Genomic DNA, 60,111 nt, shown 5'->3' with positions numbered 1-60,111 from the left:
CGGCCTCTGTGACTTGTGGTGTGATGCCAGCTGCTGGCACTCAGACATCCACGCACACAGACACACAGGCGCAGAAAAGAGTCCCGCACCCAGGAAAACAGTTAGAGATGGAGTTTAAGATGAAGACAAGAGACACTGACTAGCTGCAGGGTGCAGCCAGAGACATGTCCTGAGGAGCGGCCAGTTTGCCCCTCACCAGCCCCTTTCACCCTCTTGCCCCGTGTTCCTGCCCAAACCCCCTTGATCGCATTTCCCCACCTTTGGACCTTTGCCTAAACTTTCCACGATAAGTCTTAGAATCGTAGACTCATAGAATCATTCAGGTTGGAAAAGACCTCAAGGATCATCAAGTCCAACCGTCAACCCAACACCACCTAACTCACTAAACCATGTCCCTAAGCACCACATCTACATGTTTCTTGAACACCTCCAGGGATGGTGACTCCACCGCTTCCCTGGGCAGCCTATTCCAATGCCTGATCACTCTTTCAGTGAAGAAATTTTTCCCAATATCTAGCCTAAACCTCTCAAGTCTTGTGCAACCCCAAAATGCTCTTCCCTGGTGTGCCATAAAGAGCCTTGTATGATGGTAGCCAGCAACCCCTTCACACGAGAGCTGCTTCCCCTGGCCAGAGCGCTTCTCACACCGGTCTGGCTGGGTTGATCACTCCCCTGTGAGAGCCCTAAGGGAACAGCACCCCACAGACAATCATACTTTTCTGGTAAACAGAGCCACTCCGTCTCTATTTCTATAGTTATAAAGATGGAGAGTGTAATACAAAGTGTTAGGTAGGTGGATTGTGTACAGTTTAACTGCACACGGTAGCTGATCTCTCTGGCAAACTGGAGAATTTTCAAGCACAGCTTGTTTCCCGTAGCACCTCTGGCATTGCAGTTTGCTGTGAAGAAAACAGATCTCTTCCTCATTACAGAGTAACACCATGCAGTGGAATCCCCCAAACTTTCTTTCTTATGTTGCCTGAGCTGCACCATTAGCAATTGGTTTGGACTCTCTGCATACAGGAGTGGTGTAAACCCCATGCAGAGCAGAAGGAGTTGCCATTCATATCCGAGGTTCACTAAAGTCAGTTGTGCAGGAGGACACATGTAGTTTAACGCTGTATTCTCACCAGCATGAAATTGACCAAAATACTTCTAGCATGTCTGGCGTAGAAATTATTATTAAGATGCAGACCAAAATAGGTAGAGATGCTATAATCTTTTCCTCATGTGAAATGCCAAGACAACTCTTCATAAATTAAAGACAAGTCAAGAAGTTCAGCTGCTCTATTAATAATGCTGGAAAACTGATGCAGTTCTTACCATCACCATTCTATTAGCCAGTGGCATTATCTTGAAGGCTGCGAGCTGTAAAATGATTAATGATTATGTTTATTCCTGCACAGAATTGCTGGGAGAAAGGTAATTGACTTACACTGATAGCAGCAAAAGGGAAGTCATACACCTGTGACTAAATACCAAGATAAGCACCAGAGGGTGTAGTGAGCGTTTAAACAAAAAATCAGAGTGGAAAGTGAGGTCTACAAAAAGGAGAGGGAGGAGGAGAAGGAAAGAAAAAATGGAGAGAAAGGAAAAGCAAGAAGTGGAAAAAAAATCATCATATAACCAAAGCAAGAGATTAGGAAGTGACCTTTGCATCAGCAACAATCGCAGGCATCAATTTCCATAACGTCTTGGTAGGATCATGTTTTTTCAGTAATGATGCTTCACCGTGTTCTGCCTCTTGTCTCTTTGAAAATGCATCTGACAACATCTCAAATGATATGCAAAAGTGAGAGCAAAGAAATGCTCCCCTGCTAAAGCTACAAAGGCAGTCCCCTGAGATGAGTAAATGGGAAATGATTCCTTTAAAAGCAAGGAACTTGAGGAATATTTGCTTCTTTTTTATGGAGTCAGCAACATCTGAGCCTTAATCTGCCCTGGATAGACCATCCATGATGACAGGAGGTGAAATATGTAAGCTGACAGCAAAGACCAGCCTGTAGAGGTGACAGATCATGCGCGCTTTTAATGCTCTTGTCAGATCTCTATTGCCCAGCTCAAGAAAGCAAACAACAGTCACGTCAATTAAAGACCTCCAAATGGTGAAAGCAGAATTCCTAATTTTTGTCTTTATTTTAGTAGGGGAACCTCTTTCTTTAATTTTCACTGGTGTTTATGTCTGTGATTGTATGGGTTTGTAGGAACTGCACCTTCAGAATTTGCCTGATACTTCCAGCACTCAACCTGTCACCAAGATTCAGCCAAATTAATAAAAAAAGCTGTCCTTGTATTTTATTTCAGCATCACATTTAGGTAAGTTTTTGGAACTCTATGTCTGTAGAACCAAGGGAGGGGAGGTAAGACAATCTGCTGATCCAGCACGAGTGTCAGAACAGAACCGGAGGAAAGGGACGTGAGACCCCATATTAAGACAGAAAGGTCCATGGGTCTGCAGGGAATTACCCCCTGAACCATGGTCTGTACAACCCCATGGACAGGAACGCAACTCAGGGAACTCCAAGCCAGCTTTTCACACAAAGCATGAGAAACAGAAACTGAGTATCTGTGGAGTCTCTTTAACCTGGGGGTGGTGGTGGGGTGGTGGATAGAATACTGTTAAGGGATGATGAGGCAGAGGGGCTTCTGGGGCCCCAGAGTGTTTCTGAGAGACAAGCCAGGAAGTGATCGGTTGATAATGTCCTGGGTGGCTTTTTGGGATGGGGGTGTGAATCCCAAAGGAAGCGGAGAACCTGTTATTATCAAGGTGAAGGGGTTTTGGGAATGAGCATGAGAAGTACAAAGGGCTGGTTGCATGCCGGCACTGGATGAGGGGGACCGTCACGTGGTAGATGGCCATGTCGGTGGACCCCTGCCACCTTGAACCTCCCATTAGAGGGCTACCAGTCGCTTTAAAAATACATGTGCAGTCTCTTAGTGAAAGGACTCAGAGGGCCGTAGAATGCAATTGGCAAATCCCTTCAGAATCTGCCCACACACACAACAGTGGAATTATTAGAAAGAAAAGCTGGAGGCCAGGGAGAAACGCAGGCAACAAACCCTCCAGGTGATAGCACAGTTAACCCTTTTGCACACCTGTGAGGGGAATTGAAAGGGTTATATAAGTTGTGGTTGGGGTTTCCCCTGCCTGCTCCCTGTGGTGAATTCCTGCCAATGGTCTGCTGCCAGGGAGCCTCACATACACATTCCCCTGTGTCCAGGGCAAATAAGTTTGCAATTCCTAATTGACACTAATTAGTGTTCTAAATAGACAGCAAGTTGATGCGTTAGGGGTGTAGCAAAAAGCTAATATGCGTATAAAATATAAACATAACAATGCTAGATGAAACAATTGTGAAACAGATAAACAGAGGCAGATGGTGCAGATTTAATTAATAAAAACACAAACAGGAAAATAAATCTGCTGCAATGATTTAATATCTAATTACGAAAAAAAAGTCTTGGAGTTTAGTTATTGCCAGAAACTATATAGAATGTTGTTTCAGGAGATAAATGGTTTGTATAAACTTTACAAAAGTTTTGTTTTATGAAGAATCTGACACATTCTGATTGAATTCCAAGAAATTTTGCTCCTTGCACAGAACAAAATTCAGGAGAAAGCAGGCAACAAGGCTCAGGTCACTAGGTTAGATGTACAGAGCTGGAGTTTGAGACTGAGCTCTTGAATATCAGGTTAATGCTTTAGCTGTCATGCCACTGACTGCCTAGCTGGTGGATCTTCTGGCCCATTTTGACGACAGGATTAGCATCATGCTAAGAAACCCTCCCCACTGAAAATGTTTCTTAAACTAGTGCACAAACGTATGGAGCACAAGGTTGTTTTGTCCAAAGGGCCCCATGCAGGATGGAACCCCAACTATAAAATGGAACCTACGAGTAGACCACCTAGCTCAGAGCAGGCGGTAACTAGTGAAAAGAAGGATTGGAATTGGCTGGTTGAATGGCTACATATTAAGCAAGGCCACTCAGGAAACTAGGACCTGGATGACAACGTGGTGGCGAAAATGGGTCACAAGATGTAATAATATTTTTCTACCCACCAATAACATCATGGGGTGGGATTGGAATGGCACTATACCATCCTCTGACATTCAGTGGGGAACTGTCAAATGTAGCACTCGGTGGAACACTGATGCTGTGTTTGATTTGGTGTTACTAAAGCAGAAGGGTGTATGTGGAGTCTTAAACCAGTTGATAGCAAGTGCTGTGTCCTCATCCCGAAAGTGTCAATGCTGCTTCAGGATCAGATCAACAAAATGAAGAAAGTGGCAAGAGACTCAGAGTCGATCATTGCTGCACTGCGGACTAACTGATTGGGGAAGGTTTTTGATATGTTTGGATTTTCCTTGTCAGGATGGCTGACCAGCCTCCTTCAATCTTTAATCTTAAGAATAACTGAGGAGTGATGAGCCACGAGCACTAAAGCTCACTGAGACTGTGCTCCCTTTTAACTTTGGAGGCAAGAGGTGACTGTACCACCAGTCCAAGGAAACCAGTCAAATCATGGTGGTGATCAGAGGGTGGATTGTGTGGCAGATGCACCCACCCAACAAAGACCAGGGTTTTTGCGCCCTTACTTTTTGCACCTTTATGGTGTCTGTTGTAACGTACACAGTCACCGGAAGATGGGGCCCTCGGCCAATAAGAACTGGCATGGCCATGTATGACCACAGATCAGGTTCAACTAGGGCATAAATGGAGTCCAGCTGGAGGGCAAACTGAGTCAGTCCTCCTTGGAGCAGTGGGTCTGCAGTTGGGGACTCTCCCTTTGGGTGAGGACACCACCTAAGGTAACTCCAGGAGGTTGAGAGCCCTCGCCTTATTAAGTGAGTGATTGCACCTTTTGGGTCATCGTTCTAAAGCTTAGGAAATCTTAAGTCAGATGTGTAGTATTAATTCCTGCCTGGCATCTGAACCTGTAGTTTACTAAAGTTTGTCAGAGTGCAAAACAATTTTGATTAGAATAAATTTCATTTTGAGTTTGTAAATTTTCAGAACGCTTAGCTGCCTCATCTATTTTGTGAGCCTCTGTGACATACACTTAGCTTCATCTTCTGGTATGTGGCAACATAGATAAACGGGAAGATGAGGCCACCACCCAAGCTGCTGGTAATATGATGCAATTCCAATTACAACTTTTCTTATCCTTGTTTGTAGATTTCCTCTTATTAGGTAGGTAACTTCAGTGGTTTGCAGTATAATTCTACTCTAACCTGTGGCAGCAACTATGAACTCCAAGAACAGACGTAAACTCTTGATAACCAGTGGGGATGGCGATATAATAAGGACTTCTACTTTATGAGGGTCTGTACTGGATCAGGATCATGCTGTACTAACAGGATCATGCAGTACACAACCCACATATTTGCATGATGTTTTACAGGCTTGTCGTATATCAGTAGATAGTTTAAGTTCCAAAGACATAAAGTCCCTCTTTGTGTTCTTGTGTAGTAAATGAGTAAAAAAAGATCAGTTCTGAAAAGCCATCATAGCTGCTATGCAGTTGTATAGGTGTATATGCTATATACATCTATACAACTGCTATATATGTATACTGTACAGCTATGTTTGTCATAATTTACATTACTGTCTTCTAAACCTAGATAGTAGACATATTGTAAAAATAAATTAAAAGACAGAGAAATTATTTCATGTCCTTGGTTTTCTTTGTAATAGTGAAAGTTGAAGAAGACATCTTTATACTATTGTTGTGGTTTAACCCCAGTTGGCATCAGCACCACCCAGCCACTCACTTGCTCCCCTCTGGTGGGATGGGGAGAGAGTCAGAAGGGTAAAAGTGAGAAAACACATGGGTTGAGATAAAGAGAGTTTAGTAAGTAAAGCAAAACCTGTGCCCACAAGCAAAGCAAAACAGGGAATTCATTTGCCACTTCCCATCAGCAGGCAGGTGTTCAGCCATCTCCAGGAAAGCAGGGCTCCATCACACGTAATGGTTACTTGGGAAGACAAAATGCTGTAACTATGAACGTCCCCCCCTTCATTCTTCTTCTCCAGCTTTATATGCTGAGCATGATGTCATATGGTGTAGAATATCCGTTTAGTCAGGTGGGGTCAGCTGTCCCAGCTGTGTCCTCTCTCAAATTCTTGTGCACCTCCAGCCTACTCACTGGTGGGGTGCTGTGAGAAGCAGAAAACACCTTGACTCTGTGCAAGTACTGCTCAGCAATAATGAAAACATCCCTGTATTACCAACACTGTTTCCAGCAAAAATCTGAAACATAGACAGTACTAACTACTATGAAGAAAATTAACTGTCCCAGACAAAACCAGCACAACTATACAGTCTAGACCTGTAAGTTACTGATATTAAATAAACACAGAAATTACAGTACTGTAATGTTTTCTGTCTGTAATCATATTTGTGATACCAGCCACTAACAAAACCAGAACAAAAGGAAACAGAAATAGTTCTATTTTATTTTTCTTCAACATGATTTTCTAAATCTTTTTAAAGATAGGGCAAAAGCTGTTAAAACCCCAGAAAAACAAAATAATTTGGAATCAGGCTTAGCAACAGTGGGCAGAACTTGAAAAAAAACAGTTTGAAGTTTTTATACATTTATCCTGTTGGCTAAATAGGATCAACTACTATGACATATAATGTCTCATGCAAATTTCATATTACAAGTTCTGTATTTTATGGAAACAATATTGACAACCTCATTTATTCAAAAACATAGACATGGCCACTGAAACCAGGGATTTTTTTTTTAAAGTGAGAATTAAATACATAAATGCATCTGCTGTTCTTTTTATTTGCACTTCTTTTCAGATTTTGTTTTTAATGTCGTTTCTTCACATTTCCTAATCCTGCAATGCTGGAGACTTGCAGCATCTCTTCTATTTTAATGGAACTTCAGATTCTTGTGTAATATTAAAGTTCCAAGCTCTGGAAAAAATAAAAAAATGACATATAATTGTGAAACTCATAAGCTGATCATAACAATCATAATTAAATGACACTGAGAAAATAAATAGTTGTAGCAAATATGTAGAAAAAGTTTCCATTTTAAAGGACACTGTCAAAATATTTTGTGCTGCAAAATAAGACAGTTGTATCACAATGCATGTTTCTTTCTCTACAAAACAGTTGCTTAAAAAATGCTACATTGGTTGTCTTTGGTACCAAAGATGTTGAAGATGAGCTGACAACATGTCTACATTGTCTTCAGACATACTAGGACTATTGGTGCCAAATTCCACAGTAGTAGTTTGACTGACTGGGGGCAGCTGATACTTTCATGTAGGTCTTTGGCTCTTCTGGGCTTTCGGGAATTTTCATTCCGTGTCTTCTCTCTATTTTTTCCTTTCTGAGTGGTCAAGTGGAAATAATGATTTGTAATTAACTAAAAAAGAAATTAGGCTACATGCTAGTGGAAAGATTCTAAAAATGAATGTGGTAAAGGGTGATACACAGTGCCCTATACTGAATACAGTTGCACTTTTACAATATGAGCTGGATAGGCAAAGGGACTCTGTGATGCTCTGGTTGGCCTGTCATTCCCATTCTTCAGGACTCTCCACGTCTGTACAAAAAAGAGGCCATTGAAATGATGAAAGCCTTTTCACATGGGCCATTAAAAAAGGACTAGAAGATGTTCTGTAGAGCATAATCTTACATAGGCTGAAAGACTTACAGGAACAACTCTTTGGGTTTTTTTGCTCTTCTGGTTTCTTTTTCTCTGTCTGAGTATCTTTGAGTATTCCAGAAGACTGAGACAACCTCTCAGAGCAGTTTTAGTTCAGGAAGTCAGAGCTGATTATCTGTTTCAAATAGACCCTATAATATCTGGTTGTTTATTATTCAATAAAACAGAGGGCAGATCAAACAAATAGTGCTGTAGAATCAGGCACTAAAAATCACTTTTCACTAAAACTAATGATACAGTTGTCCGGTGAGTTAATTTAAGTTGGTATTTCTAATCTAACATACACTATAAGAACACCCACAGAGACCTATTATGGTGTTTTGTAAGTATGCAATACATGCACAGGTATTTGTGTTGTTGGTGAGGGACTGAGTTTTGTCTTCAGACAAATAAATACAGGGCCTGCTTATCTGAATCTTAATCATCCCTGTGCTTCTGAAGGCAGAATAAGTGACAAACTACAGGGTTTGTATTCAATGATTCAAGGGGAGACCTCCATCAGCCATTAATAGTGCTAGGATTACAAAGATGATGTCCTCAAACTGATGTACACCTAAGAACTGACTTTTTGGATAGATACTTGCACAGGCTGGAGGTATTTAACACTGAGATCATTTTTACCATTCTGACAAGATGACAACAGTAGCTGATGCCTAGAAACCACTGCTAGAAAAATGCACTGGGGACATCAGATACAGTTTCTTAGCATCTTATTCCTTAACAGGTGATTAAACCTTGATTCTTTTAAGCAAAAATAAGTAGTTCTAGAACATGTACTTTAAATACATTTTTGGGATACATTTTGTGGCTTACCCTGGGGTTGTGAGGAGAGGTTACCTTAAGCAGGATATTCCAGGTGTTTGAGTCTCTAGCTCTGCTTCTCCAAGTCATCATGTTCTTTCAGGGGAAGGCAAAGTCATCTGCATTTCCTTTAGGATGCTCCCATTACTTGTAGTTCTTTTGTAAGACAGCATTTCTCATTAAAGCTGCAGTTACCTGCAGGAGTTAAAAAGCTTTTTTTTTTTATTTATTTTTTATTTCCTCTGACACATAATTTGACTTCTAGGTTTCTGAACTGTATCACTCCCTGACTAAGCTTTGAAGTGTGAGAACTGGCTCACGGTTGGAGAAAAGTTACTGAGATAGTGGGGCAGTACCCTGAAGAGATATGGAAGATTTTTTTGGAGTACTTGGCTGGTTTGTGTCACTGGTAACCTCTTGGTTTTATAGACTGCTAGGTCGGACATTACAAAGGAATTGATGAAGTTGGCTCTGATCTTTGGGAGCTTAGCTTTGTTGTGCAGCCAGGGCACTATGAATGGACTGGCATTGGTATATCACCTTCTATTCCCCAGGGGCTAAAGATCTCTTAGGCACAGGCAGCAACAAATAAAAACATACAGAAGTTTTTGCTTTTGCTTGTGGCAGGCCCATCAAATTGTACTTTACATATATAGTCGATTTTGCCTTTTGTTTTTAAAGAACATTTGTAAACTGCTATGAAAACCAAATAAATACATGAATAGATACAAAACCCCAGTGCCATTACATATTCCCTGTGTGACCAGCAATGTAAAGTACTCAGTTCTACTTGTATTATCCATGCTGGCTAACTGTTTCTCTCAGGCTAAGAAGAATATAAAAATGCAAATCTCGCTCTGCTGAAGTTAATGACAAATCTCTTATTGACTTACATGGGATAAGCTTCAAGGACTTTGTAAATGCCTATAAAACAGGGCAGTGATGAGCAGATGATCTCAGTGTGAAAAGCTATATTCCATTCTCAGTCTGTGGCTCTAGCCAGCCATGCTAGTCCAGATGTTTACATGACAGACTGTGAATTTAGAATTACCGTCTTATTAATTACAAATGCTGGATTAGATATACTGAGGTGTTCAAGGTCTGCTCTTAAATGCTGGCTCATGGTCTCCTCTGTTGCTGGGTATAAGAAAGATCCAACTAATAATCATTTGGTATTAAAATAGGATCACGTAAAAAGGCTGTGCCAATATATTTCAAATGTATTCAACATCTTTTAAATACAGGCTTTGAAAGAAACCATGGAATTCCTGTTCTGTTTTATACCAAAAGCACTGTTACACTGTAATAAAAGTAAACTGATTTATTATCTACCGTGTCAGTCCAGGTTTCAGTAGAAAAACAGACGCTGCTACAGGTGTGCACAAACACCAATCACTTTCAGTACTTTATTTACATTTGCCTGTTGATTCCTTTTATCTTGCAGTTCTCCTTTGTGCCCAGACTTGCCCATAAGGTTTGTGGTTTTTTTGTCTTCCCTTCATTCTACATGTCTTCCCTGAGACGATTCACAGGAAAAATACTCAGGAAAGCCCAAGAGCCCAAGAACCCAGAAACAATACTGCAGTGTCCTTTAGTGTGTACCTTTTAGCGATGCCGTTTATAATTTGTCTTTGGTCCCACAGGTCTGAGATGTAGTCTTCAGCTTTGCTAATCCTTACTCGATGCAAGAGGTTCCATCACATAAGGTATGAATATGTTTGGCCCCCATTTGATGAGCCATCTGACAAGGTGGGGACAGGCAATGAGACCTGTGCTGCCTGGGAACAATGTGTCTGGGGCAGACCTGCGGCACTTTGCTGCACAATGCTGGGTGAGTACGTGTGGACAAGCTTTGTGCTGAGTCTGCTCTGTAAGTAGAAACAAAGGCTTTGGTCTGGAGGACTGCAAGTCAGACATTTTTACCAAAATAAAAAGTGCTTTGTTTTTAAAAGCTAAAGGAATTAAATTGGTAACTTATCAGAGAAGAAAATATGCCCTTGATTTATGAGCCCAGCCAGCAGAGATGGTGTGGCAATGTAACTAGAGATGTAGGGCAATGCAAACATAAAGTAACCATCTGTTTTCCTCTAGGCTTTAGCAGACCTTGTATTTTATTTCCATTTTAAAGAGCTGTCTTTGCAGTCCATTTGTGCTCTCCTCTTCCCTCTCTCAGCTCATCCTTGTGTTGAAGAATTAGTGCCCTTATCAGGCAAGGTTTCAGGTCATGCATCAGTTTTATAGCCTTAGCCTTTCCATGAGCAAACATTCACAGCAACCTTTAGCCTCTCTCCTTTCCTGAGTTTTGTCATTGCTAGTTTTTCACAAACAGAAGTGCCACCTAGGACACCGGAGGGGCGGGGAGAGTTGAAGGCAGGGAGGAAGATAGGGAAGGGCCTGAGAGCAGGATTGTACAGCCTGTCTTTGAATCTATGGCGTGGAGATCTCTTTTGTCCTATCCAGAAATAAAACTAATGTAGAATATCTGAAAGAAGGAGGTGTGGAAGAAAAAAAGGAAAAGAGAGAGCACACACGATGAGTCTGAACTGAGCAATAATGAAGCAATGGATGTTGGGTCTGGCCCTTTGGCCTTTGTTTTTCTTGCTCCAGCTGCTGCAGCAAGTTTGTTCAAAGGAGTGTGGCAACAACAGTTATGTGATCAATGTGATGCTCATGAATTACTCGGACTTCCCAGCAACTCCTGACAATTTGGAATTAGCTGTGAAGCAAGCCTTGAAAAGGGTACAAAATGAATTCCAGATGACAGGTAAGGCAATGGGTGTTGGTTATCCCTCTCCTGCTGTCGTTTCTTGTCAGACTTCGTGCCACAGCTTTCTACTTGTCTGATCTTCAGCAAACTGCTTCTCAGAAAGGTTTCTTGCCTTATATAGATCTTCCAGAAATAATGACCTCCCTCTGTAAAAACAGAAGTGCTCTACACATGGGCAGAACCATATTTGCTTTCATGATGTTTGGGCAGACTCTTCTTGCATGCTTTTCTGTAAATGTTCAGTTGGGATTGGGGGAACATGGGAATTGCTGAACTGGATCATACAAAACCAGTGATTCATCTAGCACAGTAACTGGGATGCCCTGGCTTCCTCTCCTGGCTGAATCAGCCACTACTTTCTGAAAATAATTTTCCTCTTGACCCCATCTGTTGATCACATTGTGACTTGAAGTGTGAAGAATCTGCAGTCCACATGTTTTTCCCTCATTTAGAGTCACTGCGGATGATGCTTTTATTTATTTTGATATCTTACTTCTCATTTCAATGTCACCAATCTACAGTCACTCTTTAGAATAACACGGGAAAAAGAGGTTCCAAAGAAATGAGACCTATTCCCTTTCTGCCCTCTAGTTGAAGACATTTTGTCCAATTTTATTGGAAAGTGGTCTCTAAATTACTTCTTACAGAGCCTCAAAAAATGTCTCTAACAATGGCCAACACTAAAAGTACTTTGTACTGAAAGTACTAGCACTCATCAGAAGTTAGGAGACCACACTGGAGCAAATTCTACAGTCTCATCCTAAGTAATGGGAGTTAGGTGGTAGAAGGACTTAATAGCAGCTTTTTGATGGGAACCATTCTAGCATAAGTCTGCTCAGACCTGTGTCAGAAGAAGAGGGATAGTGGTTATTAGTGGTTATCTGCCACGTATGATGCTGTTTTCTTTTACATTTGCATTACAGGAGAAAATATTACAGTCAATGCCGCCTTCCACACATTCACCTCATCACTCTATGTCTCACAAGGCTGTCATACCAGCACCTGTGAAGGCGTGGAGCTCATCAGGGAAATTTTTGTGAGTAACAGGCTTCTTGAAGTTGATTTCCTACAAAGGCAAGACTTTTTTCTTTCTGTGTGTGTGCATGCATGTGTCTCTGTCTTTCTTTATTAATTTTTGATCCCGTTGCTCAGTTCCAAACAAATTTGACAGAGAAGTGAAGCTTTCAAAGAGAAGATATTCCTGTAGGTTTTGTGAAGACAAACAGGTAAATATTGGAGAGAGATTCTATGATTGCTTCCCAGAGGCTGTCATTAAACAATTGCTGGCAGTGTTGGCTAAACCAGCCTTCCACTTCAAGCTCCTTTTCCTGTGATTAACTTGTCCCCTTTTTTATATCTGCACAGCTCTTTGTGTGGCCACAAAGCAATCTATTAAAACACAAGGAACCAAAAAAACCCACCAAAACCCCAAACACTCTAAGAGCCCAACCAGAGCAAAAAACGTCAGTTTCCAACTGGATAAGATCCTGATCTGGTTCACCATCAGTTTACACAAATACACAAAGGAGACAGAAGTGCAAGGATAGGAATGTGTGGGCAGAGAGAGATGATTAGGCTGGCACTGATACCAAAGAAATGCATATGGAACTATGCCCGGAGGGCAAAGATGAAATGCTTGTTTCTCCCTAGAAATTGCAGAAGTCATGTGAGAGAACCTATGTGAATACCATAATATGGGGAAAAGCTTCAGATAAAATTAGTGCCTTACAAGAAGCCCTGTTTCAGTGGATTTTCTCATGTCTAATAACTGTCACCTCTGAGTGAAGCTTTGTCAATCCAATGTGAATTCTCAACTCTATCAATGTATGAGCACATGCTGTAGTCTTTGTTAAGAAGTTGTCCCTCATGGCACACAAAGCTGCTGCTCAGGCCTTATTTGGGGATCATGGAAGGATTTTTTTCATGCAAGCTTCATATGCACTTAACTGATAATTTTTCTGATATACAGTATCTTGTAATTTCAACCCCTCTGTCTTCTGCGAATGCAAGCACTGCTGAGGTGTGTAATTTCATATAAGCAATTGTAACAATTGCAACATTTTAATCCCAACTTGCTGTCTGTCTCTCAACAAAGGTCATCTCACAGGCACTATTCTGTCCTCTGCCTTTTCTTAGCTTTCTGTGATTCCTCCCTCCTTCACTCTAGGTTTGTTCCTTTAACCTTTCTGTAACTCCTTTGCTACTCTGTTCTTGCTTTTGTTGGGTAAATTCTATGACTGCTTCTCAAATCCTAAAGTTTTCTTAATTTTACCATCCTCCTCTCTCTGCCAGTCCTCTGCACTGTCTCCACTACAGACACTTTCTGATTCCTTGCAGGTTAATGGCACACTTGGCTGTGTCGTCATAGGACCCGCTTGCACTTATGCCACCTACCAAATGGTCTCGTAAGTACCACCTCTTCCCTCTAATATTGTGATGTTAAAGACATCAACTGCTGAACAGTTGTTTTGTGTACAACAAGCCAGCAGAGACATTGGGGTTTGGGATACATCAGACACCTTGAGGTCTAGAGTCAGGGCAGTAAGACTCTCAGGCACAGCCACTATGTTTGGTAGGGAGAAGAAAATCCTCTTCCAAAGCCCATTGATGAAACCCCATTGATAGCAGGGAAACTTTTCTAATTGCTGACAGCAAGTTGATTGATTGATTAAGGGCTCAAAAGACTTAATTCTTTGGCAACTCCAGCAGGAAGGAGATGTTAGCTCGAGGCATATAGACATTGCAGTACTGCAGCAACAGTGGTCCTTCCGGGTGGGTGTTCAGTCATTGAGAGAGGCCTCAGTTACATGTGTCAAGAGAAGATCCAAACACCCCAACCATCTTCAGTATAGAGCATTTAGAGAGGGAGCAGCCAGCTTCATCCTACTCTTCTGCCTGAGGAAGCACTCCTAAAGAATGAATCTCTCTACTGTTGTATTTTACATGAACCTGAATAATTCTATTCTATATTATACGATACATCAATATGCTTATTCTCAGATAATAGGATGAGTGTAAGCTGAATCTGCAGACTTCTGGTGTAAATCAGTTAAAAACCCCTGTCAGTCATATATACAAATCCATGTTGTTACCCATGTGAATCACTTTCCTTTTTAAACTCTGGTAGCCTTTTGGTTTCACTGAGAGATACTGGGAAGAGTGAGACACTTTTACCTCAAGCTTTATCTGCTTTTAGCTCTATATTTTTCCTTGAGTGGCATGAGCAGAAGTGAATACAATATTACTGGTGAACACGTGATTGATTTATAGAAGAATCAAAAGAATAAGTCTTACCTATGTATAGGACCATGGTAAAATATTATGCAATATTTCCCATTTTATTCATTGTGCCTCCTACTTTTATGTTTGCTTTTCTATCTGCTGGATATGGAGCTGCCCACAATGATACCAAAGTCTTTTCCTCGAACTCTGACATAGTTAAACCAGTAAATATGAGTAGCAGAGGTATATGCAAAGCAGTGAAGCAGTGAAGAACACCAACAAACAGGGAGCTGGCTTTTGCTCATGGTGCAATAGCTTCACAAATCAGAACAAGTGCCTTACTTTACAGCACTTTTAAGTGTGGGGAGGGTGCTGTGGGGAGGGGCCTCCATGGGCAGTGGGGTGGGAGTGCACAGGGCCTGTGGTGGCTCAGCTGCTGCCTGCGTGTGGCTGCTGTTCTCCACCTTTGGCTTGTCAAATGGACATGAAGCGACACTGAGTGTTAACTGCAAGAGCTCTGGGACATTGTGACAGAATGGTGGAACTAAAAAGCGTGTTTGGGGTTAGCCCAACTGTCTACCCCCAACTTTGTCACCATCTCTAATTCAGGAAATCACTGGGCAATGATTAATGGGATGAAACTGAACAAGTCCAAATGCTGGATTCTGCACTTAGGATGGAGTAACACTAGGCACAAGTATAAATTGGGAGAGGAGTGGCTGGAGAGCAGCCCTGCAGAAAGGCATGTGGGAGTGCTGGTTGGCAGCAGGCTCAGTAGGAGTCAGCAGTTCCCTGGAAGCCAAGAGGGCAACCTGCACCCTGGGGTGCATCAAACACAGCATCACCAGCTGGTCAAAAGAGGTGATTATCCCTCAGTGCTCAGCAATGGTATGGCCTCACCTCAAGTGCTGTGAGCTCTTCTGGGCCCCACAATTGGAGAAGGATGTGAAGGTCCTTGAATGTACCCAGAGGAAGGCAACAAAGCTGGTGAAAGGGCTGGAAGGCGTGTTCTATCAGGAGCGGCTATGGACTTCAGGCTTGTCTCGTTTGGTGAAAAGGATGCTGAGGGGTGGCTTCATCACTCTCTACAGCTCCCTGAGGAGGGGAAGTGGAGAGGGAGGTGCTGAACTCTTCTCCCTGTTATCCAGTGACAGGATGGGAATGGTTTAAAGCTGCACCAGGGGAGGTTTACACTGGACATTAGGAAGCATTTCTTTACTGAGAGGGTGGTCAAACATTGGAACAGGCTTCCTAGAGAGGTATCAATGCCCCAAGCCTGTCAGTGTTCTAGAGGCATTTTGACAATGCCCTTAATAACATGCTTTAGAGTTTTGCCAGCACTGAATTGGTCAGGCAGCTGGACTAGATGATCACTGTAGGTCCCTTCCAACTGTAATAGTCTATTCTATTCTATTCTATTCTGTTCTAAGTCAGTCAGAAAAATGTCTGTTTCATTAGTGAAATACTCTGCCTAGCATTACTTATTACATCAAAGTATAAACCCTATAATTAGGTAAGTGGGCTTTACCTGGAAAATAAAGTTTTGTCAATAATGCCAACAACCCTGATGGACATGTTTTTTGCAGGCAAAATTCCGTGTCATAAAAAAACACTTACCATACAAGAACAAAAATGTTTTGAGTCTAGTCTGATAAGATTGCGGCACCTAGGAAAATAGTTTTATCCTTAAAAACTTACTGTCTCTGTGGATAAAAAATATCTTTGTTTTACAGATTCCCTGCCAGCAGAGGGTTGCCCTAGTTTTTCTCCCTGATGGCTGCTGTTGTACAGCTCCTAAAACACGCCATAGTGAAATGAAAAGCCTTTTCCTTTGGGTTGTAGGAATAAAGCTTTTTTGATGGTAAAAAGCTGTCACCCTCCAGCACTGCCCCAATAAAGAGATCAAATCCATCCCATGTTAATGGCAGCAAAGGAGCAGAATCGGATGTGTCCTCGAGCCTTTGGACTCCTGTCATAGCCCTTGGGCTGAAATGGTGCATGGTACCCAAAAGAGCGTGGGGGCATTGGGGGCAATGAGAGAAACTGCCTGGACCAGTTCAACAGGGCTTTGCGGTGCCAATATTGAAATCTGTTAGTGTTCTTGAGGAGCATTCTGTTTCAGGTTCAAATTGCTGTTAAACTAATGCAGGGCACAAGAGGAGAGGGAGCTGAGGATGGACATAACGTGGTAGCTGCCTCGATGTGACAGCAATCCGCTCAGACTTGTCCTCTTGTCTCTCCCTTTAGAGTTGAAACAACACTGAGCGTGCCTCTGATCTCTGTAGGGAGTTTTGGACTGTCCTGTGACTACAAAGTAAACCTAACCCGCCTTCTGACCCCAGCCAGGAAAGTGAATGATTTCTTCTATTACTTTTGGAAAGAATCTGGGCTGCCATTCAAAACCACAACCTGGGAATCTGCTTACCTTTACAAGAGGAACGAAAACTCAGAGGCATGCTTTTGGTAAGATCTGGATCCACCACTGATCTGGCTGTTGATAAACTCTCTCCTTGGACATGGTTCTTTCAAGCTCTCCTTTGAGTCCTACATTTTGGGAGGTGCCTTAAGGCTACCAAGGAATGAGAGAAGGAAAAGATTAATTTTACCCTTTAGCTCTACTGCATATCTAAATGTTTCACACAGTCCACTTTTAAGTATTCTCAAGCCTTGGCTTTTCCTGTGGACAGATAGCCTACATGCTGTCCCTGCTGGAAATACCTGTTTACTGCATCCTTAATGTAAAGAGTGTGACATGAGAGGCTCCTCCATCAGGCTCCCCGTAGATGACTTTTTAGGTCAGGGGTCCTATCAAGCTTTTTTATGCTCCTCCACATTAATGGCTTCAATCTATGGGCACTATTGTTACTCCAAAACATTTCCAAAGTTCAAACTGTGTCTTTCTTTGATCAAAATGACTCCAGTGATTGCAGAGTTTAAGCTACGCTCTCACCAGTTTGGAGAAAAGGAGACAGTTTTCACTTTGTGACCTGAAATATCAGCCTGTGCTTGATTCTCAAGAATGCTAGGCTTTCTCCTTCCATAAAATCAAAGGCTGGGTTTAATCAAATAGACTCTCTAATGTAATGGTATTTATCATTCCTCTTCTATTATTGACTGTTATTTAATTTTCAGCTCATGCGAGTGTTTCTATGCTCCTTTGAATTTTCTTTCCAATGTTAGGACAAAAAATGACGATTAATTAAAAAAAAATCTAATTTCTCCTACTAATTTTATAAATGTAGCTCAAAGGCAGCCAAGAATTCATGGAAATAACTGTTATTTATCTTTCCAATGCATAACCTGGGGAACTTTCAGAATTTTAAGCAAAATTTATGACTGCATTGGCTTCAGAATGATACAAGCATGTTCGTACAGAATATTTTGTATACAGATCTTTTTTTTCTGAATTAAGGGGCCTAAAAAGTGATCTCCACTGTTTTTTAAATATGTAGGGGCTTTTATTGTTTCCTCCTTCTTTTTTTAGCATAGATAGCAACTTGATGCTTTGAAACAAAAGTGCGCTTCACTTATCTCTTGCTACAATCCCTATTCCTCCATATTTGCAGCTATAATTGACAATGCATTACACACACTTTAGCTAAATCCCTTTAATCTTGCAGTTTTCTTACCTTTCAGGGAAGTCAATGCATGTAAGTTATTTTGTAAGTGTTTCTTACCTTGTCTTTATTAATACTTCTGTTCAGGACCTTCTTTATGACTTCAGGGTTTTTCAAGCTCCTTTTCTTTACTGCTAAATTAACAAAAAAAAAAATTACTTTGTATCTCTGCCCATTTTTCAGCCTAAAAATGCATTTAATTCTTCTTTAACAGAATCTGTCAGCCTTAAGGTTTTTGAACTGTCTAATTTAAAAATTGAGTTTTTGCTAAAGAACAAATAATACTGCATGGGCTAGTTATTTCCCCCATATAGGTACAAGATTAAGGAAATACCCTTAGTGACAGCAATATCAGGTTTTGTCTCAAATACACATATGTTCCTGTAAATTAATGGTTAATGATTCTGTTCCTGACAAAAAATGGGAAGCAAAGGATATCTGATAGTTTATAGACTAGGATCTCAGTGCTGTTAGATCAAAAGTTAAGCAGACTGAAAACAAAGACATGTATTTTGATTTTCCCTCTGCGTTATCTTTATTTCAGGCAGAATGTCTCTTCTCAGACACACCACGTTGAGGCAAGAATAGGATTTAAGAGTTGCCTGGTTTTGCTTGATCTTTTAGCTAGCTTACATCCACTTCATCGGGGTGGTTTGTTTTGGGCTTTTTTTTTTTTTGTTGTTGTTTTGTTTTGTTTTGGTTTGGTTTGGTTTTTTTTCTGTCCTCATTTTTCCCCTTCAGTTTTAACTGATTCGTTATAGGGGTTTTTTGTTGCTACTTTCCTTCCTTTGCTTCTCTCACAGACAGAGTACTTCTGTGTTTCTTATCTTAGTTCTTTCTGCAGCTCCCATTTACTCCTTTGAACCTTCAGATGTATCCTAAGATTACCACTGATGTCTTAAAGCAGCAGAGCTTCCTGGGTCTGCCTCCCAGTTAGTCTCACTTACTCTAATTTCCCCATATCCCTGATTTATTTTCTTAATTGTTAATGTCTTATTACATCATTGTATTCTCCAAACCCATCCTTTGTACAACCATGCTCAAATACCTCTGTGTGACTTTCCAAACACTTTGAAGTCTTTCATGCCCTGTATTGATTTTTTCTCTTCTGTTGCTGCAGAAAATAATGTTCCATTACCGTCTCACACTCTTGTGTGCTGCAAACAGCCCATATTGTGTTTTGGCTTATTTAGGAGAATGTGAGGAATTAGCAATTTTCTGACAATATCTGTGCTCTCTTGTGTCAGGTACATGAATGCGCTAGATGCTGGAATCACGCACTTCTCCGAAAAACTGAAGTTCAAGGACATTTTAAGGACTCCAGAGCAACTTAAAAACACTGTCAAAGATCCAAAGCGGAAAAGCAATGGTAAGGAAGAGCTGAGGGTACACTCTCCCCTGCGGGTAAGTTGCTTTTCCCAGGAAATCAGACCCACCCTTTAGTTAAATTTTAGGGATAGTCATTTGACAGAAGTGGTGGAGAAATGCAGATACACCCTTTCACATGGATGCAAACGTAAAATAGCACAAAGTTCCTGGATTCCTCTCTCCATCCCCCAAAAACATGGGGGAACATCCTGGTTCCAGAGAGCTTTTGGGATGAATTACGCTCCATTTTGTGAAAGATTCAGAAATCCAGCAATCACAACTCCTCCTAAGAAGGACCTTAGATACTGTGAGCATGCTTAGCTCTCCACCATTCATGTGTTGGCAGCCCTGGTACATATACGGGCCTCATTTGTGCCATCAAGGAGCACTTCTTCTGGAAGTGATCCATCTAAACTAGAAAAATGGATGAGTAAATACCTCATCTTCTCCTAAGACTAAGCACCTGGCATCAGCAGGCCAAGTGAATGTGAGAGTAATAAGTAAGTTAATGAAACTATTACTTGAATGCCATTTAGCTTAGTAATGTTCATGTTCAGTAGCCAGTATTGCATCAGAACTGATAATGCTTATGTGAGATAATGGCAGTGCTCTGATGCAATCAGACAGAAAGTGGTGCAGGCATTGAGGCACCTTTTACCGCTTTCCCTCCAATATCTCAGTCTTATGGCGGAGAGGCTGTAGCTCTGTCCCTGGGTCCCAGCTCAGTGCAGATAATGTGCCTTAGCCCAGCCTTGCTTTACTACTTGCTACTCAAGCATGGGGGAGCAGGCAAATGTCCTCTTGTCTGTACCTTTCACCTATCTGTCTCCATTTTTGCCCAATCTGTAGTGATCATCATGTGTGGTTCTTCGGATGACGTCGGCGAAGATCTAGGGATGAGCGAAGTGGATAAGGACGTTGTTATCATCCTGATAGATCTCTTCAAGTAAAGTATCACCTTTGCTTTTCCTCTTTTCCCTGCAGTTTGCTGAAGGATAGAGATAATGGAAACAGTCTGAGTGGAACTGTTTTTATTGAAAAAACGCTCTTTCACAAAATGTTTACCATTGCCATATCTTGCCACTTATCTAAGTCACTTAGTGTTTAATTCATGGCACATCCTCTACAACATCCCCTTTAGTTCACATAATATTTTTCTAAGGCAGTGACAGAGCAGATTAACATCATCCTGTGGAATCCTCAGTGCAGGAAGCCATGAGAGAACCACAAAGTCCAAAGTCAGAATGGTCATGAGCTGTTCATATGAGATATTGTACATTTTTCATACACTCTGCCCAACCAGACAATTATGTAAATGTGGCTTACAGTGTATTTTTTCTAGGCTCTGTTTATTCCGTTTTAAAATTATTTAAAAGAGTAGTACAGCTGTCCCTTGCACTTTATAATTCTTGCACTTTTTAACACTTCCACTTCATAAACACCTCTTAAACATCTTTATAAATACATAAATCTAACTTTTCAGAGGCACTTCTTAGTATACAACGTAAATTTTCTGTTGTTCAGTTTGATCTTAATATTGCTAATTACAAAATCTTTATAGATGAGGATTGATATAAACTGGCCTTATCAATGGTAGCGTCCAAAGCCTTGTCTGTGTATAAGGACAGAGAGCTGATCTCTGGCCCTAAGCCTAAGAGACACAGCACAGCTCACATCTGCGTGCCTACATGTAGATACCCAAAATGCTTTTTGGGTGTGGCTCCAGTCACTGTAGCAAGTCATGGTCTGGGAGAAAGCTAGTTGCCCTGGACCAAAACCATGCCTGGGACCGTGCTGGCAGCTTAATGTATGGATGGTCACTGGGCAAATGTATGTGCCCACGCCTTGATCTTCTTTATTTCATTGCTGATGTAGCAAAAGAATCCAGGAACTTCTAGGGCCTGTGGGACTTCACAGCCCCCGCATCTAAAGCTGACCTTGACAGGGCAGGGCTGAGGCACTTTGGATTAATTACTTTAGTCATTTAACATTGGAGTCCGAACTGGAGCCTGTGGTTGAAGTTCTAACATGATCTTCTCTGTCCCGTACACTTTCAGGTTCACCGTATATATTTTTCAGAGCTGCCTTTAAGAGCTTTAGACTTTCCACTGCTTGATCCAGGCACTAGGAATCCCCAGTTCCTTTTCCTGAGGCAACTGGCCACAATTCCTGTTTCTGTACAAATGCACAATGGGGACTACCTACATGAGTGCTTTTACTTACTGGTGTTGCATGCATAATTGTTGCCTCACAATAGGTGAGGGTGATCAGGGGCTTCTCTGCTGTGATATGCACCCTTCTGATATATCAGCTGCCTCAGCCCATTTTATATGCTGCCCTCCTTAAATTCGCTACATACCCCCAATTTTGCTGAATATCCCAAATAATGTTCTTCTTCTTAAAACAGAAACAAAACACTGACACATGTGGTAGATCCAAACTCAAGCAGTAGGAGAAGAGAGCAGGCAAAGTCCCATGCTTCTACAGGAGTCAAGTCCCTCAGACAAAATGATGGATTTAAAACTCCTTCAGCTCTGAGCCTTCCGGTACCCAGGACACAAACACAGTGTAAGCCTCCCTCATGGGAGGTGGGATGCTGTAGGATTATCCAGTCTGGTGAAGTCTAATGAAGTTTATTTTTCACCTGGCTAGTTCAGTCCAAGCCTGAATAAAAACCACTTTGAAATTCTTCAGGATGAAAAGTGCAATGTAAAAGTCAGAAGGTTCAGGGAAAGGCAGGGACAGGGCTCTGGTGGCAGGATCCCATCTGATGGCTGTGGAGCAGACTCTGTGGTCTCCAAGAATTCTTGATACAGTACTGACTGAAGAAATAAAAGGATGATCAAACATGAATAATGAGAGAAGGCTCATACATTTTTTTTAAAATCAGTCTAGCTATAGCAATGACAGATGCTGCCACTTGACACCAATATCTGTTGCTAATTCCTCTGTAATGTGAATCCAGTGGTTGCCAGTCTGGGAAGCACTTCCAGGTGGCCTGTCAGTGTGATGAAACCAAAGATTCCTGAAAGCTACCACCTTTTCTGCTTTAATAAATATAAACTCCCACTTAAGAGGAAGTAAACAGGACAGATACCAAACAGCTACAATACTAATACTAATACTAATTCACTGCAACCTTTGAGTTTCAGATTTCCAGATCTCTTTGATATTACCTTTTAATGTAGTTAAGCACAGAAGCTGGCATCAGGGAATGAACAGCATAGTTTTGTCCATGATGAAATTTTATTTTTCAAAATAGTTTTAACCCGTTAATAACATTGCTGCTGGGGAGAGGAGAGTAATTCTGTCATGGTTACCACTGCCCTTGTTGCTGATTGTTCATGGGTTCTTGTGTTTTGCTTTGCAGTAACACATACTTCAGGGAAAACTACTCAGCCCCTTACATGGAGAACGTACTTGTCCTGACTCTGCCACCAGCTAATTACAGCTTGAATACCGTAAAGACTGTTGATGATGTCCTGGTAACCACACTTTTATATCTGATTATTGCATTCCGTTTATTCATGTTCATGCACTAGAAAATTAAAACTAAAAATGCAGCTGTAGTCATCCCCCATTATGCTTCTATGCTGATATTTTCTTACATTATCACAGGATGACGTTTTGTCCTCCTGTAATGATGTAAAAATATATGGCAAACATGCAAGCTCTCATATTCCTGCTTTGTGGATACTCAGGCTTTTAATTTGGTCTGCAAGTGTCATGTTCATGGGCTGTGAGGGAGACTTATAAGTACATAGCCTTCTGACTCCACTTCTGAGTGACTGACAATCTTTTATGTAGCTGCAAGGCATCACTGAAGGAAGATCTACAGGGTGTAATCAATATGTGAGCATTGAAAGTTCAGAACTAATAACTATTGACTGATTTTTGTGTGCAGGTATGTATAAGCAGTGGCAACAATTGTTGTTTCTGTCCAGGGGCTTTCCAGTTAAACTTCAAAAACAGAAACTGTTTCTGTAGGAAACATGTATTTTTTAAATTTCCTGAAAAGCAGATGCAAACCTTGTATCTGCTTAGTGAAACTGATACTCCTGCCATCTTCCCAGGAACCAGACTCTACATGTAGAGTTCCTCCCAGAATTTGTGGCTTTGAGCCTGAAGCTTCTGGCTGGATTTACAGGGCTTCCAGATCTCCCAGCCTGTGCTCAACGCTTTTTGGGTGCCAGCTTTATGGCAGGCTGCCGGAAATTCTGGCATAGCTCCTTGCCCCTGAGCTGTGGCCATCTGGAAGCCCAGACTTGCTGGCACCACACCAGATTATCTGCACAGAAAGTCTAATCCAAAGCTAGGGGCTTTGGGTCACACTGAGTAGACCTGCCCAGAACCTACAATGTAGGATTTCTTGAATCCTTTGAGCCAGGATCAGCATGCTAGAGCTTCAGATTGGCCACCACCTCCCTGTCTTCATACACCAAATATATATTTTGTTTACCTGTCTTTTGCTAAGCTGATGTGGCATTGCCCATCTACTCACGCAGTACTCAGCAGATTCTGGTCTTCCATGCTGGAGTTTTTGCCAAATGGAGACCACTAAAGATATTGTTACTTTGAGGCAGAAAGAGGAACTCTCAATTTGCCGTTTTTCCTTTTTCTCCTGTTCTAGGTGGACAATGACTTTGTTCTTGGCTATTTTAATGCAGTTTTGCTGTTTGGACATATTCTGAAGAAATTTATCTTCTCCCAGAGCCCAGTGTCACGTCTCAGTTTCATCAATGAATTCCGAAATATCACTTTTGAAGGTAAAAAAAAGTACAGACCTGTGCAGAGTTCATTAAATTGATGAGGAAAAAGAAATTTGTTTTTAAACACTCTTAGGATAAGACACTAAACAAGTCCAAGCCCTTAAAAGAGTTTTATTCCCACTCTTTTTCTGTCATTTTTTTCCAAGGATGGAAATCAGTATTAGCAGAAGCACTACATAGCAGTCATGCATAATCACTTCAGTGCACACATGGAAGAGGCAGAAAGTCAAAATGTCGATCATTTGAAACATTGCAACTAGCAACAGACTGTTTCAGGGCCAGATTCCTTTCTGGGCTGCTGCTTTGAAGTACAAAGCACATTTAAAGAATATGGCTGCCTAAGGAGGAGTGAGGGAAGGAGGAGAGACACAGCTTCCTAGCCAGCAGAGATGGAAGACAGGGACAAGGACCTGAAGCTGGTGTCCTTCTTTTGACAAAGAGCTGAACTCTCTATAGGGAGATTATTTGGAGAATGAGAAAGGAGCTAAGAAAGTGAAGGATATAGGTGGGTTTCAAAGTCCATGCTTCCTCCAGAGGCAACCTGGCATTCAGGTCATTAATTTGCAACAGTGGCATTTCTAAGCTTTCCCCCAAAGGTCTACTCTTGACTTAAGACCAGTAGGCATGAAATATGATTGATGTTCAAAATGACTCTGAAGTCAATTTAGCTAAGCTTTAATGAAGTAGTTTCAACCTTTTTCCAGTTTACAAAGCCTGGGTGCCTGCAGTGTGAGTGTAAGCCAGCTGGCAATGGATTGGCTCTTCTTAGTCAACTTTCTTGTTCCTCTCAGAGGTTGTCCAGCACCAGTGGGCTTTTGTAGGCCATGGGCTTAAAATCACAGAGTTCAATCATTAGGAAATGATGAAGGCAAGACTTACACAAAGAAGTGACAACAATACTTCTACGGGAGCAAAGTTGCAGCTGTCACTTCACATCACAGATCTGTACCAAAATGATGACTCAAAGCTTTGTGTTTATAGCCCACCTGCTTTCAGCAAATACACGTGTAGAAGTTTCCCAGATTTTCCTAATATGGCCTAGCAGGTTTTGGGCTTGTCTTTGCTTTAACCGTGGTATCCCAAACCTTACTAATTCCTCTTGGAGACAGCATCCTTTTTTGAACATCAGTAAACTCATCTCTTCAGTTTCACTCTAAATTTGAAAGGCAAGTTGCAACAGCTTTTTTCCTTATCCAGAATAAATCTTGCACTGTAACGCTCCATGTTAGTTATAGGTTTAGGTGAAAAAGAAGAAATCCTAAAAGTGATGTTTGGGGACATGGTTTAGTGGGTTAGGTGGTGTTGGGTTGACGGTTGGACTTGATAATCGTTGAGGTCTTAATGATTCTATGATTCTATGAAAGGTGTTGAACCAACTTAATTCTTTCTTGTGCTGGAGGCTCGTACAGTAGGGAGTTCATACAATAATTATTTTGACATTAAGCAGGTGGGCCATGAAAAACTTAGCATCAGTTTTTGAGGTGAAAAGGGGGAAGGTAATTCCTGAACTAAAATAAAGATGATGCTGAACTTCAGGAAAAATGAAATAAGTCATCAGCAACAGTAGCAAAAGAGCAATCTGAAGCTGATAAAAAAAAACTCTTGAAAAAAGAAGCGAAAAAATGAAAGCGAGACTATCAGGAGTGGTAGGTATTGGCTAAACTTGTGCTCTTGTTGAAATGACTGACTTAATGAGAGCAAAGTCAAGCCATGCTGAGGGACTTAGGAAGTTCCACCTTAAAATCGTTGGAATGTGCTAAGTAGGCAATTTCTCAGTGTGCACATTCTCTGACATACAGAGGCAGGAGGTTAAAGGGAAAAAGCACCTGGTTAAAATAATATTATTAGAGCCAAGCAGGTAGCTCTCAAAAGAGTAAGGAGAATGGAAGTATCCCTATATTTCCTTTCTTTCTGACAAATTCAAACTGCAGGTGGACACAGGCAATTTCCCATCTCACTTCTAAAATGGTCCCTTCAAGGGAGGTTACTCTGACACTCTTAGTATGCCGAAGAAACTTGACATATATTTTTCTGTAGCTAGAGGGAGACTTTCCTCTTCAGTGCAGTCAGTTCAACACCTTTTTTTGGATTTTGTAGAGAAAATGTAGCATGCTATTAAGGGAGAAGTAGGGCCACACTAAGCTGATATTTATTCTAGCATGTACATGAAGAAGAAAAATATCCTGAGCACCAGAAATCCTTTTATTTATCCCATCCTTCCTGACACATATTTGTGTTTCTGAGAACGCAAGCCCTCTGACTAATTCCTTGTGTCTGCAGGTGCACTGGGTCCTGTGACTCTAGATGATTTTGGAGATGTTGATAGCAATTTGACCCTGCTGTACAAGTCACACGCTGCAGATCATGTACGTATGGCCAGGGGGCAACTGTTTGACCTTATATATGAAAGGAGAAGCAAAACGCCCTGTACTATTGCATAAGAATGATGAAAATAACTACAGGAGAAGTGGTGGGGTGCCAAGGCATGCTGTGCTTACTAGGAGGGGGTCATGAGAGGTGTGCTCGAGATTGACAGGATTGATATCACCTGGTGATTCAGTAAGTGAAGTACAGCTGGTATTTTGCGAGACAGATATAGTACTTCTCAGAGATAGGGGAGGAATGAGGAAGAATATGTCAGCCAAACATATGGTTAAGCTGAGGAATGCACCACTGTAGCAGAAAGAGCAAGAATTACTTTGAGTTTGGGCAGTATATTTATTAAGGGTAGTCTGAAGCAAGGGACAAAAGAGGGATCACAACTACTGACTGCATTTCTTCCCTCCTACACCCATAGTTCAGAACTCTTCTGTATTTCGACACGCACAAGAATGAGACACATATGATGACTGCCAGTCCGGATTTTGCCTGGAAGAACCACAAGCTGCCCAGTGATATTCCAGACACCGGTGAGACACCTGTTAAACCTACCTCTTCTTCAAAGACAAATCACACAATCCTAAGATCTGCCTCCTGTGCAATCCAGCAGTCTACCTTCACACTGTCCCCAAAAAGTGACACCAGGGACTGGAGGCAGAACAGCATCTTTCCTTCCTCTGCCCCAGCCCCCCACCATGATTTCTGGATCCAGCCCAATTCTAAACTTTTCTAAACATTTCTGTTTAGGCACTACTAAGTCTTTCATAGGTTCCATACTGTACTAGTGATTGTGGTGTATACCACGGTGTGTTTTGGAAGAGGTCACCCCTGAACATAAAACCTTCACTAGAAGATGGTAGTGGTGTGAACTGTTTGAAAGACTGGTCAGGAAAGGCAGCAGAGTTAAGGTTATGATGAGTTTATCTGACTCTGCATTTGTGTATCACTGATGCAGCATCGTGGTTTCTGCTTGCCCCTTTGTCCTTGTCGTAGGGAGCTGGGGAGAGGACACAGCTGTGCAGATTTGGGGTGCTTCTCTGGAAGGGTCTCTTAGATGAGCTGGCTCCTTGCAGAAAGACAATGGGAAACAAGGTTATTGTTCTATCCGTACTCAGACTTTAAATCTGAAATCCCAGAAATCACCTCCTTTTCTTTTGCGTTTTTCGTGACTCCTGGATAGAACAGTTGAATCCCATTATAATTCAGCATAGTAGAGCACAGCCTTGCAGTCTAGAGCAGACTGGGATTGTTTCCTCATGTAGACTGCTGCCACATGGTGACTGACAATGGAAAAGCATAGTTTTTAGGGTGTGATATGCAGGATAAAAGTTATTGCAGTGGCAGTGATTGCAAGGGTTAGAGCACAGTGGGTCAGTTTTCACCTGAGTCATTACCATCAGTGAGTGTCCAAAGGTGCCACTGTTGAAGGTCTCTACGCTAAGGGCCTCCATTAGTTTGCTGTACTGCTTACCTCCTCTAGGGAATATTACAATGCAAACCAATAACTGGAGAAACAAACACCTTCTGATAACTAAAAGTCCATTCACAGTAAGGTGGTACATGGATTCAAACACTTTCATTCTTCAGCAAAATAAATCAGATAGCTTCAAACTAGGGCTTGCTGCTCAGCCCCAGCCTTCTCAGTGTTGCCCCAGGCCCATTCTCATTCATTCCTTGGTCCCCACAACACACTGTGTTGTCAGAGGATCTCTGTATCTTTAAAACATTCCCTTGAGTACATCCTTGATTGAAGCTGCTGTACAAGGGCAAAAGAAAATTGTTTGTGAATTGCAGAAAGCCAGCATCTACAAACTGGTAGCTTAACATGCAGCACTTAATGAAGGCCTGACTTTGTGGCCACACTATACTAAATCAAAGTAAAACCACCTTCCCCAGGCACTTGATTATTTTGTTTTCATATTTTTTTTTAAAGTAAACCATCCTTCAGTGTGATTCTAAACGAATATACTCCCCCAAAGGGCAACTTTTTATGGCCAAAGTTTAAGTATGTTTAAGTACAGGCAAAGCCAGTCAGAACTTTCCAACCAGAAATATGTTTTCTTCTCCAGGGAGGTGAACAAACACAGCAACCAGAGCCCTGCTCCTTCCTAAGCTTTAGTTGAGAACAGCTGACCCAGCTCTGCTACTCTCCTTCCTCCTTGCATCCCTTAATAAGGGGGCTTCATCCACATTTTGCCATTATTCAGAAAGTCCGAACCCTCACTCTATACATGGATAAGGTCAGCCTTCAGTACACAAACGTTTCTGGTTCCCAGAGAACCTGAGAACTGCTAATTTGTGATGCACTTTCCCTTTGTGTGTTGTGATACTAACAGCCAGGAGGTGGTAGCAGAGCCTCAGAAACAGGAAATTGCGGTCCCACAGCGCTTCCCTTGGCAACTTCAACCTGCTAATTGTTAAGCCTCAAGCCTCTATTCACAAAGCTTAAGTTTTAGAGAATTTGTAGGAAATGGCTTTGCACATTCTCATTTATTTGTCGTTTTATAGTGGTAACTCACTGTCCCTCCTTGGTTAGAGGGAAACAGTAGTACTCCTGGTTTTCAATGGAGAGCATCAGACTAACACTAAATTACTACTAGGAGGCTCTGAGACTGATGCTGGGACGAACACACAGAAAGAAGGTACGGAGACATGATACACAGAACAAAAAATCAAATCCAGAAAGCTGGGTCCAAAATCCAGAGTTCCTAAACTGAATTCTCTGTCAGATGCAGGCACTTACGCTGGTATATTAAAAATCCATGCCCAGCTGTTTACTTCTGGAGGCAGCTAGTATGTGTCTTGTGGCTTTTGATTTATTTATTAATTTTTACACTTTATCATTTTCCTGTGTGCCTTTACTTCTGTTTCCGGGCACACGCAGAAGCATCTTAGCTTCAGTAAGGATGAGTAGCTCAGCTCTTTTACTATCCATAACCAACATGGTAATCTATGACACTAGGTTCTCTGCTGCCTTCTTTGCCTGAGAGACTTGCTCAGTAGAGTAGGTACACTCTAGATGTGTGGCCACCAGATGAAACTCTGCACTAATGGCCTGTTGCTCTTCAAAGGAAGTTGGTGGCCACAACTTTCCTTCCCAGTACCCCTGAGCTCCAAGAACTGACCCAAGACAGGCTTCGGTTCACTTTTCTACATTAAGACAATAAAAATTACAACCTTAAATAATCAGTTCCCAGCCTTGCCAGTTCTGCCTGCCTGCTCAGGGCTAGGACTCTCGTGTGCTCTGTGATTTTGGGTCTAAGTCCTCAGATGCTTGAACAGCCTGGTTTTCAAATTGTTTGGCACCTAGGAGCTTCCAGGAACACTAATCTGCAGCTTTGTGCTGCACCAGATTAATTTCCCTCTATAGCATATGAATTGAAGAGTAGAGCCCACTCAGTACTACATATCATCCCAACATAGTGCCTACAGACGTGTTCAGAAATGAGTCCACAGTCTCCAAAGCTCTGTCTACAACAACTACAAGATCACTTTAAACAACTGGGCCAATGAGGGGAGAACCAAGGTGTGAAATGTTGAAAAGTTTGTGTATGTTAAAAGCTGTACCATGATTTTCATCTTCACCTCTTCTTGGATAACAAGTTCTTGTGAGAAATGCCTTTCAAATCCACAAGTGACTGTACTCTGTATCAGCTGAAATTCTGGATGCAAGCTGTGGTCTTTGGGTGTATCCCATCCTGAAGCAAATTACATCACTAAGGACTCTGAGTGACATAGGTATGGGTAGTTGTGGAAAATTCACTGTCAAAGAGGCATGTCTTTATCACTGGGTGGGTGCTTAGTAGGAAAGGAAAAGACAAAAGTTATCAAGCCTGAACCAGAAAGTCATCACTGAGTACTATGTTTAATGATAAAAACCATAGGGACCAAACATTTGTTCCCCAGTTCAGAGAAAACCTTATCCAAAGAAGTCAATGAAGAGCCCATTTTGCATTAAGCCTATTTTGCATTTTGCATTATGCTGTGGGAAAACAATGGTTCCTGCCTGCTAGTGACTCTGATTGCAAATGGTCAACTGCTTACCCCAATTACATCCCTATCCCACAGAGAGTCGGGCCCAAGGTTTGCCTCCCACTATCCACTCCTAAGAAGTTATTGAAAAGATAAATTTGACTGCTTCATTTTTAAAAATGTGGTTATTAAGAAAAGTCAGCTTTATTCCTGGACTATCCTAATTTGCTTTTAAAGAGGAGAACACCTGGAAACTCTGCTGCTGAGATGATGTGAGATTTAGTGCTCTTAAATTCACCTTCCACCTGGGTGTCCCTACAGAGTGCCTGTGCCTCAGGTGGGGACGTAAGACTGCACTGTGCTGGGTCATACTTCATCTCACAGTGAAAGAGGCGAGGCTGTGCTGGACTTTACCAAAGCCTCTCAATTTGGATGTGACCAAATGATATCTCTGCTCAGCTACCGTGACTTGCACATGTGTGCATGAGGGTAACTTCTTAAATATAGTATCGTTTTTCAGGGTACTCTGTCAAATTGTTTATTTTTCAATTTTTCTTTCAGGCCCACAGATATTGACCATTGCTGTCTTTACACTCACGGGAATTGTGATTCTGGTACTGATCATCTCTTTGCTGATTCTGAGGTACAAACCCCTTTGGTCCTCTGTTTGTCCTTGAACAGTTTTCCTCCTAGGGCAATGCCTTTGATCTCTGCTTGAAGAGCCATTCATTAGCTTACCTTACATACCTGGGTGGTTGCCCTCAGTGTGAACTCTTTAGTATATGCCAAGTAGTGTTTGCATACATAGTCTTGTTATGGCAGGCTAATAATCAAATGAGAAGATGCAGCAAGACTCAGAGTTTTTGTATATACTACAAAGCTCTGATTCCTATACTGATACAGAAATAGATGTCTCAGACCAATCTTCAGACTTCTTCCACTCACTGCCCATCTTTAACTTACCTGGGGTTCACTTATGTTTCTTTAACCTATTGGTGAGATAAAAGTTCGATCTAGAAGGAGGTAGTTGTCTTGAGTCACTGTAGGAATCAAAACATTGCATGGATCCATCCTGCCTTTCAATTTCCTCTGACTCAGTCCAACTCCTCGCATACCAACTTTTCTAACAGATAGAACTGCAGAAGTATAACACAGTTCGGCTTTATCATGATGCAAAAAGGAGAAATAGAAGTCAATTGATGTCTCCTTTTTCTGGAAGATATGCCACCCTATTTCCAAAGTATATTATTTTCATTCATATTTAAAAAAACATTGTCTTACCTGTGCATCTGTTTTCAGTAGCTCAGCATCCCTCTTTGCTATACATCAGAGGACCTCAGAAAAAGTGAGAAAACTAGGTCTTACGAAAACTTCATTTGAAACAGATACTACCCAGGCTCTCTTATTTTGAGTAGACCAATCTGCCTTGCTAACTAAAGCTTTCCATGAGGGAAAAATCAGAGATGAAGGTATACAACTCTTACACACCCAGTCATATGCAAGAAATGGAAGAGCTAATCATTGCCACATCTATGTACCAACATATAAACAGACAGGTAAAGTTTGAAATGGCTATGAAAATTGATAAAAATTTGTCTGGAGACATTCTGGACTTGATGTAAAAGGTTCTGTACTCTTCCATATTTGCAGATGCATGAAATCTAAAGATTCTGTTTAGATGATTACATTATTATTGTATCCATATCACCATAATATTCCCAAGCATCAAATATAGAAGAGATTCCTCAGGATTTTTTAGAATAAAGCTTGCCCTTTTAGTGTTGAAATAAAACTTCTCAACTATAATTGCTACTGAAGATTGTCCCCTGGCAAGCAAAGGAGAAGAGAAACTCAGCTATGAAAATGAGCAAAATGCCTCATTATTCCTTTTTTATCTCACAAGTTTATAGGATACTTGAACTATCCCACACCTCCCTGTGTAGTTCTGACTGCTAAGTAAAAAGGCAAAGTCCTGAAAAACACATAACTAAATATTAGACCTAGTAGATTTTAATTCAGTTTGATATCTGCTTAATCACCAGCTGATATCAGTTTGAACTGCAGCACATCCTGGTGATACAACACAGCTTACAAGATTGACCTCAGAAAAAGTTCTTAGGACAATTATTGGTCTCCCTTTTCTCATACCTGTGGGAGTTAAAATATGTTGAAGAAAGACTATTTGCGTTATTGATCAGTACCATGGGTTCTCTCATTTGGAGCATTTGTTAGCAGTCATCAGGGTGCTGGGATTCCCCTGCAGTCTCTCCAGTCAGTCCTGTGTTTTTTTAAATAAAGGACTTGCACAGGTAAGTGGGTAGTTTGACAGGTGCTAGTCTTTTTGCAGCTTTTCTCTAAGAGAAGACAGTGTCTTCTCTGAAGTTCTGCAAGGGAGACAGCAGTTCCCTTTTCCCTGTTCTGAGGGCCCTTCCCTCATTTTTACAAAATATGCAGAATACAAGGGACAGGCACAAAGAGGCATCTTATCTCAACAGTGTTGTTACCTCCTCTCCTAGCATTGTATTCACGCCAGTTCTTACCATTCAGAATTGATGCCAGGACTTCCTTTGGCTTGCGTTTGTTTGTGGGATCTCCCTTCAGAGTACACTCAGTAACACGGAGGAGAAGACTTTATAAAATCCAGACAGCCCTTTGTGCTTTAAATTGCCTAGCAGTTGTTCTGCTAAATCTGTTCTGTTCTTCTGCTACATCTATGGAATTGAATGAGCATTTAGGCTTTCCCAAAGCTACAGAAATTAGAGCAGCCTCAAACTGGAAAACTGTACAAGAGCCACAGGGCTTGTGCTTAAGCCTATTTGACACTCCATCTTCATGTCATCCTGACACTGGAAGCTTCCTTGTCCTAATCTCCTGTTGTGGGTTTTGGTACACTGGCAGGATATTCTGAACAAGTTAGCTTGTTTTGCAGGAAGTACAGGAGAGATAATGAGCGTCGGCGGAAGAAGTGGTCCCATATACCGCCCGAGGAAATCTTGCCTCTGGAGACCAGTGAGACAAATCATATTAGTTTGAAGGTAAGAGAAGCATAATGCCTGAAGCTGGGTCTTGGATTCTGTCTAAAGATACTGGGGTGTTGGCATGCTCTGACTACAATGCAGGCTATGACTCTGGTAGAACTAGGATCTGATAAAATTATTTAACTTTTTTTAACCCTCACTTGCTGTATTGAAGAAAAAAGAGATTATTCCCCATCTATCATTCCGTAATGGAATATATCTGTTTCCTAACAGTAAAGCTCATTTTGTGATGGGGGAATGGTCTGAGTATTGATTTCCAGCCTCTTCCACACCACCACTGTTACAAATTATTTCCCTGTGCTTTGTTATGCCTCTGTAATGCCCAAGAGCATGAAAGCAGCAGGCAGAGGCCCTGTCAGCCATGGGAGGGGCATGGATGTCCCACAGGTTCTGTGGCATGTAGTGGCATTCCCTACAAAGAGAGGCTTCTGCTTTTCTGTGTGGCACACACTGACATCACTTACCTCTCTGGACCTGCCAAGTGAGGTGATAATTGCAAGTTAATTATTCTTCTTTGTTCACAGATCGATGAAGATAAGAGAGGTGACACCACCCAGAGACTGCGCCAAGGCAAATATGACAAGAAGGTAACCTGACTGCAGTCAGTGTCCATGCTCCCTTCCTCAGTTTAGGAGGGCTCTTTCTGGGAAGAGGTCGTTCCTCTCCAGAGACAATTCCACCTCTCCCAACCTTGCATTTGGCTTAATCTTATGGAAGAAATAAATTTGTATTTTGCTTACTGACAGGAGGCAAAATATTAGACTCCATGAACACCCAGCCTAATCCAGAAGTGCAGAAGCAGAAACAGAGGGACTAGAAATGTGATATATTTTGTTACTGAGGAGACTAGCGGATTAACGGTGGACAGGCCATTTACATGGCAATTCTTGTACATTCAGTAGAGCTATCTGCCTGACTGAGATATATTCATGTTGAGTTAAAATTTGCATCATTGACAGTTCTAAATAGTTCCTATCTACCTGATAAATCTTTTGGATGAGATAGAAGTCTGTTACTCATTAGCTGATTAACTGAAACTCCAACAGCAAAGCAGTAGGCAGGTGTTTCTGAAGTATTTCTTTGTATGGACATTTCTTGGAAAAGAAGGATGAATTGCTGTTGTACAAAACCTATGATTTTTTTCCCCACTGTTATTTTTTCTTCAGGTGGTGATCCTAAAAGATCTCAAAAACAACGATGGTAATTTCTCAGAGAAGCAAAAAATAGAACTGAACAAGGTAACTGTTGCACATATCAACTAGACACTGCAGGATGGGATGGAGCCTATGAGTGAAGTCATTGCTTTCCCCTGTCAACTCCAACAACCATATGTTTGTGCATATTTGTGAGGTGGATGGGTACTGAGGTCCTCAAAGGATATTGCTTGCTGAACTTTCTCTTTGTGTGCGTGATCTCATCACCAGTCCAGATTCTGAACTGTATGCCAGTGAAGCTGAGGAAGAATGAAGTAATTCATACTCTGTCATATGGCCTTGCTAAATACATTTTTATAGCTGATGTTAAATGGCAATGCACTCTTTTTGCTCATATCATGCTAATTCATTAGTAGCGGAATGTTGTAGTTAAATCTCATTATTGAATGCCAAGTGCAGCTCTTTAAATACAAGTCTCTGCTGACTTGTGCATACAGACTCTTCCAAGATGAGAGATGAATTTGGCTGCAGTACTGCATCTTTTTTTAATGAATAGTTTTCCTTTTTACACAACACAGCTATACTGTGAATTCAATAAGCTCTAAAAATACTTCAAAGTAAACTACAGTTGTCTATATAAATGGACAAAGTCCATAATATCATGCAGCATCATTACATTTTGATTACTTGCTCATTTACCGATTGATTCACAACATTCTGTCACTCCTAATGGCTATTCTGGTCAACTGGGAGGTTTGAATAGAGAGGCAATAATGGAGACTATAGCGGGCTCTGGAATTAACTTGCAGTATCCAACGGCAGGCACTCTTATCTCCCTAATCCAGAAGGCTCTGGAAGGACAAATATATTCAAGTATTTCACTCAGTGCCTTAGTACACACTGGTTTAAAGGAAACTCATACGTTTTATCGGGGCCTGAGATAAAAAGCCACGTCACAGAAGTATCCTTGACCTGTGTTTCTGTACTAACAATAATTGCTTTTAAATAAAGATGCAATGTTTCTTCTCTAGCTCCTACAGATTGACTATTACAACCTGACCAAGTTCTATGGCACTGTGAAGATAGACAACACGATCTTTGGGGTGATTGAGTACTGTGAAAGAGGTTCTCTGCGGGTAAAGAATTTTGCATGTGTTCTTCCACCCCAAATTATAAAATTTCAAAGTAAGAAAAAAATTTGCCATCTCTCTGTCTCTGGCCCTTATGCAGCAGCCATGGACTGAGTAAGTGGTTTCTGACTCTTAAGTTCCCTCTCCCTTGCTTCGTTCCCTCCAGCCTTCCCCAGGTGCTGCTGCGGCTGCCATCAGTTTGATGATTCTCAGCAGCCAGATGATGAGGTGAGGTGCAAGCAAGGAAAAGTACAGGCAGAGCTTTGCCCAGGCAATGGCAACAGCCAGTGTTTGTCTTGTGTCCTCTGTTGAGAGCACATACGATATAACATTTCTGTAATTTTCCAAGCTGTAGCTGTTATCTCTGCAGATGCCCTTGTGGACACCACAGTGCCCCCAAAGGACAGAGAAAAGAATATATTCCATATTAATAAGGGACAAAATTTGATTCTGGAATATGGCAAATCTTCTGCTGTAAGGGACAACAGCCCTTCATTTCTGTTTATAAAAATAAACGGCAGGTTGACGCCTGGCAAGAGTTATGGAAAGACTTATGGTTTATTACTACCAATATTACTTCAGTTGTAATCATGAAGTAATGGTGGCATCAGCTCTTCTGCAGGCACACATTGATTCTGCTTCTGAGTGCATACAAAGACTCTCATCAGTAGCAGTGGTCTCTGTAACAAACTCACAACAAGGCAGCAAAATAACAGCTCTGTCTCTAGTTCTTTTCTTGTAAACTGGCATACTCATGGAGATTTACTTTCAGCAATGTAAATAATAGTGGCTGGAAGAACTGTAAATGACTGGTACTTTAAGATAAAGGAACAGTCTACTTTGAACTTTTAAGCCATGAGTAAATTGGTAGGAAATGGACTGTGAGCACAAACCACAGAAATTCCTTTCCCTTCCTCTTGCACACCTTGCCCATTTCTGTCTCAGCTATTTTGCTTTATTAAAGACTCAGCTTTAAAAGCAAATTCACTATTTGCCTTTAATTACACAAAAACCTCTTTTCCGGAGTCCTCAATTTTCTATCTCTCTGTAAACCTAAAATGTATTTCATATTACCTGTTTTCTGAGTCAACTCCTGCTCTAGTGCGTGTACTCTATAAAAAATGAAGGGCTACCTCTTTCAGTCGCTGGTTGAAAGTCTGAAATTTAGATACTCTTATCTCATCTTCTCCTTTTTCCCTGACGCAGTTTAGAACCACTCTTTTCTTCTCTTTGCAGGATGTTTTAAATGATAAAATCTCCTACCCTGACAGCACATTCATGGACTGGGAATTTAAAATCTCCGTCATGTACGATATTGCCAAGGTAAGAGAGCTGCTGACAGTGCAATGTTAATCAACCTGTCTGGTCTTGCAAAACGGATTCTCTGGAGAAGGGCAGCTCTAAGGGTCTTCTCTTTTCGTTGCTAGAGGATGTAGGCCTTTCCACTCTTTCTTTCTCTGGGGTTAGGTGTACGAGGCAGGAGGAGCCAGCGGCTCTCAAACTGAAGGGGGAAATGTGAGCCAGAGCTGGCTTTGGGCTATTTATAAATAAACAAATAAAGTATGCCGCAAAGAAATGTGACCCAAAGATCAGATGGTTACAACCTGTTGACCAGTAGCTCTGATTAGTAGGGCCTGTGCAGTCACAAGACCTGCAAAACACACTGCTCTCTGGCCTCAGTAAGGCATATAAATGAAAACTGTGTTTTTTTCAAAATGATGGAATTATTCCAGTTTGTATCCAGAGACATGATAAACTTTTTCTAAATAAGCTGCTTATTTTGCATCCTGATTTTCTCAGTCTAACTACAGTGAGAAATTAGAAACTAGAGCTATCAATTTCAGGCAGTTCAAGAGGGAAGAAATTAATCCTGTGTACAAACCAAGACTGGTTTTCAGTAGCTTTCAACAGATCTTTACATTTTAGATCCCTGCGGTAGGAAGACTCAATCTGAATGGTAAAGGAAATTCTACTCTACATTAGAGACTCGTATCTGTTTAGGTGGCAGTTAAGGAACCTTTATAATTCACAGGTGTAATAATTCATCATACGTCTGCAGGTAATGTAGAGAATGAGCTCTCCCTTTTTGTTAGTGTTCAACTGCTCTCCTCTTCCTGTTGCTGGTTTGCAGTTGGACAGACCTCCCATTTCCCTACATGCACCAGTTCAGATTTGGTCTCCACGATGAATGACTCCACACTGTCTGTTCTAAAGAGATACTGAAAATCTTGCTCTTTATTAAAGCTCCCTTAATCCAAATTGTCACAGTTTGTTGGCCTTGTTAATGACTTTCAATATCAGTTAACACTCAGCATTAAGTTTCATTTTAAACAGCAGCAGTGGAGTTTCCCTTCCTCCTTATAGCATATCAAAAACCATGGTATTTTTTAACCCTTTGCAGTTCACTTTCAGATGTTTCCTAAGAAAACAGGGATTAGTACTGTCTCTACAAGACGGAGAGAGAAATCCCAGCTCCTCTGAAGTGAGCAACCAAATGCCCAGTGACTGTACTGGGACTGAGACTTCACAACAGGTGGTTCACTGCACTGTTGGTAATGGGGACAGGACATGGCATTTGAAGATGGGCAGCACACCGCATCTGTTCTTTGGAATGACTCCTGAGCATTATTAGCCATATTAGTAAAGATGGTCCACAAAATCTTCCTGAAAACTTGTATATACCTAGGAATATCAGGGAATTTACTATCATTTGGATGATCTTCCAGCCTCTCCTATTCCTTGACCTGATGCTGTGGTGTAGTCTCTGAGACTTAGACATTTCCATTAACTTCTTTTATTGCTTTTCCCAAACCACAGCTTCCCAGCCTCCAGGCACCCTGTCTATATTTATTTGAATGGCTCCTTGCTTTACATAAGTTGCTTCATAACCCTTCAGCTTCAGTTCCTCTCATGTCAGCATCTGCATTTTCAAACCCAGCCCCAGCTCTCCAGGCTGTTAAAATCCCTATGACCAGCTCCTGCAGGTACTTTGCCTCCTTTTTGATACTCTTCTCCCTCTCCACACCACCACTTTCCTACACCCTGCTTTTACCATTGCCCAAACAGTCCTTGTACTTCACCTACTCTTCATCTGGCACAGAAGCTGCTTCATCAGCGTTTCTGAACAGAGGAGGTTGTATCATTTCTATTCCCTGTTACAGTTAGCCAAGCAGTGACTATTCCTATAGCATCCCCTAGTTCACTAGAGGAGATGGGGTAGGCAAAGGGAAGCCCTAAATCTGCTCCATTTACTTTTTTGTTCCTTTTTTTCCCCCCCTATCTTTGCTGTCTCTAGGTCTGGTGGCACCACCTGTAGCTACATAGATTTGGTTACATGGGATCAAAGAGCTCTGATGAAAGGTCTGCTAAGAAGGAATTGCAGTAATCAAGCTTTGCAGTTATTAGTGCATACACTGTTGTTGCAACACTATTTATTAAATAAGGGGCTGCTGCAGGATATTGTGCAAGGGATCGTAATGTTCTTCAACTGTGTCAGGAAAAGGGTTCTCAGAACTAAAGCTTCAGAGCTTCAGAGTAGAGGCTACAAGAATGCCCCAAGGATTTAGGAGTACTGCACTGAAAGTCATTATAAATTTTTAAAATCACATTGTGGGTTCTTAATGAGTTCTGTGTTTTCAGGTAGCTGCGTAGGATAGTTGGAAGGAAAGAGGAAAACTTCATCGGGCATATCTATAAGACTTCTGCTTCCAGAAACTGTTAACAAGAAAGCCCTTGTATAAGGAAATCAAAATTACCTCTGCCTGCCATTTGGTGCTGAAACTGATTAGGAATTCTGCTGTAGCAATGGGTATATTTCCTGGCTGATGAAAGCAGGTGCTGGAAGAAGGCACAGCTGGAGGAAATAGGACCAAAACCAGGCCAAACATCCTGGATAGTGTCATCAGGGCTGCATTATAAAAGCTGCTTAATCAAAAAACATGTTCCTTGGATATAGCGTGCATATAGTCTCTATAAATTTTGTCATGGTCTAGATAGGTCCAGGATAACCAGTCCAACAACATTCTCCAGGGATTGCATCTCTTGCAGGCTGCTTATGCCTCAGATAGAAATCTTCCGTGCCCAAAGTCAGCTCATGTCTCAGTGATCTCTTGTAGTATTTGCTGGTCCGTTCCCAAATACGGGTGCCGAAGGAGAGAAAACCAGCATGTCATACAATGTATTCATGATCACACGAGCTATGTAACCCTGATTAAAGTCTATCTACCAGTTATCATACAAGAGGTTGAGATATACATGTAGGAGTCTAAGAGAATAAACTGAACAGATATGACGTACCTGTTCTGGCTTCCACAGAATATGGATTGTGCTTCATATATTGAGCTACACAAAAGAGGACTATAGGAAGAAAAACAATCGGCAGTAGGCTATAAGTAGGTGTGAGCTTAAGTGGTTCAGAAGAGAGACATGAAACAGAATAAATAATAGCAAGAAGGTGCACATTAGCATACCTACTCCCTTCTTCAGTGTACGCCCACTTACTAATGTTCTTTTCCTGCTATGCCTCAGTGCTGGCCCCTTCTCATGTATTGCACTGTATTCAATTGTCTTAGACTAAATGAGAGAAATTCAGAGGTGATGAGTAAAAAGGGGCAGTGCCTGTATGCCTGTGTGTGTTGTGAGTCATGAATCTGAATCTCAGGAAATATACCTGAAACTGCATCAGCCAGTCCTCATGGTACCCACTTCCGAGTTTAGCTCATGGATGGCTGGTATCTGTTGACTAGTACAGAGAAAACCATAATCAATCAGGTCAGAAGAGACCTTTATGATTGCCTTATACTCTCTGCATTGATCCCTCTTTAGCCCTCTGCTTTGCAGAATATCTGCTGCAATGTTTCTGAATGAAGTCTCCGGTGAAGAGTAATCTTCAAAGACAATACAGGCATAAAGAGCCATTCCTGTCACACCTATGGTGTCCATTGGATGAACATGTATTTGGAAGCACTTTTTTTGTGTGACATTCCAACAAATCTGTACTAAATTTACTACAAAAGCATCTATAACAAGTGAAATCAAAACTTCTGTGGGAGAAAATAAATTTTCCTAATTGCTTAATTGTGTTCTAGTCTTATAAAAACCCAAGATGCCTTGTCAGACTTTTTTTTTTTTTAAAATTAAGAGGAAGGATGGTCTCCCATGGCATGATTCTTCTAATGATCTATCTCCTCATTTCTTAACATTGACTGTTCCTATCATCTTAGAAAGTCTTCTCTGTAAAATAATATTTGTTTCCCTCCACGATATGATGATTTATGTATATCAATGGCTGATGAAGGCCATTTAATTACTTGGACAGATGCTACATTAATACATCACATTCTTGTTGAGTTTGGTAACAGCTGAGCATCTCACATGCAGTCTTGCTTTTTTCCTATTTTATTATCAACCACAGGGGATGTCTTACCTGCATTCAAACAAAACTGAAGTCCATGGTCGACTCAAATCCACAAACTGTGTAGTAGACAGTCGCATGGTAGTGAAGATCACAGATTTTGGCTGTAATTCAATCCTGCCTCCAAGAAAAGGTAAAACTAGTACCCACTTGGACTGTCCTTCATGGTTTTGTAACCCAATGGAATTTTCTTGTATTCATAGTCCAGTAGGGCCTAATCACATCTTGTACACAGTACAAAACATACCACATGATTTTGTTTCAGGTAGCAGCCATCAAACAAATTATATTTGAAAACAGTCTTAAATAACAAAATGAAAGAGAATTATTAGCAGGCAGAGAAAGAAATTGGGCAGTGTAGGTGAGATGGAAAGGAAAGATGAATTTTCAACTTATAGTTTAGCAAAGAGAGATTTCACATGTGTCTGAGATGCAAGAAATATTTTCAGAGTCCAAGGCCTTCATGCAAACAGATCTCTTCAACAATAATGCTGAACTTGTGTGAAGAAAAAAGGAGTTAATTATCACATGATCTTGTAATTGATCAAATGCACGTGTTACCGCAGTGCTTTGTGATTTAAACATTAGCACTTGTGATTCCAATCATCCTTAAAAAAATCTGTAATGATATAAAGTGATAACCTCAGTGTTTTTCATTCCTTAGGCAGAAATATAGCAATATGTGTTCAATCAGATTGGAATAATTTTAACAGCCTTTGTTTACATTTTCTATTCATCTCATATTCATAGGGCATTTCTGTAAAATAGAGCCTTTCTGCTCATCTTTTCCTTCTTACTTGGTCTTGAGTGAAAAGACGAGCCCTTCTGAAGCTGTCATCTGAATCTGTGTAGTAGAGCTTGGGGTATAATAAGCGCAGCACTGTGCCATAACTGTAGAATATGATCTGAGAAGAAACTGTGGTTGCAACTGGTTTGAGAAAAAGAATTTTACAGTCAGACACAAACCTGCTCAACAGTAGCAATGAGAACATAAAAAAGAGTAGAGAAAAGCATACTGAATGTAAATGCTGTATTCATTCTTCATTTTACAAATTTCATATTTAAATTTATATTATTATTACATTGTAAGTATTTCTCTTATTTCATTGCTCATAAGATATAATGCTTTGACAAGCAGCCTCAAAATTTCTGGCTACTAGATTTCTTTTCTTGAAGAAAACTCACTGTTTCCCAAGAGATCTACAGATTCATTATGGCTGGATGTTGCAGCCTGATATCATAACGCTGTCTTGAGAGTCACTGTGTTCAGGTCACTTATGATACATCACCAGCATGTCATAACAAACTGTCATACCACGGCAGCATTCTGGTTTTAAGGTACAATGGTACTTGTTGCACTAGAAATACAGATTAATAATTTCAGTAGAAAGAAAGTGGTTATGAGTAGGTAATATTATGTCAGGCTCAAAAGTATTTGAGAATTATTTCAATAGATTAATGATATCAAGGCCACTGGGAAATATTACTCTTTTCATCTGACATCATGTATAACAAACTCCATGCATCTAACTCAATAATTCATGGCTCAGCTTTTTTTTTTTTTTTTTTTTAATAGCACTGGCATTCCTTTGTCTTACACAGATGCACAGGCTATTTCTAAGAAGCCCATGAGAAGTAGCTAAGAAAAGAAAGTTCATTGCCAATAACCATAACTTTTCTAGAGGTGTGAGGGTCTGTATTTACAGTGGAAAATATCAGGGTCAGCAAATCCCAGACAACTGAAAACTACCACATCAAGACATCAAAGGTTTATCTAACCTGTATTGGTGCTAGCTTCTCAAGAAAAATACTAAAGTAGGAAATAAACCGTACCAGTGGCCCCTGGGTTTGATACAGAGAGAGTAAAAGGAAATATCACTATAGCCAATGGATGCTCTGAGAATGATCATGCTTTTTCAGTTACTACTCTTCCCTCATCTTTACTTCATTCCCTGTTGTCATCTGGATCTTCAGACCTGTGGACAGCTCCTGAGCATCTCCGTAATGCTGATGTATCTCAGAAGGGTGACGTGTACAGCTACGGGATCATTGCCCAAGAAATCATCCTACGCAGGGAGACCTTCTACACCGGACACTGCCGGGACAGCAAAGGTAAATCCACAAATTTCTCCTCGATTGAAGCCTTCCAGGATGGTGTAGCCATAACTGGCCCATTCTCCATGTTTTGTGAAAGGCATTATCTCTGACAGCTGCTTGAACTGCTGCTTCTTTCACTGTGTGATGAATGAAGAGCCTGTTTGAAGAATCTCACTGTGAGGGCAAGTGTCCTTATTCTTTCTGTCAATAAAGTTTACACTGAGTTTTCTTGCCCTTTCTCCTCCCTCCTCACCTTGGCCACAGCATTACAGAAGTTAACATTATACAATGCTGTCCAGACTTACTGTAACATTTAAGGGCCACAAAGGTTTTTCTATTACGAGTTGTGCACAACATATAATAATACACTCATATTAGACATCATAAATCCACAATGTCAACACAGAACAACAAAAACTCAGCAACACAACACAAGAACAGTTGGCATTTAAAAACTGTCAATACAGATTTTATTCAAGCTTGTAAAAATTAACTTCAGTCATTTAACTTCTGTCAGAAAAAGCATCTCCTCCTGTAGTGCATCCATTAAACCCCATTTTGTGTGCATTTTGTGAAATTGTTTTTGAGTGGCTAACAGCCCAGTCAATCCCAGTTCCCAGAATCCAGGCATTATTATATATTAGAACTGACATAAAAGCATGTGCGGGTTTGGGATTTTCCTAGTGACAGTTACCAACAACAAGTTTAGACATTGCCTTTACCTCTGAGTCATTCTGATAGATCCACCTCACATTTGTTAAAACATCTAGAGGAACAGTTGGACAGCCTAATAGCTCTTTTCCTGAGTTACATTTGAGAATAGCTTCTGGGGCACATTCGTCATCCTACATTATTGCAAATCTGTGTTCGTATTTGGGGAAATACAGTATTTCACATTGCCAACTCTTTAATATAAATGTAGACCTAAAAGAAATTAGAAATGCCTGTTCCCCTTCAAGCAAATTCTTCAAAACTCCATGCTTAAGATAAGGTAGAGAAAATAAAAGTCTTTCTATTCCTTTTTCTTGGGAGGAGGCAGGCACAATCCTCATGAATGCAAGGATTTTACAAATAGTGCCAAAATAGATGGAGAAAGAGCAATCCTTTTCCTTGTTCATTTTGACTTGCAAAGAAAATCCATCACAAACTACATTCTTTTAACTGTTTGTTCAGCAGCTACAGTCCTTCTGTATTATGTTAATGGTTATTAAGTTAGCCTCAGACACAGTGTTTCTGGGCTCTTCTGAGATGTGGTGGCACCCTCACTGCTCTGTGTTTGACCCTGGCTGTCATAGTCACAATCTGGTTCCTTGTTTTAACTTAGACCTGTTTCTTAACACTGCATTTTGTCATTTTAGAAAGACTGTCCCTTTCAAATAGCATTAGGTTAATCCATCCAACTGACAGAATTTTTAGCACCTCTAGATGCAGTTGCTGGAGACGGCCACACACATCAATGTGTTTAGTAAGACAGCAGTAAAGTTACTGGGCCTGAAGCCTGTTTGGCAAGTCTGGATTCAGTGTAACTTAAAAAATCTGCTTTGTAAACTTCACTTGAAATTTTAAGTTTTCTGTTCAGTGAGGAGATTGTTTCCTCCCCAAAGCCTTTTCCTTAAAAGCATTAGTAGATGTCTAAGAAATATATTTCTGATCTAATTGCTTCTGGTATTATTCTTGATTTTTGATTACGCACGTTGGATAAATGTGTTCAGCCTAGTTTCAACAGTTCATCAAATTTCATGTAAGAGAAAGGAATGAGTGTTATATATTGCTGAAGTGGCTCCTCATTTAAATGTCTGGATTCATTCGTTAGCCAAGATGAGGCAGCGAGAGGGCGGGGCATACTTATTCAAACACCTTTGAATTTTGTTTGTGGCATTTGGAAGACAGTAGCTCAAACTTTGGGTGGCCATTAATTTACAAATATCTAGAGAAAAAAAGAGGGAAAAGAATACCAAATTAGAGTCAATGGTAATGGGCAAAGAGATGTCCCTGCTGCATGTTGGATTAATTTGGTTTTTAAGTCTCTCCTGAAGAAAGTCTTTCAATGGCTAGGCTATCAGAAGTTAATCTCTGCAAGTTAGAAGACACGATACTGTTATATCAGGATAACTGATGTAACCACTTCTCCAGGACTTCGTTGGCAGCAGCAAGGACTGTGCTCAGATTTTAAAAGAGTTGTTTAAAAAACCTAGCCTCCAAGCCTCCATCCACCAACTTAGGAAAATTAAACTCAACTTCCAGGTACTCAGTGAGCCAATTTTGTCAACCTGCAAATATGTGTCAATCAACTTAACAAAAAATAATATTGCTATTAATTAGAGAAAAGAAGTCCCACAAAGACAACAGGCATACAGAACTGGATTTCTAAAGTATAGAAATAACTAGGTCATAGTCCTCTTTATTGACTTCTCTGTGAGACAGCTGTTAGGCCAGCTGGTTGCTCCACTCTTCTCCAGGAACACCTCATTCACTGCTCAAGACTGTGAAATCTTGTCACGTACCAATGCTCAATTCAAGATGCCTCCTTGTTCCACTACTTACCACCACTGGCTAATTGCAGTGTTGCTAATAGTTGCTGTTACTTCCGCTCTCAGGTGTGTGTGCATCATGGAAATCCAACACATTCCTCTTGCATATATAAGACTTACACAGATTCTTCTGTCTCTTGGCCTGCAGAAAACTTCTTAGCAATCTCTCCTCTCCATAGCATTTGGGCGACTCAAATCTCCTGCTCCTTCTCTAGTCTGTAACTTCTGTAGCACAACGCTGGAAGCTACTGCATCTTTTTAGGGTGATCAAGCACATTGGGGATGCTTAGGCATCCCTAGCTGCTCTAGACTTGCAGTTACCATCATGATTACAAACCTTCCTCATAGCATTATATGCCTCCTTCAGTAAAATTGTCTCCCAAATACAATCAGACATTATTAATAAATGTGTTTCATGCTTGTTTATGGATCCTTTTCAGCTTCTCTTTCTCTCCCATGGAGGTAAAAAAGTGGCTTCTCTTTTTTAACTCCCTCCCTCTGGAACTCCTGAGTCTGGAGGAGAAGGCCTATTTTTGCATTCTCTCTCACTTACTGTGCTTAAATTGACTTGTGAAACGCAGCCTGCATTCTGATACGCTCAGAATCCAAATAACTTTAATAGAACAGATTTCATGAATAAGAATACAAATGAGCTAACAAATGCACTATTCTTAAACCATATACATTAGTAGACAAGTTTTAAGGAAGCTGAACATCTGCAGGATGATTTGAACTGCTCTGATGAGAGTTGTATGTCTCCACACTTTTGATCAAGTCACTTTTTCACATTGCTTTTTTTACTACAGCTATACTTCATGTTGAGAGACACACTAATAATGCCTAACGTTAATTTAGGAAGATGCCATAACCACGTCTGCCATGACCAATAAATACTCGTGTACATTCCTATTCATTGTGCTTTCAGGGGCCTTCAAGCCAGCCTGTTTTGATCTTGTGCCATATGTTTAGAAAAGCTCCAAAGTTGAAATTCATATCAAAATGAGGCAGCTGTCTTCAAGGCTTCTGTTTGTACAGTAACTCATAACATCATAGGACACTACCCACAAGGAACGTGTTTACGCTTTTTTGTTTAAAACTTTGCATTTTTTTCATGTGTTAGAGAAACTTTACAGAGTGGAGAGCGGCAAAGGAGTGAAGCCTTTCCGACCAGACCTGTCCTTGGAAAACGTGGGAGAAAAAGATATGGAAGTAAGCTAATAATTAACTAAGACAATTGATGGGTGAAGGGCAGAAGTCCTGGCCAAACTGGAGCTCATGTTCATGGAAGGATGAAAGCTATGCACATTTTATGCCAAATGTCCTAACATAATGGGAAAAAATGGTATTCTATAATTGTTACCAGTGAAATGAAATACAACTCATTAAAATTATTTCACTGGAAAGAAATTGATGCTTATATGGTGCCACTCTTCTGACCTATTTTAGCTATCTTTAAGATGGGCTGAATCACACCTCAAATATATCTCTCTCCACTGATTATATAGCCCCTAAGGCTTCTTGCTCAGGTGAAAACACCTGTATTGTAGGCATTCACATATTCAGCAATGAACGCCATTCTTTTTGGCTGAATCACCACTTTCATAAAAATTCCAAACTCAGGATATTGGAAATATAATTACCACAGCATTTAACTCCATGCCAATAACTGTATCTGACACCAGCTGCAAGACTGGATCCATTTACTTACCTTTCATTTATGTATTGCAAATTCAAGGTAAGATCACGTCACTAGTCACCACAGAGTTAAGTTCAAGATGCCTGCAATGAATGTCCTAACCATAGATTCAAAACAGTTAGTCACACATTTTAGTATGTTGCCAGTCAGGAGTAACTGGAAATTCCATAATGAACTAGTGCTGTATAGCACCATTATCCTTCTATAACCATTACTCAGGTGGACTTTCCTTAAATTTTTGTTTGAAGGTATATACACTGGTTCAGAGCTGCTGGGAGGAAGATCCAGAGAAAAGACCTGACTTTAAGAAAATTGAGAGTACCCTAGCTAAAATATTCAGGTGAGCAGCAGGGGCTCTGTTTTTTAACATGCTCCACACTCCTCTTAACTGTTAGAAAGCTCATATTTTTAACTGTGTAAGCTGTTGTGATAATGATTCAGTCAGTGGAAAAACTGAGTGTCTTCACTTAGATACTTTTTTATTCTTTGGCAGAAAAGTAGGTGAGCAAGTGTGTATGTATACGTACATGTGTGTACATGAGCATCTGTGCATGTATTAGCTGAGTTAGGGTAAGATGATCACCATACCTCAAATTGGTACATTGTGAAAGTAGCAGGCTGTATAATTAGAGATTTAAACCATTCAAGTAATTCACCCCCTGTCTCTAGTCAAGAGTTGGATAGTGACTCATGTCATCTAAGTTTCAGGAAATGAATGCACATAAATGTTTGGAGGATAATTAGAAAGTTTGGATGAGCTGGGTTGTGCCATAAATAAGTTTGGATGGTCCCAAATTAAGCTGACTAGAAGTGCTGGGTTGTAGCTTACCCAGAAGTATTAGAGGGTTTTGTTGGTATAAAGTTGTGGGATAATAAGGGCCATAGCTGGGTAAACCCTGTGGGGTTATACGGGCCTTTCACCTGGCCAATGCTGCATTGTTCCTGCACAGTTTGGTCTGAATTAATTATTTCAATGTCCAAACATTGAGCTTTTAATCACTTCTGGGATATTGCTGCCCGGCTTTTAAAGCTCTCCTCATTAACAAACACCAACAGTGCTTGCATCATTTTACACTTTACATGGGCAGAAGGACAACTGCACTATGCATAACTGAATGTCTCAATTGAATAACGTTACTGCAGCTGAATAGAAAGACGTCCTGGTTCAGGTCCTAAGCCTCCATCCTACAAAAGGAAAGAGGGTGCCTCTTGCCACATCCAAAATGGTGTTCTCCTCATGCAGAGGTCTAAGATGGTGCATCCCTGACATAAAGATTTGTTTAAAGTAAGAGTGGTTTTAAAGTCCAGCTGGGTACAATACTAATTGTACTATGTATGTACAATACTAATACAGCATGGGAAGGACATGAACCTGCTCAAGCGAGTCCAGAGGAGGGCCACAAAGATGACCAGAGGACTGGAGCACCTCCTGTATGGGGACAGGCTGAGAGGGTTGAGCTTGTTTAGCCTAGAGAACAGAAGCCTCCAGGGAGGCCTTATAGCAGCCTTCCAGTACTCCAAGGAGGCCTACAGGAGAGATGGGGACAGACTCTTTATCAGGGAGTGTAGTGACAGGACAAGGGGTGATGGTTTTAAGCTGAAAGAGGGTAGATTTAGATTGGATATTAGGACGAAGTTTTTTACTGTGAGGGTGGTGAGGCACTGGAACAGGTTGCCCAGGGAAGCTGTGGATGCCCCATCCCTGGAGGTGTTCAAGGCCAGACTGGATGAGGCTTTGAGCAACCTGGTCTAGTGCAAGGTGTCCCTGCCCATGGCAGGGGGATTGGTCCCTTCCAACTCTAACCATTCTATGATTCTGTGATTCTAATCTGATTCTTCCAGTCAGCCTGGACCCATCTACTTTCAGACTGCTTTGGTGAGTGCAGGCTGCCCAGACAAACAGGGGTTGTAAGTGGCTCATGCTGCCGTATTTCTGCTTCCAGGAGTTAGTAGGCTGAAGTCTGCAGGATATTGTGAGCAAAACTAGCCCAGGGTCTGCTAATTGTTCCACTGAAATGTTCTGTCTTCTACACAGGCAGCCCCAAATTGTCTTAATCCTTCTGGCTGAAGTCCCCATCTAAACGTTATATGCAATTTTCTACCTACTGTCTTTAGCTTCCTCTCAGGATTTGAGCTTGTCAGTTACTTTTTACAAATGAATGTTCATGGATTGCCCAAGGTAACCTGGAGTTGACAATATTAGCAGGGCTAGGTGATTTAAGGGTGCTTTAAAAATTACCAGCTCCAAGTGACAAGTGTGGATCACAGACTTTGAATTCATATACAGAAGCCCTCCAACCAAGAAAAAAGACTGATGCACTTGAGGCACTTTACATTCTAACTACATGGAAGTCAAACACTGGATATGTTTTCCATTGCTCCTTTTTTGCCTCTCTGAACAATGTGCTTCCATCAACCTTTTTTGTTGGCTCCTGTGTATTTCTGTTATTCACAGTAACTACCACGGCCAGAACAATGAAAGCTATATGGATACCCTGATCCGGCGTCTACAGATGTATTCCCGGAACCTGGAGCACCTGGTGGAGGAAAGGACAGAGCTATACAAAGCAGAGAGAGACAGAGCAGACAGGCTTAATTTCATGTTACTTCCAAGGTAACTGGCCAGGAGGATTTTCACTGGCATTTTATTTACATATATCACCTGATTCTTGGAGAGTGGGGGTTGGGATTAATAGTAAACTTCTGTTTCCTTCCCCTCTAATCTGATCCTGCAAGGGAGGAAAGAAGCAGCTGTCCCTGAGGTCTCCACCCTATGGTGGAGTTTCATGCCAAGATGGTACTGGGATCTGCTATCTTCCTCAACCACTCTTCAAGCACAGGATCCCCCTTTCCAGCACAAACCTCTTTTTCATTGCCTTCCTGGGAACACATAGACCTACAGTGATCCCACATCACAGAGCTCTCTTTTGCTCCACCTACCTTGCTAGGAAGAAGGAGTGTCTCCAGCTGGAGAGGGCAGTGCAGTCCAGCTTCAGGCTGGGGTTTAGCAATGCAAGAGAGGGGCTGGGGGTGGGCTGGGCCATACTGGACCAGACTGGGCTAGATGGAGGCTTCAGAGTATGGTATAGGAAAAGTATTATTGATATTATAATATTGCTAATATCGGTAATTTTGGTATTGCATACATTTGGAATAGTAAAACTATCCTGGTATGTCATTACTAGTTTCAAGGGTATTTGAGTAGTCACAGTATTGATTTTATGACCCATCTTCAAAGCAAAAGGTATCTGTTCAATCCAGTTTTGGGGAAAATTTGAAATGATCTGTCTGTGTAGACCATGTGACAAGGAATCCATGTTTCCTTCCAGTCTTTGTTGTTCCTACCACTCCATTATTGTCTCTTTGTAGATGGAACACAGCATTGGGCAACACCTATAATTTTCTGTGTCTCTTTCAGTTATTCTCTTCTAATATCTCCACTAGGAACAGATATTTTCCTGGATTTAGAAATGCAAGAAAATGAAGGTCTCTCTGAATAGATACTGACTGTCATGGTACTGAATTTTTGTTCCATAAAATTATCAGGCTATGATATCTCATCTGAAATCAGGATAAGGTGCTGTAATTATCAGGATGAAATTACTTCTGTGCTGGGGAAACAGAAAAATATGTCTGTTCTTACTGATTATGTGGGTAGAATGTAGGTCTACATGTCAGAAGTTTCAGAATTTCCGTTTTAAATTTGACTCAATATCCCTATTTCTGACTAGTTAAGAAGCTCAGTTTCCTGTGCCTCAGTTTCCTCATGGCTATTAACATATTTGGATTTTGTAAGGCTGTAGAACATTAATTAACATTAGTAAGTGCTTTGAGGTCCCTGGCTGAAAGGCATTATGGGCATCTAAAACGCGATTACAGCGGCAGTTTTCAGCAAACTATTTGATGTTTCCTACGCAGAAAGCAATGATGTGGTTGGGTTGCATGAAAAAATACCTTTAATATTAAACACAGACTACTCATCTCTCTTCCTCCCTTCTCTATTTCCACAGGCCAGTAGTAAAGTCTTTGAAGGAGACTGGCCTGGTAGAACCAGAGCTATTTGAAGAAGTCACTATCTACTTCAGTGACATTGTTGGCTTCACCACACTCTGCAAATACAGCACCCCTATGGAGGTGGTAGATATGCTGAATGATATCTACAAGAACTTTGACCACATTCTTGACCATCATGATGTTTACAAGGTGATTAGCTCCATGCTTTTGCTCAGTTAACCAGGGGACTCACAAATCAAATTGGATGATGTAGTGGATTTGGGAATCTACCTTCTAAGCAAAGAAAAAAGAGAGAAAAACAGGTCAAGATTACCTCATTCCAATACGCTTCCGGTGTGCCTACTTATACCAAATTTTCTGTACAAGGTGGTCACAGATTCATTAACTGGAATGCTGGGTACACTTACAAATACTCATATACCCAAAAGGTGTCAGCTACGTTAAACTAATCAATCCTGCTGTCCAGGGAAGAACTGCTTAATCATGAACAAGAGGATCTGATAAGACTTTTCTGCTTTTAACTAAATATATATTTTGTTATGTCTGCAGGTAGTAAGTTCTATTTTTTTTCCACAGGTGGAGACCATTGGTGATGCTTACATGGTGGTGAGTGGTTTACCAAACAGAAATGGCAACCGGCATGCGGTAGACATCTGCATGATGGCTCTTGACATCCTCAGCTTCATGGGATCTTTTGAATTGAGACATCTGCCGGGTCTGCCTGTTTGGATTCGCATTGGAATTCACTCTGGTACTCAGTAGTGCTAGATCAACAATTCCAATGTTGTTGCCTTGTTTTTGAACGGAAAATATATCCATAGAAGATCTTGTAGCACATCATATGCAATTGCTTTCCTTGTGAATAATCAGGTTGAAAACAACAGACCTGGAGGAAGAGCAACAGAAGTAAATAAGCTACTGGTTTGCTCCCCAGTAGTGAAATAGCCCATTCCCATTAATTAATAGCTTAAGTCAGTAGCTTGGAAGAACAACTGCCAGTTGTATCAAATAAGCCTTTGCAGATCGCTCCTTCCTGACCAAAGTGGAGATCAGTCATGCCTAGATATGTTTGTCTAGCCACAAAATGCAAGCCTGTATTTTACGCTTTTGGAGGCAAAAGCTCTGACAAGCCTGTGTCAGAATTCATATTTTAATTAATACATAAAAATAATTTTTCTCAAGGGAGAACTGCAGATAGCTCAAGCAGATAGCTCCCATATACTTTGGGAAATTTTATCTTTTCATTTTTGTTTCAACAACCACCTGAACACCAGCTGCCAGGGAAGGAACACATCAGTGAAAGCAACTGAGGCACTGGGAAACCCTTTGAGGTACCACTATGCACCCCTCCATAATTAAGCTTATTTTCTTTTCCTCTTGCTTCCAAAACTGACAGCTAGTAACTGTATTTTTTTCTGCACAAAAATTATGTTTAAATACAAACAACACCATGCAGTCATGTATTTTTTATTGGATTATGCAAGATGAACAGAGCTAGGCTTGGTTTGGAGTGGAAAGGGAGATCACCAGATACTTGGGAAGTGAGGTATGGAGTATTGTCATTGGTGAGGAACGCAGAGCTCCAGCAGATACTGCACTGCTTTGCAACAGTGAGACACCTTACAAATGAAGTGTCTTGATCCACCTTTTTTTTCATTCTTTACATCCCATTTCTAGGTCCATGTGCGGCTGGTGTGGTTGGAATAAAAATGCCTCGTTACTGCTTGTTTGGAGATACAGTGAACACAGCTTCACGGATGGAATCCACAGGCTTGCGTAAGGATTTAATTTTAGCTGTCAGTGTAACAGGACCAAAGGCTATTGGTTAGTTTGTGACTGAAGTGTCTGTTTTCAGCTAAGAACAACTTCCTATCAGCTTGCAGAAGTTTTAAAGATTAAGAAGCCCTGTTTGTTTTGATTACCAATTGTTTCACTCTCCTGCTGGGCAATGAAGAATTGTTCCTTGTTCATGCTTCAGGGCTGGTAACGGGGAGTACGTAGGCTGGTTCGCTGGCTGAGTTCCTCTGGAAGATAAGATACTTAATGTGCCTGGGACTTAATTTCACTCTATGAATGTCAGAGTTTAGTTCTACCTAGAATTGTATTACAGCTCTGTTGTGTAAATATGCTGACTGTATATTTTAAGTTGAAGCAATTACGTTTTCAACTTCACAATTAGGGACCTGTGCCAAGATCCAGTTCATCTTCTTTCTGCCCAGTGTCTTCACATGATTATTCTCTGCACAGGACACTCCGAATTATTCTTTTCCCTTTTAGCATCTAAATACTACAGACACCACAGTCACCCATATTTCAGATCAATGGCTGTACCAGCTATTCCTCCCTAGATACAATGCTATGTAGTGGAGTCAGATTTTTCGTACAGCGGTGTCATTGATTGACATTTAATTTGACTCTCAGAATTTATGTTGATAATAATTGGAGGAGCTTCTGCTATAGCACCAGGTTTCACATATTCTTAATATGATTATGTGGTACATTTCCAGACTGAGTTTTCGTTGTGTCTTTATTTTTTAGCTTTAAGGATTCATGTAAGTGGTTCCACTATTGACATCCTGAAAAGAACAGACTGCCAATTCCAGTATGAAGTCAGAGGAGAAACATACTTGAAGGTAACCTCTACCATGCGCATGCATGAACACAGAGAACAGAGACAGTATAAAAGCATTACATAGCTGAGAGTAACCCGCAACTTAATTAGTAGCTGTCAAACAAGGGTTACAGATCAACTGGTATCACAATGTCTAGTGGCTGAAGACACTTTTATAGAGACAATGCAGGCAACTAAGAGCTCCCTAAATCATAAATCAAAGCGACATAAAGATGTGGAGAATAAATGAAACATACCATTTGTAACAGAAAACTGTGGAGTGAATTAACCTGATGGAAGGGAAGCTGAATCTATTGTTAATTTGCTCATGCTCTGATATCTGACTGTCTATCTACCAATCCATTTATTTCAGTCTATTATACATGGCAGATATCTGTACTTGGGAGCTGATGGCAGGCAGCACAGCTCACCTCTCCCATGGTACGTGTTTCAGCTCCTGGAATAAGGGAGCGGGTGTGCAGCTGCAACCCTCCCATTATTCTTCTTCTCACATCTGATTTTTAATCCTTTGCTGTGAACATCAGTTACTGAAAATGAGCAAAGGCAAACAAGGCAGTGTGCAATACAGTATTATTTAAGTAAATTAACTAGGAAATTGCATTTTAATCCCTAAATTGTGCTTTCTCCTCTTTGTCATAGGGCAGAGGAACAGAGATTACCTACTGGTTGACGGGCACTGAGGACAAGAAATACAATCTCCCAACACCTCCTTCTGTGTAAGATGGTCTTTATATTTGAAAAAGGAAGGGAAATTCCCAGTCTTTGTGCTTTTGCCTTCACTGTTCCTCCCTGGCCCTTGTGTTTTTTTTATACCACTCAACTTGTCTTCCGTAGTTAGAGGCTTAATAGTGTATGTGCATGTAAACGTGTAAGTATTCATGACATGGGACTATGCATGTGCTGAAGGTTATTTGTATATATAAGTGTTTAACAGGTTCATTTCCTTGGAAAGAAATAAGACTTACGGGACAAGTTGCTGATGTGGTAAGTGCGAGAGATGGACAGGAAAATGAAAAACATTAATATTCCCAAAATTTTCGTCGTAATGGCTCCAGTGTGTGACAGTGCAGTGGGAGGATAACTGCATCTGAACGTGCAGCTCTCTAATACCATGTTATGCATGTGAGCTCTTGTGGGGGAATTTGTAGGAGGAATGAAACTTGAGGATTTCGAGCAGTATTCCGCTAGAAGAGGTGAACAAAGTTACTGTAGTACAGCACAAGCATAAAAACTGAACAAAAGCTTACTTTCTAATACATAAGAGACAAGTTGTCAAAGAAAAAATATGAAGTTGATGTCCTGGAACTGAGCTATCATTTTGCATTAGTATTGGATAAAATATAGTAATAGCGGAAGTGTTGTTTTTGAGAAACTATGCAGAATTAAGTCAGGATAACTGGTTGCATTTATTTCTTGTGTATTTTGCATATGAGTACACGCAATGTGGACGTTCCTCACTTTCTGCTCTGAACTCCTGTGTACAGTCACTCTTTACTAAGTGGGAATTTGCTGCCATCTGCTTTGAAATGACAGTGTTTCAGTACAACTTGAAGCAATTAAAATACAAGTGTTTATCTCTGGGCTGACCAGAGAATTAATAAGTTCAGTTGAGACTATCAGAATTATCGAATTGGCAATTCTAGAATTCAACTACTAAAAGTACCCTCTTGAGCTGGATTACTGTGGTCAGGGATTTTTTTTTTTTTGCTTCCTCATATAGGCTGTGACTGATAAAATTGCCTCTTAAAATTGTCATATGTGGGGTACTCCAGCAAAGCCAGACACACTGCAGAAATTTATGAAAAGGTGGCAGCTCTGTTACTGAAGGCCACCTGAAGTTGAATAGTAGAAGTGCTGGCACCAGTAATGGTGTTGAGAGCTAGAATCTAATTTGATTTTGAGTTAATATAATTAATGTCTTCCTTTTCATGCATATAATGCTGAAATTTTTTTAAGGTCAATAATGACACAGCTATAGACCTCCTTTGCAGAGTCAGTGAACTGTTCTATCTGGAAAAATCACAAGTAAATCCTGAATTCTATTCCCAAATCCAGAACCTGAATTTGGTTCTGCTCACACTTTCTATCAGGAACGTGTGAATGCCATGAAGATAAACATAGGATAGAAATGTTTTAAAACCACTGGGGATATGGGGATCACTAAAAACGTGAATTTTTTTCCATCCTGTTGCTTTCAGGGAGAATCAGCAGCGGTTACAAGATGACTTAGCAGAGATGATAACAAATATTCTTAAGAAAAGGGAGAACGAAGGGTTCAAGACACAGAAGCTTTCACGAGTAGCTAGCTATAGATCAGGTACCCTGGAATACCTGCAACTGGCCAGCACAGAGAATTCTGCCACATATCTTTAAAACTGGATGCCTAGCATGACTCAAAAAGCTGCAGCAACTCTCTGGAGTACTTCATGTGAAGGCTAGAAGCTTATACTTTCAGCTAGAGGAGAATGAAAATACCTTTCCAAGCATCCTTTCTAACATCCGACCTGTTATCAGTAAATCAAACCTCTCTTCACTGTAACATCGAAATTGACAGATGACTTCAGTAGGACACATGCAGCCTGATTTGAGGTAAATAAAAATATCTTCCTGGACAATAGTTTTTATTTGTTTTGGTTAGTTTTTTAAATGTGATAGCCTGTTCAATAATCCACTTCTGAAATATTCATAGCAAAACCTTAATTTGTCATGATTTTTAAATGTTGTATTTAATTTGTAATTCTTATTTGCAGAAAGATTTGCTGTACTATATTTGAAAATAACATTAAACATATCATACGTAAATCCTGGATATGTTGCCATTTTGCTTCTTCTGTTGTTTTCCCTTGTGTCTCACGTTTTCTTTAATCACACTGACTTTGTTCAAGAGACAACACTTCTGTTATTTACCTTGGGAGATTACTGCAGAAGTTGCATGGTTTCTAAAGCTTATCTGACTCTCTTGGGCCTGCAAAATGAAACTGGAAATCTTGCAAAACCAGGCACTTTCATATCTTTTCTCCACTTCTTCTCTCCGCAAACCAGAAGTGCAACAGAAATTAAGGAAACAAACTTCTCTGAATTTCTTAAACCTCAGAAACTTTCAATTCAACTTTTTGATGAAGTTTCACAACCAGGCAGATGTCAGGCTTTACTGAAATGACTTGCTCATTAACTGACACAATGACATTTATAAACAGCTTTAAAAAGCAAACAAAGCACAAGTGATGCATGTAAAAGAAAATCAGCATTCACATGAAGAACTAACAACTAGTGAGTGAAATTTTTGCAAAGGCCTCTTGTGCATTGCTGGCTTTCAAAGCAGAGCTACTTCCTTCACCAGTGTCAAATATCTGTCAGTATTCAAACCATAAAACTTCTTGCAAAATCATTCTTTTATGGTTTTGAACAGCATTTTTGTCCAAATACACAACCTAAAAATGTTAAAAAAGAGCAAGCCAGTTGCCCGTGTTTTTTCTTTATCAGCCTAAACTGGCTTTGTAAGGACACACACACACAAAGACCTAGGTGTCAATACACAGATCTGAAGTGCAAAGATTCCTGGAAAAATTAGATCAGGATGTGCTGTGGAGCCTATACTCTTGCCTAATAAATGCAAATTTCTACACCCAGAAACACTATATAGACAGAAATAGCAGATAACACGTAACCAACAACCACAGCTTTCAGATTATATGCCACTTGGACTGGCATTAATACCATACCATTACTTCTTTGGTCTGTGTCCTAATGCAAGTGTTCATTGGGATAAGGATAGAAAAAAATGTCTGGTATTCTAAAACTGGTATGTATTAAAAAGACTACCAGTACAGTAAAAAAGTATAAAGTCTACTATTTCCTGCCCCTGCTGCCAGCCAACAAGCTTCGTCTCTATGTCTGCATTCTTGGGTGCGACTGCTGTGCTTCTTGGCACCACTGGACTATCCTGGTTGCTGTATCTGATACACTCAGCAAGCGTAGCTGTAACGCTGTGACAAGCGCTGGATTCCTCAAGCCTGAAGAAGCCCACTACTACTACTACTACTACTATCTTAAGCAGAGTTGCTCTCATCTTTGAAGTGACGTAAGTCTATTTTTAAAGAGAAGTTTTGTGGGTTCCATCCTTGACACCTCTGAAATAGAAATAATTTTAGAGCAAATGTCTACTTACACTGATTGAGACAATAAACAGTGTTTAGTTTTCAGTAGTCCTTCTCTTTCCTGCATCCTTCAGATCATAAATTTCATAGAATTCTTTGATGATAAATAGTTGCCTTAGCAATGAGTTGATGGACCCACCTTCTGGTAGGTTTATTTTCTACATGATTCTGTCCCTGCATGTATCTCTCATCCACACATCACAACAAAATCAATTTTTACTACCCTTTTAAAAAATGTGCTCCTGGTTTCTGGTTTGAATCTGTCTTAGATTCAGTATCTTACCATTGCATCTTGTTATCAAATGTTACTCTCTACCATCAGAAATCTGTTACTGAATGTCCAGTCATTTACCTCTCCTGGTTTTTTTAAGCAGTGAAACGTTATATTAAAAACCTAGTGTGAGGTATAATTTTGGTCTCCAAGTGGAAAGTATTTTGGCTGCACCATCACCATTCATTTGAAATTAACTCAAACCAAAAAAAAATGAAGTGAATCTGGGGCCTGGGAGCATGTGGAAGAGAATCTTTCCAAGTACGCATCAAGAGCTTTGCAGCTTTGGTCATATTCAGACTTCCCTCTTGTCTCTATGTCATTTTTGTCATGCATCTGCACTCCCCCTGTTTCACAATTGTATATTTGTGCTCTCTATCCTAGTTTGCATGCGCCTCCAGTTCCTGGCTGTGCCCACACCTTGTACACAGATAATCTTGTTTTAAATATTTTTTTTTTCCCTGTGGTAATCCTACACAGGGAATTATATGGAAAATATAATTTTGTATTTTACTTCATCAAGACAGTCAAGCAAAGAGCAGCATGTGACAGAGGTGAATTTCTCATTTTGGAAAAACCTTTGGAAAATATTCCTCCAAAGCAAACACAGCATCCATTCATGATTAGACATTCAAGTCATTTTTCACTGGGGAGACCGAAAAAAAAAAAAAAAGAGTAACAGCACTGTGTTTTATCTCTACCTCTTAGTGAAAAGTAGCCTGGAACCAACCAGCGATGGGTATGGAAGGATGCCTGCTGCAGGCAGTAGTGTTACAGTGCCCTTACCCTGGGCTCGAGGCCAAGTCTTGCTATTTGGCCTGAACTGGGTGGCATGTAACTTTGTTATATGAGGCTATTACAGGCACTGGTATCACATTTGAACTATCTTAAACAATCACTGAAACACAAAGTCCTAATAATGGCTATTTTAGGACAGTGGTAAAATATCCAACACTGGGGAAGAAGAAAAAGCAGCATCTCAAAATGATCTGAATCACGGGGGCAGGGGAAGACGCCACAAGAAGTCGTCCCTATCTGTAAACCCTACGGAAAGGACCATCCCTCAGCTTTTCTGCTGGGACACGTGCAGCAGTTGTTCTTCTCAACACGGCCAAAACCTGCTCTTCCTCTGATGTACAACACATAGTTTGGTAACACACCACCTAAGCCCTGGTGCTTTACAAGGGTCTTTCCTGATAAACCTTCACCCCTTTTTGTTTCTTCCCCCTTGGCAAGCCCAGCGGCCCAGCAGGCCCCAGACCGGGGCTCTCCTCTCACTGCCCCCTGCCACAGGAGGCCGGCTGGCGCGGTGGCGAGGCCCCGACCTCAGCCTGGAGTGAACCCCGGATCCTGGCCAGGCCTTGGGGACTTCTTAGGCGCTGGGGTCAGAGG

The 60,111-nt window shown here is 40.8% G+C and overlaps 1 protein-coding gene across 1 annotated transcript; it reads left to right on the top strand.

Annotated features, from left to right (window-relative positions):
• The first annotated feature begins 11,045 nt into the window (after nt 1–11,045).
• On the top strand, nt 11,046–56,933 carry GUCY2C (guanylate cyclase 2C (heat stable enterotoxin receptor)). Its single transcript, XM_010078884.1, is given in 27 exon segments — nt 11,046–11,256; nt 12,183–12,295; nt 13,597–13,664; nt 16,729–16,944; nt 19,346–19,467; nt 20,316–20,412; nt 22,837–22,951; nt 24,097–24,232; nt 26,516–26,599; nt 27,025–27,144; nt 31,148–31,229; nt 33,516–33,621; nt 34,149–34,211; nt 34,791–34,862; nt 35,810–35,914; nt 37,145–37,231; nt 41,322–41,454; nt 43,296–43,433; nt 47,070–47,158; nt 47,894–47,985; nt 50,101–50,259; nt 51,656–51,848; nt 52,236–52,410; nt 53,337–53,435; nt 54,198–54,292; nt 54,931–55,007; nt 56,490–56,933. Coding segments are annotated over 27 exon segments (3,222 nt in total). The 3' UTR covers nt 56,665–56,933.
• Nucleotides 56,934–60,111: the final 3,178 nt, after the last annotated feature.

Source organism: Pterocles gutturalis, unplaced genomic scaffold (genome assembly GCF_000699245.1).
Source record: "Pterocles gutturalis isolate BGI_N339 unplaced genomic scaffold, ASM69924v1 scaffold21493, whole genome shotgun sequence".
Classification (NCBI taxonomy): domain Eukaryota; kingdom Metazoa; phylum Chordata; class Aves; order Pterocliformes; family Pteroclidae; genus Pterocles; species Pterocles gutturalis.
The sequence above is the reverse complement of the archived record's forward strand: the minus strand, read 5'-3'. Positions and strand labels throughout refer to the sequence as shown.